Raw genomic sequence first — 72,089 nt, 5'->3', positions numbered from 1 at the left:
CTATTAATGATTATGATATAGTTGGGATCACGGGGATATGGCTCCAGGGTGACCAAGGCTGGCAGCTGAACATCCAGGGAAATTCAATATTCAGGAGGGATAGACAGAAAGGAAAAGGAGGTGGGGTAGCGTTGCTGGTTAGAGAGGAGTTTAACGCAATGGAAAGGAAGGACATTAGCTTAGAGGATGTGGAATCGATATGGGTTGAGCTGCGAAACACTGAGGGGCAGAAAACGCTAGTGGGTGTTGTGTACAGGCCACCTAACAGTAGTAGTGAAGTTGGGGATGGCATCAAACAGGAAATTAGAAATGCGTGCAACAAAGGTAAAACAGTTATAATGGGTGACTTCAATCTACATATAGATTGGGTGAATCAAATTGGCAGGGGTGCTGAGGAAGAGGATTTCTTGGAATGTATGCGGGATAGTTTTCTAAACCAACATGTAGAGGAACCGACGAGAGAGCAGGCTATTCTAGACTGGGTACTGAGTAATGAGGAAGGGATAGTTAGCAGTCTTGTTGTGCGTGTGCCCTTGGGCAAGAGCGACCATAATATGGTTGAGTTCTTCATTAGGATGGAGACTGACATTGTTCATTCAGAAACAATGGTTCTGAACTTAAAGAAAGGTAACTTTGAGGGTATGAGACGTGAATTGGCCAAGATTGACTGGCAATTAATTCTTAAAGGGTTGACGGTGGATATGCAATGGAAGGCATTTAAAGACTGCATGGATGAACTACAACAATTCATCCCAGTTTGGCAAAAGAATAAATCAGGGAAGGTAGTGCATCCGTGGATAACAAGTGAAATCAGGGATAGTATCAAAGCAAAAGATGAAGCATACAAATTAGCCAGAAAAAGCAGCCTAACAGCGGACTTGGAGAAATTCAGAGGCCAGCAGAGGAGGACAAAGGCTGTGATTAGGAAAGGGAAAATAGATTATGAAAGAAAACTGGCAGGGAACATAAAAACTGACTGCAAAAGATTTATAGATATGTGAAGCGAAAGAGATTAGTAAAAATAAATGTAGGTCCCTTGCAGTCAGAAACAGATGCATTGATCATGGGGAACAAGGACATGGCGAACCAATTGAATAACTACTTTGGTTCCGTCTTCACCAAGGAAGACATAAATAATAGCCGGAAATGGCAGGGGACCGCGGGTCAAATGAGATGGAGGAACTGAGTGAAATCCAGGTTAGCCGGGAAGTGGTGTTAGGTAAATTGAATGGATTAAACGCCGATAAATCCCCAGGGCCAGATAGGCTGCATCCCAGAGTACTTAAGGAAGTAGCTCCAGAAATAGTGGATGCATTAGTGATAATTTTTCAAAACTCTTTAGATTCTGGAGTAGTTCCTGAGGATTGGAGGGTAGCTAATGCAACCCCACTTTTTAAAAAGGGAGGGAGAGAGAAAACGGGGAATTACAGACCAGTTAGTCTAACATCGGTAGTGGGGAAACTGCTAGTCAGTTATTAAAGATGGGATAGCAGCACATTTGGAAAGTGGTGAAATCATTGGACAAAGTCAGCATGGATTTACGAAAGGTAAATCATGTCTGACGAATCTTATAGAATTTTTCGAGGATGTAACTAGTAGAGTGGATAGGGGAGAACCAGTGGATGTGTTATATCTGGACTTTCAAAAGGCTTTCGACAAGGTCCCACATAAGAGATTAGTATACAAACTTAAAGCACGTGGTATTGGGGGTTCAGTATTGATGTGGATAGAGAACTGGTTGACAAACAGGAAGCAAAGAGTAGGAGTAAACGGGTCCTTTTCAGAATGGCAGGCAGTGACTAGTGGGGTACCGCAAGGCTCAATGCTGGAACCCCAGCTATTTACAATATATATTAATGATTTGGACGAGGGAATTGAATGCAACATCTCCAAGTTTGCGAATGACACAAAGCTGGGGGGCAGTGTTCGCTGTGAGGAGGATGCTAGGAGGCTGCAAAGTGACTTGGATAGGCTGGGTGAGTTGGAAAATGCATGGCAGATGCAGTATAATGTGGATAAATGTGAGGTTATCCACTTTGGTGGCAAAAACAGGAAAGCTGAAAATTATCTAAATGGTGGCCGATTAGGAAAAGGGGAGATGCAACGAGATCAGGGTGTCATGGTACATCAGTCATTGAAAGTAGGCATGCAGGTGCAGCAGGCAATAAAGAAAGCGAATGGTATGTTGGCATTCATAGCAAAAGGATTTGTGTATAGGAGCAGGGAGGTTCTGCTGCAGTTGTACAGGGTCTTGGTGAGACCACACCTGGAGTAATGCGTACAGTTTTGGTCTCCAAATCTGAGGAAGGACATTATTGCCATAGAGGGAGTGCAGAGAAGGTTCACCAGACTGATTCCTGGGATGTCAGGACTTTCTTATATAACCATATAACAATTACAGCAAGGAAACAGGCCATCTCGACCCTTCTAGTCCGTGCCGAACACGTATTCTCCCCTAGTCCCATACACCTGCGTTCCGACCATAACCCTCCATTCCTTTCCCGTCCATATAACTATCCAATTTATTTTTAAATGATAAAAACAAACCTGCCTCCACCACCTTCACTGGAAGCTCATTCCACACAGCCACCACTCTCTGAGTAAAGAAGTTCCCCCTCATGTTACCCCTAAACTTCTGTCCCTTAATTCTCAAGTCATGTCCCCTTGTTTGAATCTTCCCTACTCTCAGTGGGAAAAGCTTATCCACGTCAACTCTGTCTATCCCTCTCATCATTTTAAAGACCTCTATCAAGTCCCCCCTTAACCTTCTGCGCTCCAAAGCATAAAGCCCTAACTTGTTCAACCTTTCTCTGTAACTTAGTTGCTGAAACCCAGGCAACATTCTAGTAAATCTCCTCTGTACTCTCTCTATTTTGTTGACATCCTTCCTATAATTAGGCGACCAAAATTGTACACCATACTCCAAAATTGGCCTCACCAATGCCTTGTACAATTTTAACATTACATCCCAACTTCTATACTCATGAAGAAAGACTGGATAGACTCGGATTGTATTCGCTTGAATTTAGGAGATTGAGGGTGGATCTTATAGAAACTTACAAAATTCTTACGGGATTGGACAGGCTAGATGCAGGAAGATTGTTCCCGATATTGGGGAAGTCCAGGACAAGGGGTCACAGCTTAAGAATAGAGGGGAAATCCTTTAGAACCGAGATGAGAAAAACATTTTTCACGCAGAGAGTGGTGAATCTCTGGAACTCTCTGCCACAGAAGGTAGTTGAGGCCAGTTCATTGGTTATATTTAAGAGGGAATTAGATGTGGCCCTTGAGGGATCAGGGGGTATGGAGAGAAGGCAGGTACGGGATACTGAGTTGGATGATCAGCCATGATCATATCGAACGGCGGTGCAGGCTCGAAGGGCCGAATGGCCTACTCCTGCACCTATGTTTCTATTGCTTTGATATGGGTGGTACAGGACAATTTGCTGGTGATATTTTCTCTTAGGAACGAAGCTTTCAACCATATCTAATTCAGCGCCTTCAATGCATATCGGGGTATATGTACCGCCTTGCATCCTGAAGTTGATCACTATCTCCTTTATCTTGCTAATTGGCCTAGGTTAATCATCCACTGTAAATAGCTCTTGGTTTGTAGTTCAGTGATATAATCTGGAGTGAGTTGATGCGGATGTGGGGAGAAAAGAAAATGGGATTGATGGAAATTTGTGTATGGGCCAGCCGGCTCTGTGGGCTGAGGGGGCTGTTTTATCCTTCATGACACAGTGATTCTATTTTGCACGCTCCTCTGGGATCCTCCCATCCTTTATAAAATGTTTGCTGGACCCCCACACCCTTGTCTCCTAATCTAATCAGCCGGTACTTGTCCCATCTCTTTGGACTCCCTGCAGGGGGAAGCATGGAAGCCCCAAAGAACAGGGATTCAAAGAGGGGGGCCACTAGCAGTGATGAACGTGAGGAGTGGGCCGGTAGGAGAGGGACAGGGGTATTGCCTCCAGCGCCTTCAAGCCCCCGGGGCACAAAGCCCGTTGGACGATGAGAGGGGCATCAGGTCGTGGGGCCTGCAGCTGCCTGGGGCTTACCTGGGCTTACCTGGACATGCCTGGATCTGAGGTGTTCCAGTACTTCCAGCATGTGCCCTGGACTTTGGACTTTGGGACTTTGGACTTTTCCTTTTTTCTTTTTCTTTGTTGTAAACGGTGCCAAAATATGGCGATTGTGCATTTGTGGGTTGTGCAAAAGAATTTCCCTGTGCTGTGCATACATGAAAATGAAGAACCATAGCACTCTCTGATTCCCACAATACCCAAAGCGATTGCCCACCCCACTCCCCAGCTGAAGCCACTCTTTGATCTCTGATTTAATCACTCTCTCCCGTTGGGTTATGATCTTCAAGCAAGAACAACATGAGTCCCATTCCTGAGCTCCAATATGGATGTCTTCTGCTAACCATCACTTACCCGGAGACCAATCGATTTAGCCTCAGTCTTGAACATTGGAATTCACACAAAAGAAAATGTAATGCGCAAAAGAAAATATGTGGCGGCTGTTCAGCAGTTTTTAATGTCCAAAGTTAGAAACTGCAACCTCATGAGTGAAATAATTGTTGGTGTGATAGAGTACTTGGAAATCACCAGACAGTAAAGAAGACAATACTGCTCAAATTTCAAGATCTATCTCTCCATAAATCTGCAGTGCAGTTACTTAGTAGAAACAATGAACTGCAGATGATGGTTTACCAAGGATAGACACAAAGTACTGGAGTAACTCAGTGGGTCAGGCAGCATCCCTGAAGAATGTGGATATATGATGTTTCATGTCAAACACCTTTCTTTAGACTCTTCTTTAGTTGCATACCTCAATCTCTGCAAACAAGAGGTGCAAGGGCCACTGATAGATAAATACTTCATAGTGAGTTACACACTAGCTTAGGTTTAGGTTTATTAGTGTCACGTCGATCATACGGTTGAAAGCTTTTGTTTGTGTGCTATCTGATCAAATCAGATGATACCATACATGATACAATGAAGTCAAACTCAAGTACAAAATGTAAAGCGTAGAGAAAGAAACAGAATATAGTTTGCATGTGGAAAAGAGATGTAACAGTGAAGGATTGTTGTATTAAAAAGTAGGGGGCGCCATCTTGGGGCACGGCTGCTAGCTAGCAGCTGTCCGTCTTTTTCACTTTTTTCTTTAATTTTTAGTGAGTTTCAGTGTTTGTTTTTAGGAGGTCTAGACTTTTTTATGTGGGGGGAGGGGGGGGGGGAAGGGGGAAACTACTTTCTAGGCCCCTACCTGGTCGGAGAGGCAGCTTTTCTCCGGGCTGCACCGTCGACCCGTCCTCGCGGCCTACCATGCGGGCCTGGAGCGGCGTTTTCCCAAAGGGACCGCCCAGCACCTCGGCTGCGGGCGGCGGCGCTGACTTCAACATCTGGAGCCTGGGATCTCTCCATGAGATCGCCAGTGGTGGAGCTCCAACAGTCGTGGCCTTGTCGGTTTCGGAAGCCGCGGTCTCCGGTAAGGAAGAGGCCGTTCCAGGTGTCCCTAGCCGCTGAGAGGACTCTCCCGACGCTGGAGCACCATCTCCCGGCGAGAACGGCCTGGAACATCGGGCCTCCATAGAGGCAACTGTGGAGACCTCAATTGGCCCGACTATGGGTGAACTGGGGATGGGGACTGGACATTGTGCCTTCCCCCATAATGGTAACCAAAATTGTACACCATACTCCAAAATTGGCCTCACCAATGCCTTGTACAATTTTAACATTACATCCCAACTTCTATACTCATGAAGAAAGACTGGATAGACTCGGATTGTATTCGCTTGAATTTAGGAGATTGAGGGTGGATCTTATAGAAACTTACAAAATTCTTACGGGATTGGACAGGCTAGATGCAGGAAGATTGTTCCCGATATTGGGGAAGTCCAGGACAAGGGGTCACAGCTTAAGAATAGAGGGGAAATCCTTTAGAACCGAGATGAGAAAAACATTTTTCACGCAGAGAGTGGTGAATCTCTGGAACTCTCTGCCACAGAAGGTAGTTGAGGCCAGTTCATTGGTTATATTTAAGAGGGAATTAGATGTGGCCCTTGAGGGATCAGGGGGTATGGAGAGAAGGCAGGTACGGGATACTGAGTTGGATGATCAGCCATGATCATATCGAACGGCGGTGCAAGCTCGAAGGGCCGAATGGCCTACTCCTGCACCTATGTTTCTATTGCTTTGATATGGGTGGTACAGGACAATTTGCTGGTGATATTTTCTCTTAGGAACGAAGCTTTCAACCATATCTAATTCAGCGCCTTCAATGCATATCGGGGTATATGTACCGCCTTGCATCCTGAAGTTGATCACTATCTCCTTTATCTTGCTAATTGGCCTAGGTTAATCATCCACTGTAAATAGCTCTTGGTTTGTAGTTCAGTGATATAATCTGGAGTGAGTTGATGCGGATGTGGGGAGAAAAGAAAATGGGATTGATGGAAATTTGTGTATGGGCCAGCCGGCTCTGTGGGCTGAGGGGGCTGTTTTATCCTTCATGACACAGTGATTCTATTTTGCACGCTCCTCTGGGATCCTCCCATCCTTTATAAAATGTTTGCTGGACCCCCACACCCTTGTCTCCTAATCTAATCAGCCGGTACTTGTCCCATCTCTTTGGACTCCCTGCAGGGGGAAGCATGGAAGCCCCAAAGAACAGGGATTCAAAGAGGGGGGCCACTAGCAGTGATGAACGTGAGGAGTGGGCCGGTAGGAGAGGGACAGGGGTATTGCCTCCAGCGCCTTCAAGCCCCCGGGGCACAAAGCCAGTTGGACGATGAGAGGGGCATCAGGTCGTGGGGCCTGCAGCTGCCTGGGGCTTACCTGGGCTTACCTGGACATGCCTGGATCTGAGGTGTTCCAGTACTTCCAGCATGTGCCCTGGACTTTGGACTTTGGGACTTTGGACTTTTCCTTTTTTCTTTTTCTTTGTTGTAAACGGTGCCAAAATATGGCGATTGTGCATTTGTGGGTTGTGCAAAAGAATTTCCCTGTGCTGTGCATACATGAAAATGAAGAACCATAGCACTCTCTGATTCCCACAATACCCAAAGCGATTGCCCACCCCACTCCCCAGCTGAAGCCACTCTTTGATCTCTGATTTAATCACTCTCTCCCGTTGGGTTATGATCTTCAAGCAAGAACAACATGAGTCCCATTCCTGAGCTCCAATATGGATGTCTTCTGCTAACCATCACTTACCCGGAGACCAATCGATTTAGCCTCAGTCTTGAACATTGGAATTCACACAAAAGAAAATGTAATGCGCAAAAGATAATATGTGGCGGCTGTTCAGCAGTTTTTAATGTCCAAAGTTAGAAACTGCAACCTCATGAGTGAAATAATTGTTGGTGTGATAGAGTACTTGGAAATCACCAGACAGTAAAGAAGACAATACTGCTCAAATTTCAAGATCTATCTCTCCATAAATCTGCAGTGCAGTTACTTAGTAGAAACAATGAACTGCAGATGATGGTTTATCAAGGATAGACACAAAGTACTGGAGTAACTCAGTGGGTCAGGCAGCATCCGTGAAGAATGTGGATATATGATGTTTCATGTCAAACACCTTTCTTTAGACTCTTCTTTAGTTGCATACCTCAATCTCTGCAAACAAGAGGCGCAAGGGCCACTGATAGATAAATACTTCATAGTGAGTTACACACTAGCTTAGGTTTAGGTTTATTAGTGTCACGTCGATCATACGGTTGAAAGCTTTTGTTTGTGTGCTATCTGATCAAATCAGATGATACCATACATGATACAATGAAGTCAAACTCAAGTACAAAATGTAAAGCGTAGAGAAAGAAACAGAATATAGTTTGCATGTGGAAAAGAGATGTAACAGTGAAGGATTGTTGTATTAAAAAGTAGGGGGCGCCATCTTGGGGCACGGCTGCTAGCTAGCAGCTGTCCGTCTTTTTCACTCTTTTCTTTAATTTTTAGTGAGTTTCAGTGTTTGTTTTTAGGAGGTCTAGACTTTTTTATGTGGGGGGAGGGGGGGGGGGAGGGGGAAACTACTTTCTAGGCCCCTACCTGGTCGGAGAGGCAGCTTTTCTCCGGGCTGCACCGTCGACCCGTCCTCGCGGCCTACCATGCGGGCCTGGAGCGGCGTTTTCCCAAAGGGACCGCCCAGCACCTCGGCTGCGGGCGGCGGCGCTGGCTTCAACATCTGGAACCTGGGATCTCTCCATGAGATCGCCAGTGGTGGAGCTCCAACCGTCGTGGCCTTGTCGGTTTCGGAAGCCGCGGTCTCCGGTAAGGAAGCGGCCGTTCCAGGTGTCCCTAGCCGCTGAGAGGACTCTCCCGACGCTGGAGCACCATCTCCCGGCGAGAACGGCCTGGAACATCGTAGAGGCAACTGTGGAGACCTCAATTGGCCCGACTATGGGTGAACTGGGGATGGGGACTGGACATTGTGCCTTCCCCCATAATGGTAACCATTGTGGGGGGATGTTTCTATGTTAAAGATCCTTATTGTTCCGTTTCCAAGATGGCTGCCGGAAGGGAGAGTGAACGCTGGCGCGATTAGCTGCCACTGCTCTCTCTTTGAATTGTGTCTTTGAATTGTGTCTTTGAATTGTGTATTGTTGATGTCTTTACTATTTATTTTTTATTTTTTTGTCGTTATTTTTTGTTTTGTTTCATTCCGCTTACGTTTTGTATTCTGTTTACTAAATTTTGTCAGGTGTCCTTGAGAGTCTTGAAAGGCGCCCATAAATCAAATTTATTATTATTATTATTATTGGACGATGATAGGTGCACCTCAGGGACCAACACACAAAGAGTCATCACTCTCTGGCACCATTTCGTCATAGTCACTGAGTCTATATCCTGGAACCTCCTACTCAACAACACTGTGGGAACATTTTCACCAGGCTGAAGGAGGCACGTCATCAACTTATCAAGGTCATTAATTGATGGTCTTCTCATGGTTGTCACTGTCCAGAAATGATTAAAATAAAAACATTTTGACTTCATTTCATTTAGAGATACAACATTGATTCACCCGTTCAAACTAATTCTATGTAATCCCATTTTCTCATTCATTCCCTACACAGGTGGGTCAATTTTCAGAGGACAATTGACCTACAAGCACACACGTCTCTGAGATGTGGGAGGAAATCAGAGCACCCGGAGAAAACCCATGCGGACACAGGGAGAACATGCAAACTCCACACAGACAGCACCGGAGGTCAGGATCAAACCCAGCTGCGCCACTGTGCCACTCTTCATTAGTAATGTTTTTAGTCAGTGCTAATGTTTTTAGGCCCAGAAAAATAAAAAATATGGTGGACAATGAGAAGATTATTAGTAAATAGAATAAAATTGAATGTGTGATCAATTTCGAAGCTGGTGTGGGTTATTTAGTCCCTCATGACTGCTCTACCATTCGATGTGATCATGTCTGATCTGTTTCCTCGCATCATTTTTCTGCACTAATCTCATATCCCTTAGTGTCTCTTCTGTGCAAAAACATATGAATCTCTATCCCTTTTGCAGAGGGGATTCCAATGTATCACTGAGCTCTGGGTGCACAAATGTATTTTCATTTCAGCGATGAACGACCCTTTATTTTGAATTCCTTGCTAGACACCCTGTCTAGGAGAAACATCTACCCTATCCCTTAAAAACGTAACATGTTTCAAAAGGTTTACTTCTCATTCTCCTAAACCCTAGAGAGGAAAGGCCAGGTCTGCTTAATCTCTCCTCACAAAACCCACCTCCAAACAAGGAATCATTCTGATGAGCCTTCATTGTGGTGCTCTGTACACTGTAAGTATATTCCTTCTTAGATAGGGATAGATAGATATTCCTTCTTATATATACTATTCCAGGTGGAGTCTCGTCAGGGCTCATAATGGCCTAAAGTCTCAATGTTTTTTCTTCCTTTTTTTTAAAGTATTCTTTCCCTCCAAATATTCATGTCTTTATGTCTTTCCCAAATGACAATTAAACAATGATGAGCATGGCAGTGCGTTCCAATCCATTACCTCTCTCTGTGTAAAAAACTTGCTCCACTCTTCCTCTTCTCGCCTTATAGCTGCGCCCTCTGTTAATTCTGGCAAAAACGGGGTATCTATGGTTTCAAAATTGAGTAAGGGATTGTGTACTGTTAGGTCATTTGATCCAGTTAAATGTGCCTCTGCAGAACTGAGACAAGCTGCTGAATGGTGCCAACATGTCTGTGGCCCAGATAGGAGCTGCAGAGAAAGAATGGGACATCTGTGCAGGTCTTACAATGAAGTGTGAAATGCAAAGAGTTAATTGGATCAATGCAAACCAAGTAAACATATTGTAAATAAGATTTGTTGTGAGACAGTTACCCCGTAGTTGTTGATTGGTTGAAATGTTAAGCCTTGTCTGGGTTGTTTGAATCCCGAGGCACATGTTGCATTATTCATCTATGTTTGCTTCCTTCTTGAAGCCTTACCAGATACAATGTATTAGTTACTGTGTTATTGGGTTGGGGAAGTCAATCATGTACTGTTATAATTGATATGTGTTATTGGACTGTATAGAGACCACCTCCATGTGGTTTGGCCCCTCAAGGTTCGGGGACCTATAAAACGTAACCCCCACGAGGTCTGTTGTCGATCTTCTGGAAGAGTGCTTGGGACTGCGTGACCTTTTGGAGTGTCTCTGCTTGCACGAGACTAGAAGGGCTTGGCCAAGCAGATACAAGGATCAAACCCGCGGTGGTTAGGCATCGTATAGAGGAATTTTGTATTGCGTTATCTAAAATAAACTTTAGTTGCTCAAGTGCTTGATTCAGTATTTTATTGACTGAAACTAGACTGGGGGGGGAGCTTAGAACGAACTATTTACACCTCTAGTGATGAACATATTGACCCTGCGAAAAGTTTCTGACTGCCTACCCTGTCTATGCCTCTCATAATTGTATATCATTTTTTCAAGTCTCCTCTCAATCAAACAATCCAAGTCTATCCAACCTCTTCCCATAGTTGAAACTCTCCAAGGCAGGCAGCATTTGTTCTATATCTCTCCATATCACCATCTGTATCTCTCATTTCCCTTTCCGCTGATTCTCAGAAGAAGGATACGACCCAAAATGTCATCTATTCCTTTTCTCCAGTGATACTGTCTGACCCGCTAAGATACTCCAGCTTTTAGTGTCTATCTTCAGTTTAAACCACCATCTGCAGTTCCTTTCTGCAGCATTCAGATAAACCTCATCTGCATCCTCTCTAGAGCCTCCACACCTTTCCTGTTATGGGTGAGTAGTACTTCATATTGGTCAATACCTCAAGCAATCACTCAGGCAGGGCTTAATTTGAACATAGTATTAAACAGAGAGTTGTGCTGGCAAGAATTAGTTTGCGGATTCAATTACTATATAAGTAAACAGATAAGGAGTATACTAAACAAATTGACCTTATCTCATGCAAGATTTCAAACACATGTGTGTTTATTTAGAAGTCTCTGCTAACAAAAAACTTTCTTTGCTGATTATTTTTCCATTCTATCCTGAATCCTTATCATTCAACATACAAGGAATTTTAAAAATGGCCTCTTTGTCTATTCAATGAATATTTATAAATGAAATGAAAACACAAAAATGTATGAATTAAAACCAAATGCTCATTTTGTGAGGCAATACATAGAAACATAGAAACATAGAAAATAGGTGCAGAAGGAAGCCATTCGGCCCTTCGAGCCAGCACCACCATTCATTGTGATCATGGCTGATCGTCCCCTATCAATAACCCGTGCCTGCCTTCTCCCCATATCCCTTGCCTCCACTAGCCCCTAGAGTTCTATCTAACTCTCTCTTAAATCCACCCAGTGATTTGGACTCTACTGCCCTCTGTGGCAGGGAATTCCACAAATTGACAACTCTCTGGGTGAAAACATTTTTTCTCACCTCAGTCTTAAATGACCTCCCCTTTATTCTAAGACTGTGGCCCCTGGTTCTGGACTCGCCCAACATTGGGAACATTTTTCCTGCATCTAGCTTGTTCAGTCCTTTTATAATTTTATATGTTTCTATAACATACCCCCTCATCCTTTTAAGCTCCAGTGAATACAAGCCTAGTCTTTTCAATCTTTCTTCATATGACAGTCCCACCATCCCAGGGATCAATCTCGTGAACCTACGCTGCACTGCCTCAATCACAAGGATGTCATTCCTCAAATTAGGAGACCAAAACTGTACACAATACTCCAGATGTGGTCTCACCAGAGCCCTGCAGAAGAACCTCTTTACTCCTATACTGAAATCCTCTTGTTATGAAGTCCAATATTCCTTTAGCTTTCTTCACTGCCTGCTGCACCTGCACGCCAACTTTCAGTGACCGGTGTACAAGGACACCCAGGTCTCGCTGTACCACCCCCTTACCTAACCTAACCCCATTGGGACTTCTGCTCCAAACTGGAGGATGAGACAGATGTTCGGCAGCTGTGGCGGGGCCTGAATGCAATCACCTCCTACAATGCGAAACCAGGAGGCAGCTCGAATGTCGGTGAAACATCACTCCCTGACGAGCTCAATGCGTTTTACGCACGCTTTAACAGGGACAATACTGATGTGCCTTCCCGATCCCCCATTCGCTGTGATGGCATTTCAGTCTCAGTCACAGAGGCCGACGTCAGGAAATCCTTCAGAGGGGTGAACCTCCGAAAAGCACCTGGTCCTGATGGTATACCCGGTCGTGTTCTAAAAACCTGTGCAGACCAACTGGTGGGAGTTTTTACGGACATTTTCAACCTCTCACTTCTGAGGTCTGAGGTCCTGCTTTAAAAGCGCATCAATTATACCGGTGCCCAAGAAGAGTAAGGTGACGTGCCTCAATGACTATCGACCAGTGGCACTAACGCCGGTGGTGATGAAGTGCTTTGAGAGGCTGATCATGGAGCAAATCAACTCCTACCTCGACAAAAACCTGGACCCACTGCAGTTCGCTTACCGCCACAACAGATCAACGGTGGATGCGATCTCGCTGGCCCTCCACTCCGCACTGGACCACTTGGACAACAAAAACACATATGTCAGGCTGTTATTCATCCATTACAGCTCGGAATTCAACACAATCATCCCCTCCAAACTGGTTACCAAACTCGCAGAACTGGGTCTCTGCGCATCCCTTTGCAACTGGATCCTCGACTTCCTCATCCACAGACCACAGTCTGTTCGTATTGGTGGAAATGTGTCAGCCTCGATAACAATCAGCACGGGAGCACCTCAAGGCTGCGTGCTCAGTCCCCAGCTGTACTCACTCTATACCCATGACTGCGTAGCCAACCACAGTGCGAACTCCATCATCAAGTTCGCTGACGACGCCACTATTGTGGGGCGTATCACTGATGGGGATGAGTCAGAATATAGAAGGGAGATCGAGCAACTGTCCATATGGTGCCAGCGCAATAACCTGGCCCTCAACACCAGCAAAACCAAAGGAACTGATTGTGGACTTTGGAAGGAGTAGGAGGGGGACCCACAGCCCCGTTTATATCAACGGGTCGATGGTTGAAAGGGTCAAGAACTTCAAATTCCTGGGCGTGCACATCTCTGAAGATCTTTCATGGTCCGAGAACACTAACACAATTATCATAAAAGCTCATCAGCGCCTCTACTTCCTGAGAAGATTACGGAGAGTCGGATTGTCAAGGAAGACTCTCTCTAACTTCTACAGGTGCACAGTAGAGAGCATGCTGACCGGTTGCATCGTGGCTTGGTTCGGCAATTTGAGCGCCCTGGAGAGGAAAAGGCTACAAAAAGTAGTAAACACTGCCCAGTCCAACATCGGCTCTGACCTTCATTCCATCAAGGGGATTTATCGCAGTCGCTGCCTCAAAAAGGCTGGCAGTATCATTAAAGACCCACACCATCCTGGCCACACACTCATCTCCCTGCTACCTTCAGGTAGAAGGTACAGGAGCCTGAAGACTGCAACAACCAGGTTCAGGAATAGCTACTTCCCCACAGCCATCAGGCTATTAAACCTGGCTCGGACAAAACTCTGATTATTAATAACCACTTTCTGCTATTTGCACTTTATCAGTTTATTTATTCATGTGTGTATATATTTATATCATGGTATATGGACACATTTATCTGTTTTGTAGTAAATGCCTACTATTTTCTGTGTGCTTAAGCAAAGCAAGAATTTCATTGTCCTACACAGGGACACATGACAATAAACTCACTTGAACTTGAACTTGAGATAATAATCTGCCCCCTTGTTTTTGCCGCCAATGTGGATAACCTCACATTTATCTATATTATACTGCATCTGCCACGCATCTGCCCACTCACTCAACCTGTCCAGATCACCCTGCAACCTCCTAACGTCCTCTTCACAGTTCAAACTGCCACCGAACTTTGTGTCATCCGCAAACTTGCTAGTGTTGCTCCTGATTCCCTCTTCCAAATCATTAATATATATGGTAAACAGTTGCGGCCCCAACACCGAGCCTTGCGGCACTCCACTCGCCACTGCCTGCCATTCTGAAAAGGACCCGTTCACTCCTACTCTTTGCTTCCGGTCTGCCAACCAATTTTCTATCCATGTCAACACCCTACCTCCAATACCATTTTAGTCACCAGTCTCCCATGCGAGACCTTATCAAAGGCTTTCTGACAGTCTAGATACACTATATCCACTGGCACCCCTTCATCCATTTTACTTGTCACATCCTCAAAAAATTCCAGATTAGTCAAGCATGATTTCCCTTTCATAACTCCATGTTGACTTGGACTAATCCTTTTACTGCTATTCAAATGCCCCATTATTACCTCTTTAATAATTGACTCCAGCATCTTTCCCACCACCGAAGTCAGGCTAACTAGTCTGTAATTCCCCGTTTTCTCTCTCGCTCTTGAAAAGTTGGATAACATTAGATATCTTCCAATCCACAGGAACTGATCCTGAATCTATTGAACATTGGAAAATAATCACCAATGTGTCCACTATTTCTAGAGCCACCTCCCTGAGGACCCTGGGACACAGACCATCAGGCCCAGGGGATTTATCATCCTCCAGTCCCATTAGCCTACCCAATACTATTTCTCGCCTAATGAAAATTCCTTTCAGTTCCTCTACCCCCTTAGATCCTCTGTTCTCCAGTACATCTGGGAGATTGTTTGTGTCTTCCTTAGTGAAGTCAGGTCCAAAGTACCTATTCAACTCTTCTGCCATTTCCTTGTTACCCATAATAATTTCTCCCATGTCTGCATTCAAGGGACCTACATTTGACTTTGCTACTCTTTTTCCCTTAACATATCTAAAGAAGCATTTACTGTCCTTCTTTACATTCCTGGTCAGCTTCCCCTCGTACTTCATTTTTTCAGCCCGTATTGCTCATTTTGTTTCCTTCTGTTGTCCTATGAAAGTTTCCCAATCCTCTGGCTTCCGGCTACTCTTTGCTGTGTTATACATCTTTTCTTTTAGTTTTATTCTATCCTTAACTTCTCTTGTCAGCCACGGTTGCCTCCAACTCCCCTTAGAATCTTTCTTCCTTTTTGGAATGAAATGATCCTGCGTCTTCCGGATTATGCCCAGAAATTCCTGCCATTGCTGTTCCACCATCATTCCTGCTAGGATCCCTTTCCAGTCTTTTTAAAGTTTTTTTTACATTTGCAGATATCAAAATAAAGAATTCTGGAAAGGACACCGAGTGCTGGAGTAACAGCAGGTCAGGCAGCATCTATGGCGGACGTAGATAGGTGACGTTTGGCTTTGGGCCCTTTTTCAGACTGATTGTTGGGTAGAGGAAAAGAAAGCTGAGAGAGAGGATAGTCAGGACAAAGTGTGGCAGATGGTAGGTGAATACAGGCAAGGGTGGAAGATAATAGGCAGAAGGAATTGCAAATTGTAAAGCCAGGATAAAGAATGTAGCAGGAGGGGGGAAGGGTACGGGAAGGGGGAGGGGGTGCAGGAATCAATGAAAATCCAGATACACTAGAGGGAAGGGGGAGGGGGAGGGGAAAGAAGAACAAAGGGGTATATGAGGAGTGAAGGGAGTGGTCGGGTGTTGTTTGAGGTTACTTAAAATGTTCATAACATTGGGTTGTAATATACCCAAGTGGAATATGAGGTGCTGTTCCTCCAGTTTGTGTATTACCTCCAGTTTGTGTATCACGCAGCGGAGGAGGACCAGGCCAGAAAGGTCAGTATGGGAATGGGAAGGGGAGTTAAAATGGTTAGCAGCCAGGAGATCCAGTAGGGTTTGGCAGATTGAGCGCAGGTGTTTGGCAAAATGGTCGCCATGTCTACGCTTGGTCTCGTTGATGTACAGCAGGTCACCTCGGGAAAATAGGATGTAAGAGATAAGGTTAGAAGAGGTGCACATGAAAGTCTGTCTCACCTGGAAGGACTGATGTTCGTTCGTCTGTGGGGCTCATGATCAAGGGGTAGGTATGAGGAGGTGGCGCCTGGCCTCAGCATGGTAGAGGTCAGCACGCCAGATTACAACAGCACCTCCCTTGTTGGTGGTTTTAATGCCAATGTTGGGATGATTGCTAAGTGAGCAGAGGACTGTAGGTTCAGAGGGTGTGAAATTGGAATGGGTCAGGGGAGTAGAGACAGCTGATATCACACTGGTAGTTGAAAATAAAGTTGAGAGGGTGGAAGCTCGGCTGGGGGGTGAGAGTCCAATAGGAGGGGGAATGTTGGAGCTGGGAGAAGGGGTCATCACGAGGAGGTGAGGACTTCTTCCCTTAGAAAAAGTGGAGGCAGAGGCAATGGAAGAGGAGCTCTACATTATGGCAGGCCCAGAACTCATTGAGGTGTGGCCATAGGGGTACAAAGGTAAGGCCTCTGTTGTGGACCGACCATTCTGCATCCAAAAGAGGTAGATCAAGGTAGATTGTGAAAACATGACAGGGGTGAGAGCTGGGGACAGAGGGCAGGAGAGAGACCCGGGTGAGCTGCTGTGCGGGGCTGAGGGTGGGGGGGGGGGGGGGGGGGGGGGGGGGGGGGGGGGGGTGGGTGAGAGGTAGTGCAAGGGTGGGGGTGAGGAGAAGTAGCAAGGTTGGAATAGGGGAAAGGGCAGCAGGACCCAGTGAGGTTCAAGGCTATCTGGAATTTTGCAGGTTTAAAATCAATGCCACACAAGCAAAATTAGTAATGGGCATAATTTTCCTTCAGCAATGGAAATCATTCATTGTAGATAGGAAGTATTGGCAGATGTACACATTTCAGGATATGATTATTTGGTGATAATCCCCGTTCATTCATTCTATCTTATCTTTCTCTCCCTCATTCCCTCTCTCTCTCCCTCTCTCCCACCCTCTTTCCCTTGATCTGACATTTTTATCTCTTTAGACACAAAATGCTGGAGTAACATAGCGGGACAGGCAGCATCTCTGGAAAGAAGGAATGGGTGGTTTTGGTTCGAGACCCTTCTTCAGAGTCTGTGCATTTTATGTACATCTTCGGTTTAAACCAGCATCGGCAGTTCCTTCCCACACTTTTTATCTCTTTATAATTTCTTTTGAACTTGACATAAATAGAATTTACTTGTGTTCCTTATCTACAGTTTCTCTGGTTGATTCTCAATTCTGAGTTGAAGCTATTAAGTGGTCTCGCCTATCTTCTGTCACGTACAAGTTATTTCCTCTCTGCCACTATCAGGTAGCACATCTAGTAACTTCCAGGAAAGGTTTTTGTGTTGCAGGTTTGGGGGAGGGGGGGGGGGGAGGAATCTAACATGTTGGCCGGTGGGGAGGAGGGAGGCAGTGCCTAATGAGACCAAACCTGGAGTATTGTGTGCAGTTTTGGTTCCCTAATTTGAGGAAGGACATTCTTGCTATTGAGGGAGTGCAGCGTAGGTTTACAAGGTTAATTCCCGGGAAGGCGGGATGTCATATGCTGAGAGAATGGAGCAGCTGGGCTTGTACACTCTGGAGTTTAGAAGGATGAGAGGTTATCTCATTGAAACATATAAGATTGTTAAGGGCTTGGACACACTAGAGGCAGGAAACATGTTCCCGATGTTGGGGGAGTCCAGAACCAGGGACCACAGTTTAAGAATAAGGAGTAAGCCATTTAGAACGGAGACGAGGAAACACTTTTTCTCACAGAGAGTGGTGAGTCTGTGGAATTCTCTGCCTCAGAGGGTGGTGGAGGCAGGTTCTCTGGATGCTTTCAAGAGAGAGCTAGATAGGGCTCTTAAAAATGGCGGAGTCAGGGGAGAATGCAGGAACGGGGTACTGATTGTGGATGATCAGCCATGATCACATTGAATGGCGGTGCTGGCTCGAAGGGCCAAATGGCCTACTCCTGCACCTATTGTCTATTGTCATACTGAAGGACTGCACACACCATATTTCTTCTCAGTTGTTATCAGGCAACTGGTATAGATCGGGGAACTGGAATAGATTGGGTAGACGCAAAGAGTTTCTTGTCCAGAGTAGGGAAATCAAGAACCGGAGGGCATACGGTAGGTGTAAGGTAAAGAGTGAAGGTTTTATAGGAAACTGAGGGGTTCTATTCAAAGTAGGATAGAACTTAGCAAGAAGTACTGATTTGGGCTGACCCATCTTCCGACTGAATTCCAGGTCAACATTTCCAGCAACTTAGGCCTCAACGCCAAGGGAGCCTGAGGAACAAACTGAAACACAAGCTGTTTTCGAAGTGAAACTCCTCTGCCTGATAATTTTGAGGGTGCAGATTCCATAGCCCTACCCAGGTGCCTACCAGATTTCCATATTCCTTCATTGTTTTTTTAGCATCTACATCTATTGATGTTTACTAATTTATGGTTAACTTCAAACTGTCTGGATCTGGCCCTTCCTGCTCATCATCTCCAAGCTAGTGATGTTGATTTATAGCCTTGACTTCCCCCTTTAAATTACTTGGAACCCCAATCAAATATTTTCTACCACTTTCCCTGCATTAGTTTAAAGCTCCCCCTTCAGATCACTTGTTCCAGCCATGTTTCGAACCCCGTCAATATGGTTCTTAGGCTATTGCTAACATTGCGTAGAATGCTGATGAATGTCAGAAGAGGATAATCAAAAAACAATTTTAGATTTACTAATTTTGTTACATTTTTTAGAATTTACAATCTACCAAATAGCAATAATTGATCAAATTGATATTCACTTCTTATGCCAACAAGTAAGACCATAATTATTGTAATCAAACCTAAACCCATTGTGTTAGGAAGCTGATATGAGCAAAATATATTTTATTGTGAAATTATATGTTTGAATTCACATTTTTTGATGAGCAGCTACTGGAAATGACACCTAATTTTGTTTAGTCTATATTTTTCTGGGCTTGTTGTTAATATATATATATGTATCTAGTTTGAATAGGTGTTAACATGTCGCTGAATTAAAGTATAATGTGTACCATGCAATTCTTTCATCATGATTGTCATTACCTTGGCACTTACAAACCCATTTACCAAGCACTGTGTTAAGACGTTTTTGAAGCACAGAGTTGAGCTGAGTGTTCAGTGAATATAGTTGTAGACAGAGCTCAGAACATCGATGTCAGTGTAGAAAAAAGTAGAAAGACTTGTGTTGTGCTCAGCAACCTGATGATTTATGAAATCCACAGCATTTCTCTAGAGCATTGGAGGTTGAGGAAAGACTTGATAGAAGTGTATTAAATTATGAAAGGATACATTTAGAACTTCTTTCCTAGGGTAGAAATGTTTAGCACGAGAGAATATCTAAATAAGGTGAGAGGGGGGAAATGGAGATGTGTGGGGCAAGTTTTTTACACAGAGAGTTGTAGGGGTCTGGACCTGGAATGCATTGCCAGGGGTGGTGGTGGAGGCAGAGAGATTTTTTAGATGGACTGATAGCATTCTCCAGGTGCTCCGGTTTCCTCCCACACTCTGACCGATGCCACCTCCATTCCACAGATGCCCCGGCTGCTCCCAGGCCATAGATGCTGCCGCCATCGCTGACCCTTTCCTGCACTTTGACCACTTGTGGGCCATGAACATTGACTCTGCTGAACCTTGCCTCTCCCCTGGCCATCAGCAGGCCAGAGCCGTCGACTCACCGGAGTTCCTGGCCCAGTTCCAGGCCGAGGATCTCCACGTGGACGGCTCCAACAACACCACATGGTCTGACTCTCCTGTGTTATACTGCTCCCTCTTCCAACAAGGAACCTCAGTAATGGTATCACTGGGTCCTGCTGTCCTTCTCCCTATTCCAACCATGCTACTTCTCCTAATCCCCAATCTGACTGCCTCTCACACACCCTCCCCTCTCAGTCCCATCACCCCCCACAGTACCTTCCCCTGAGCCTCCATTTACCCCACTTCTCCTCTCTGACCTCAGATCTCACCTCTGTCATGTTTTCACCATCCACCTGACCTTTCCCTTTAGGATGAAGAGCATTCGGTCCTCAACAGAAACCTTACCTTTGTTTTCCCACCCCCACACCTCAACAAATTCCCGACCTGCCATGATAAGTGCTCTTCTTCCCTCACCTCCCGGTTCTGTGATTTTTCTATGGGAAGGAGTCCTTGCCTCCCAGTGCCAACCCCTTCTCCCAGCTCGCACAATCCCCCTGTTCTTGGACCTTTCCTGCCTGCATTCTATTCTCTCTGGATCTTTTTATTAAAAGAAGGGTCTGAAGATGGCTGCCAACCTAAAATATCACCTCTCCATATTCTCCGAGGATGCTGCCTGACCTGCTAAGTTACTCTCGCACATTGGGTCCTTTTGTGTCATACCATTTATTCTCTACCTAAGATTCCTCTTGAATTCCTTGTCAAAATACCTGACCCAAGATCTGACATTTAACTCATTAGAGCCATGTTGAATAGACTTTGCTTCAATCTTATTTAGTGTAATGCTTTATGGAAAAAACTGTTTGTGTGTAAACTAATACTTCAAGTAGATAGAAATTGCTGCGAAAATAATTGCAGGTTTTATGGTGCTCACCCACATTAATGGGTAGGTAATCCAACAAAACTGTGCTGAGAATGTTGTGCCTTTAAGGGGCTATCCCACTGCAGCGACCTAATTGGCGAGTTTAGAAGTGTTTGCCCTCGACTCATACTCGCAGCATGGTCGACACGAGGTAGTAGGAGGTCTTTGTAACTCTCCTTCATGCTCGAGAGTAGTCCCCGCGTACTCGAGGCCTCAGCTAGTTCGCGGCATATTTTTCAACATGCTGAAAAATGCCCGCGAGTAAAAAAAGGTCGCCATGGAAAAAAATCGATATTTTTTTTACTCGTAGGTTTAGTCGGTAGGTCGTAGTAGGTCGGCATGTTATTCGTAGGTAATCGAGGGTAGTCGAAGGTAGTCGAAGGTAGTTGTAGATAGTTTTCAACATAGTCGAAGGGAGGTTGAAGGAGATCAAAGGAGGTCGTCTTCACTCTCCACTATTCGGTGTGCAATTTTCCCGAAGCTAGTCGAAGCTAATCTAAGCTAGTTTTCAATGTAAACCATTGACCTTGCGATATCATTATCACCACCCATTTCTGGGCAATTTTTTGAACTGAACAAAGAAATGAAAAGTCTGTGCCAGTAAAAGGTTCAAAGTGACATTTTATACAAATGAGAACTGGAAACTCTATGTTCATGAATTATATATTTTAAAATGTACACATTGAATAGCTTATGTAACAGATCTCCTTGACAGAATTCTGCAAGACGGCCAAGTCAAGGCAAGGGTATAAAGCCGTATGTAGAAACATGGTGACGTACAGGAACAATAAAAAAATCTTGCTTGCAGCAACAATACAGGACTTTAGACTGTGAAAGTGATCAAGGACATAAGTCATACATAAGTTATCCAAAATATGAAAATAAATAATCAATGTAAAAAAAATGCATTGATATAAAACACAATTAGAAAAACAAGTGGGGCAGCACAGTGGCACAACAGTAACGTTGTTGCCTTACAGCGCAGAAACCCCAGTTCGATCCTATGGTGTGTTATCTGTATGGAGCTTGTACGTTCTCCCCATGACCGCATGGGCTTTGTCTGGCGCTCAGGTTTCCTCCCACACTTACAGACGTACAGCCTTGTACGTTAATTGGCTTTGGTAAAAGGTTGCAACTTGTCCCTAGTGTGTTGGATAGTGTTACTATACGGGGAATCACTGGTCTTTGCAGACTCAGTGGGCTGAAGGGCCTGTTTCCACGCTATATCTCTAAACTAAACTAAACTAAACTAAGTCTGTGGTAGTACAAGAGGTGGTCCCTGGTGCTCCGTTACTGAGGTAGGATTATGGTTATGCAGGCTGGTTGCAGAAACTGATGGTTGTAGGAAAGGAGCAGTTTCTGAACCTGATGGCGTGGGACTATGTTTACATATTCTGTTGTGTTGCTGCAAGTAAGAATTTCATTGTTGTACTGGGACATATGACAATAAAACACTCTTGACTCTCTTGACTCTCTCTTGACTCTTGACTTCAGAATTCTTACCTCCTGTCTAATGGTAGCAGCCAGAAGAGGATCTGACCTAGATGGTGAGGATCCTTGATATTGCTTTCTTGAGGCACCGTTTCAAGGTGGGGTCAGTGCTCATGATTGTCTAGGTTGAGTCCACCTCCCTCTACTGCCTCTTGCGTTCCTGCTCATTGGAATTGCCGTAAAAGACCATGATGTAGCCGGTCAGAGTGCTTTCTGCAGTGTATCTGTCGCAGGTGAAATATTTGGTGAATTGACAAATCATTTTTAACTTTTGAGAAAACAAAGGGTTTTAATGTGCTTTCTTCATGATTAGATCTATTCTGCTGGGCCTAGGAGAGTCATCCTTGCTATTAACGTTCAGGAATAACGCTGCCAAATAAATTACACCAATGAACCTCTTGAAAGTGGTAATTGACAAATTATTTTTGATATTAATCATTGTGAGTAGTGGTTCTTGGCAGGAAATATAACACGGCTACATATGCTTTGAATAATCTGAATGTGTATTTGGCAGAGCTATGCAGATATCCTGGCAAAACATGCTCGCTAAAGTACTGAAGTTATCAGATGGTGAAATAATATAGAATAACACTGGCATTTACATTAGCAGCATTGAACTGAAAAGCAGGAAAGTGATACAAATACATTTTTTTCACACTTGCACTGTTCTACTGATATTAATAATCACACCAATGGAAGTGTGACAATTTGTATGGATTCTATCAGATTGATGAGGTATGTTTGAGAGGCAAGACATTTGGTTGGACAAAAATGTCTTTCTGATAATCTTGAAGATAATGATTTGAAAGGTAAATATTGAAAAAATATTCTTGAAATTCTTAATAAAATTATCACAGTCTGGGGAACTGGAGCCCATTTAATCTGATACTAGATTAGTTAGATTAGTTTAATTTAGAGATACAGCATGGAAACAGGCACTTCAGCGCACTGAGTCAACGGCGGCCAGAGATCCCGATACACACAATCACTATCCTACACACTAGGGACAATTTACAATTTTTACCGAAGCCAAATTAACCTAAAAACCTGCACATCTTTGGGGTCTGGGAGGAAACCAGAGCACCCGGGGAAACCCTACATGGCCATGGGGAGAATGTACAAATTCCATTTTGCACCACATCAGGATCAAACCCAGGCCTCTGGCACTTTAAGGCAGCAACTCTACCGCTGCACAACCATGCTGCCACTACATGTGCACTGTTGCTTTGCACCCACACATTATAAGACTCGCAATATAACTTTGACAAAAAAAACAAAGTGCTGGTGAAACTCAGTGGGTCAGGCAGCATCTGCAGAGGGATATGTCCAAAGATTTCCCTCCACAGATGCTGCCTGACCTGCAGAGTTCCTCCAGCAGTTTGTTTCCTGCTCATGATTCCAGCATCTGCCATCATTTGTATCTCCAAATATCACGCCGACGTCAGGTATAGCTAATGCTGGAAAGATGCAGAGAAAGGTCTTGCAATTCTTGGCTCTGCTTTTGAGCAAGAAAATATGCCTGTCTGGTGGCCAGTTAATCTCAGAATAGTTTCTAATTTGTGGGAACAAATGTTTCTCTGTTAACCTGGTACAATTGACAATTTTAAACAGTAAAATATAAATGTCTATTTTTATGTTTATTCCAGGCATGTGGACTTCACAGGCTGAGCCAGTGCCTAATTGACCTTGAGAAAATGATTGTGGGATGCCTTCTGAACGGCTGCAGTTCTTGAGGTGTGATATATCTACAGTGCTGTTAGGGGGTGGAGTTGCAGCAGAAGGATCCTGGTGATACCCGAAAGCAGATCTGGCTCACCCACCGCGGAGACAGGAATCGGCCCAAGAAGCCCCATCGGGCCTCGTGGCCAGATGTGCGGTCAGACGCAGAAGGACCTGGTGGGCCGCAGACTGTAGGGGTGGAGCCGTCGTGCTCAGCCCCTGCTCATCCCCCAAAGTTTGGTGCACCGAACAGGAGGGAGCCGGAGATGGAGCAAGGCTGGTAGGAAAACAAACTGGGGTTCTTCCACATAAGCCTTCTAAGGAAGTGGAGTCGTTGGTGTGCTTTCTTGGCCATTGCATCAAGATGGGTGGTCCAGGAGAAGTTGTTTCTGATATTTACTCCTAGGAATTTGAAGCTTTCAACCATCTCTACTTCGGTGCAATTAAAAAAAACTAGGGCATGTGTACCGCTTCGCTTCCTGAAGTCAATCACGATCTCATTTGTCTTGATAACATTGAGAGAAAGGTGGTTGACTCGACACCAGGTCACGAGGTTCTCAATCTCGTTCCTGTACTCTGCCTCATCATTGTTTGATATCCGGCCCACAATGCTGCCGTTATCTGTGAATTTATAAATTGAATTAGATTTGTACATCGCTGCACAGTCGTGAATGTACAAGGAGTAAAGAAGGGGGATGAGAACGCATCCTTACGGAGCACTAGCATTGAGGATTATCGTAGAGGATTATCGTTGAAAGGTTGTTTCCAGTGATGGGAGAGTCGAGAACTAGAGGGTATAGCCTCAAAATAAAGGATGTATCTTCAAGATGGAGATGAGGAGGAATTTCATTAGCTAGAGGGTTGTGAATCTGTGGAATTTTTTGCCATATAAGACCGTGGAGTCAAAGGCATTGCGTATTTTTAAGGCAGAGATTAATAGGTTCTTGATTTGTAAGGGTCTCAAAGGTTACAGGGGGAAGGCAGAAGATTGAGAGGGAGAAACAAATCAGCCATGATTGAATGGTGGGGTAGATTCAATAGGCTGAATGACCTAATGCTGCTCCTTTGTATTATGATCTTATTATTATGGTCTAATCTTAATCAGAATTGGAATTTGAATCTGAATCTGAATCTGAAGGTGTCCAGGAAGGTAAATATTTAACACTGTCTAATATATTTTCCATTATCTGTTACAACCTGTTTGTAACTTACTTCGTGTTACTTTCAATGTGATTTTTTAAATCTCTTACTCACTGGGAACTTCCGAAACAACAGAAATGGAATAACTGAGCTAAACACAAAATGCGAAAGGAACTCAGAGGGTCAGGCATTGCCTGGAGAGGGAATGGACAGGAGGCATTTCAGGTTGGAACCCTTCTTCAGACTGATCATTGATTTACTGAAGTGTCCAACAACATGGGCGTTTTTTCCATTCTATCAAACGTGACTAGACCTTTCAAAGACCAGTCTCCCACTTTTTCCTCAGTCCTTCATTTAGCTTGTACTTCAGGTTTATTTGTTCTTCAGAAATGTATTAAATTTATTTCAAAGGAATATTAACAAACAAATATTAACCATTCTCCTCTCTGGAGTTATATTCCGAAGCCTAGATATCTGCCCTGTTTAAAATAATACTTTTTTTCTATTATCAGATCAGATTATTTTTGCCAAGTCTTGCATCCTTCTCAAATATGATGATCAACATTGGACACACTGGATCAAAATCTTCATATCAAAAGTTCCAAATGACACCTATAGAACATAGAACAGTACAGCATAGGAACAGGCCCTTCAGCCTATAATTACTGTAATTACATAAACATAATGGCATGTTAAACTAATTGTCTCTACCTGCATGTGATCCATGTCCCTCCATATACCTGTGCCCGTCCATAAGCCTCTTGAATGCCACTATGGTATCTGCCTCCACCATTGCCCCTGGTAGCAGACACACACCACTCTCTATGTAAAATACTTGCCCTACACATCTACTTTTTAGTCTGCCCCTCATCTTAAAGCTATGCCTTCTAGCCCATGACATTTCCACCCTGGGAAAAAGGTTCTGACTGTCTACCCTGTCTACCCTATCTATGCCTCACATAAGTTTATACCAGTATCATAATCATACTCGTACTCATACTCATACTTGGCTTCAATAGCCAAGTATGTTTTGCAACTTACGGGGAATTTGATTTGCCATAGTCATACTAATAAAAAGTAACAGAACATATAAAATAAATTTTAACATAAACAATCTCTCGCCCTCTTTGCCCACCAGCGGTCAGGGGCCTCTAACCTTGCGTTGACGGGACCATCTTACTCCCATAGCTGAAGGCGGGCCTCCTCGTCGGGGCGATCAAGCTCCTGCATAGGGGGGGGGGGGGGGGGTCGAACCAGTCCTGCAGCTGCTGAGAGGCACCATCAGGCCAAGTTGTGATGGTCTTTGTGATGGTAGGAGCGGTTTTCCTGAGGGGGGCATATGCAGGAATTAAAAGCAGGGACATATGGTCAGACCTTGGCCAGCTCCTCGCTCACGCTTTCATAGTCTCCTTTCTTCAACTGCACCACTGCCACTTCCGATTTAACCTTCTCCTTCTCAAATTTGTGATACTTGGTTTCAGAACAGCTCTGCCCATGACCGCAAGTAATTTCTGGAAGTTGTGGATGTAGCCTAGTCCACCACACAGGCCAGACCACACCATTGACTTCATCTAGAGTTCATACTGCCTTGGGAAAGCAGCCTACATAACGAGCATCATTAGACTCAGGAACAGCTACTTTCTCACTGATATCAGTCTTTAGAATGGTCCTTCAATACGCTAGGGTACAGTCACGATTCGCCAAACTAACTAATTGCAAACATTGGACTTTTTCTCTGGAACTGTTACACTGCAATGTTGAGAACCCATACTGTGCATTCTGTATCTTTTTCTTTTTCAAGTTTGTACTTGAGATTTGCTCTATTGTATTCACGTATAGCGTTTTCTGATTTGATTGCGTAACATGCAAACAAAAGCTTTTCACTGTATCTTAGTACATGTGACAATAATAAATCTAAACCAAAAGCTAAAACATAGTACTTCTATCGGGACACCCTTCAGCCTCCTGTGCTCCAAGGAAAACAGTCTATCAAATCACAGCACATAGTCCCCCCCATCCAGACAACACCCTGGTGAATTTCCTCTGTAATCTCTCCAGCCTTAGAGTGATAGTGGAGAGGTCGGTGCGGCAGCCGATGATGGCGCCGATGGATGGACGAGGATGGACCATGTGGAAGTGAGGACGTCGCTGCTGAGGGAAGGAACAAAGGAGGACCCAGCGTAGGGGAACTGCTGTGAGGGAGGGGGAAGAACAATGAACAATGGAGGGCCCGGCGTGGGGGAACTGCCGTGTGAGATGGGGAGGGGGGGGTGAGAACAAAGGGGGGACCTGGCATGGATTTTGTAACTTTGTTAACGGCCTTTATGTGGCTATTTTACATACCTTGGGTATGCAAGCAAAAAAATTCACTGTAACTTGTCACACTTGATAAAGCATTCATTCATTCATTCATTCATTCATTCATTCATTCATTCATTCATTCATTCATTCATGCATGTCCTTCCTCTAGTGGGGTGAACTGAACTGTATACAAGTAGACTCAGTGGGCCATTGAGCCTGCTTCTGTGCTGGTCTAATTGTTTCAATTGTTCCACTGCTTGTTTCAAATCCTATTCCACACATATCTCCAAGCTTGTGAACGATTGTTCATACGGTTTTGTCCTCTTGCCTCTAGCAACGTACTAACAATACAGTATTGATATTGGCCACATTTCTTCATAGACTTTCTAAATAACTATCAGACAATTGATAACACTATAGATCACGCCATTGAAACATTATTTTAATTAAAAAAGGTATTGACACATTGCCTCAGGTCTGTAACATCACTTACGGTTAATACAAACACAAAGATCATATGAAAATTAGGAGAAAAATTAACAAGGTGGATTGCAGGATGAAAGAGGAAATACTGGGAAGAACACCAGGTATCCAGGCACTGTGGAGCTGTGCAAGAGCGGTCCAGGCAGCCGGCCGAGTGCAAGTATTGACCTGGTGGCAGCCGCAAACATCCGGCGACCCACCGAGAGTGAGGACGGATCCTGCCATCAAACACAAACAGCCGCGAGAACAAAGACCCATCAGACGCCCAAGGCCACGTGTGGTGGCAGGCCTACAGGAGGACGTCGTGGAGGGAGCCGCTGGTGACTACGGCACTAGGAGTGGATCAGTAGAAGTGGGACCAGGGTATTGGCTCCAGCACCTTCAAGATCGGCTGCAGTCGGCACCCTCAGGGGCATAGAGGCTGTTGGGTGAGTAGGGGTCATCAGACTGCAGAAGACTGGGGCTTATCTGGGCTTACGTGGATCTGGGGCACTCCAACACATCCTGCAAAAACATTGGACTTTTTCTATTTCTTTGTAAACTGCGCCAATATATGGTGACTATGCACTTGTGGGTTGTGCAAACGGATTCCACCTTGCTGTGCATATGTGACAATAAAGAACCATTGCACCATTGAATCTAAATGTGTGGTGCTGTAAATATGCTCTTCTAAGCTTTCCCCCAGTCTAGTTCAGTTAATAAAGCACTGAGTCAAGCACTGGAACAACTAAATTTTATTTTTAGATTGAACAACAAATTCAAACTGCGGGTTCGATCCTTATATCTGCCTGGCCAAGCCCTTCAGCCACATGCAAGCAGAGACACTCCAAAAGGTCATGTAGTCCCAGGCGCTCTTCCAGAAGATTGACAAAGGACCACATGGGGGCTGCCTTTTATAGGTCCCTGAACTTTGTGGGGCCAAATTACATAGGGGTGGTCTCTTTACAATCCAATCAAACATATTAATTACAACAATACATTATTGTTACCCAGACCAATAACAGAATCCCCCCATACATTGTTTCAGGTGGAGCTTCTAGAAGAAGCTAACTTAACTTAAATAATGCAACATTTACCCAGGAATTCAAAAAAACCCTGCCAGGGCTTAACACTTTGGCCAATCAACAAACAGCATGGTAATTGTCTGGCAACATTATTTACAATATATACAATGCTTTTTGCAGTAATCCAATCATATCCATGCATTTAAGTTTGTTTGCAGAGTTTCTATACATTTTATCAATTAAGAGGAAATGAGGAGAACACCTGGATCCTTCACCATCCTGCATATCATACTGAGGCTCAAACTAATCGGCGCCATCCAAAGCCTGTAATTTTCCACTGAAAAAGGCTAAGCAATCCTGACAAATGCAGGGATCCTCCATTTAATGGTATCTTTAATTTGGTCAATATTAACATTCCCCCGTTTTATCATTTATGATAACCTGCGTCATTAATGACAACTCAAAATACAATAACGACTGCTTTACGTTAACAAATGTGCTAACAAAAAGTTGCTGATGCATCTTCCCAGAACTTCATCAAGCTTCCCGAGTTTTTATGGACATAGCTTCATGATTTCCGTCTGATGAATCTTCACCTCCAGAGTTTTCGTGGGTGCGAATGCCATCCATTAATCTTGATAGTTAATGTGTACTTTATTTATAATAAAGTACACATTATTATAATTTACAGTTCCAAAGAGAATGTGGGATGAAATAAGTTAGCAATCCATATTTTCACTGATGCTTTTACAGTGATGGAGATGTACCCATGCATTTCGTCCATCCACTTTCACAGCTGTTGTAGTCATTAGATGAACCTGGTAAGGTCCCTCCCAACAAACCTCCAATCGTTTCCTCGCCCAATTCTTTATAAGGACATGGTCTCCGGGTTTTATAGGAGTTTCTAACACAGGCATTTCACTATTGGCCACATTTACTCTATTCTATGAATCCTTTAAGGCTCTAGTCAATGCTAGAATGTAGTCATCTCCACAGTCATATGGTGGAAATTGAATATTTTCATTGCATTCTGGTTCTAAGGTGTTTTCAAAGGTCTACCATGAATAATTTCTGCTGGGCTCAATCTAGATTTCCCTACAGGCGTGACTCTCATCTGAAATAAAGCTATTGGGAGTAATTTATTCCATCCAAGTCCAGTCTCCGCCTTCACTTTGGCTAATGTAGTTTTAAGGGTCTGATTTGCCCTTTCTACAAGTCCAGCAGCCTGTGGTCGATAAGCACAATGTAATTGCTGCTGGATCCCTAGCTGTTCACAACATACTTTATTGATTTGTCCAATAATGTGTGGACCGTTATCTGAACTAAGTCGAATGGGGATACCAAATCTGGGGACAATTTCTCTCATTAACACCTTGACAACAATAGCCACTTTGTTATCAAGGGTTGGGTAAGCTTCGATCCACCGGCTGAATACATCGACTATGACAAGTACGTATTTATACCCCTGGCACCTTTCCATCTGCAATGTCTCTAACTGACCCATTGGCAATGGTGTTTTCCCTCCTTCACATCCTATTCCTTTCCCTGGATGGTATTTCTGGCAAGCCAAGCAATTATTGCTCACTTTCTGAGCTAAAGTTTGTAGTTTTGGATGCCACCAAGTAGCCAATAGAGTGTTTCCTACTGCCCTTGCACCATAATGGGTTGCACAGTGCATGCACGCTATAACCCATACTTCCAATCAATCTGTCATGCAGGTCTGCCCTGCTGGAGTGGTCCACAATCCAGTCATGCAATCCAGTACACACCCAAGTTGTCTCCATCATTCCTTATCTCTGTCAGTAGCCTCCTCCTGTAATCGAACAATTTCTTGGATGGTTGGCATCAGTTTCTCCGAGGGGGACTTGTTAGTTATACGTTTAGTCTGCCTCATCATTTTAGGTACTACCACCTTACGTTCCCTCGATACTTTCTTGGCTACCAAATCAGCATTATGATTCCCGATGTCTACTGGAGTCTGTCCTCTAGTAGTAGAGGACTACATTTCATAACAGAAATTTGTCTCAGTAGCATTAAGGCCTTCAACACATATGTCACCAATTATTTATTGATATTTCGGTTCCTGCAGAAGTTAGAAATCCTCTATTTTTCCATAATTGTCCAAAATCATGCACCATTCCAAATGCATACTGAGAATCAGTGTAAATATTTACTTAAAACATTTCCCTAATAAAACAAGCCCGAATTAAAGCAAATAATTCAGCTTGCCACTCAAAGGCGGCTGCTTCTACAGTGTCTGCTTTCTGATTAACAATTGCATACCCAGACATTCTCTCACCCCATGGTCCAATAGATACACTCCCGTCCACATATAATGTGATGCCAGAGTCCTCTATGGGTGCATCCCTCAAGTACTCTCTGACAGATGTCTCCTCCTCTATGACAAATAGACAGTCATGTCCTGCCTCTGATTGCTCTTCTGTGGGTGAAACAAGAACAGAGGCTGGGTTAATCAATGTACAATGTTTGAATTGCAGTTTTGGGTTGTTCAAAAGATAGATCTCATACTTATTTTGGTGGGCCATTGTTAAGTGCTGGGTTTGAAGCTGCCCCAACAATGCCGATACCGAATGTGAACCGTACACTACAATCTCCTGCTGGAGGGTCAAATTAGCAGCTGATTGTAAACTATTATATATTGCAGTTAAAATTTGAGTGCAAAGCGGATGTCCCCTGGCAACCGGATCTAAATTAGAGGAGTAATACGCAACTGGTCTATGTCTACCCCCATGTTTTTGAGTCAGAACTGAAGTTGCACATTCAGATAAATGGTACAATAGAGCTGGAATGGTCGGTTGTATAACGTTCTTCCTAATGCCGGAACTTGCATTAGCGATCTCTTTAAGTTTTCAAAGGCCTCTTGTGCTTTCTTATTCATTCAAATCACCCTCCCTGCTGGTATAAGGTGTTAGCTCTGCACTTTTCAAAGCTATGTTAGGGATCCAAGGTCTACAATAATTGACCATGCCAAGCCATTGCCTCATTTGTTTGGCTTCTTTTGAAATTGGGAATTTACAGATGGGTTCAAGTCTGCTTTTCTCAAGATTCCTTTCGGTAGCTGAAATTATAATCCCTAAAACTGCTTACTTTCTCCTGGCCATCAGTACTTTTGACGGGGAGACTACATATCCCAAATCAGCTAGATGGTTTAGTAGTTGAGCAGTATCTTGCCAATTACTGGATTCATTTTTGCTATCCATTGATAAATCATCAACACGCTGCACCAATGCTGAATTCATTTTGAATTTTAAAATACTCAATTGGTCTTGTAGACACCTGGAAAATAAAGTAGGTGAGTTGATAAATCCTGAGGCAATCTGGTCCAGGTATATTGTTGGCCTCTGTATGTGAAAGCAAACAAATATTGGCTGTCTTCATGGAGAGGCAGAGAGAAAAATGCATGTTGCAAGTCGACTATCAAAATGTTTTTTGCTTCAGCCAGTATTTGGGCTAGGATATGGGCAGGGTTTAGCACTAGGGCATGGAACGGTTCTACAGCAGAGTTGATTTCTCTCAGATCTTGTACAAGTGTATATTGGCCCTCCTTTCCCGGCTTTGGAACGGCAAGAATAGGGGTGTTACAAATTGATTGGCACTTCACCAATATTCCTTGTCCTAGCAAACCCTGAATTAATTTGTCAATGCTGCTGATAGCCTGTAATTTTAGTGGATATTGTTGTATTGAAGGAAGTGTTACCCCTTTCTGGAGAGCTAAACGGATGGGATTGATGTTCGTGCATCCTACCTGAGCTGTGTCCTCCTCCCACACCTGAGGGTCCACATTCTCGTATACCTCACTCCCCAGATGATGTCGTAAGCGGGTAACCACTGTCCTTGGGGCCTGATAAAATTCAACAATATATTGATTAGACAAATTTTGCTTTTAATAATTATTCGGGTCTGCCATGGTGATTGCCTTTCTTACCATCGTTCCTAGGTCTTTAGCTCTCGCCAGGTAGTTCACCCTTTCAGGTAATGTAAGGAGCCACTTCAGTTCTTTTCCATAAATATGCTGGTATTTTTATGTATTCGGCAGCTCCCTCTTTTCCTTCAACTAGTGCCAACACTTCCACCTCCCAATCCTGCTCCTCATATGGATTAAAGAAGGCTTCCAGCTCTTTATCCTTCCCACTCCTGTCGTGTCAGTATGATGTGAGATGGGGGTTCTGCATCCAAATCTAAGGACCACCACTACGGGGTCACTATGGAGTAACACTGCCGTAAGGGAGCCCAGGGGGTCACTACTATGCGTCAGAAAATTATGCCAGCTAAATGGATAGGGCTGAAATGTATGACTGGGGGGACATAAAGAAGCAGGAGAGTCTGCCTGCAGTAAAACAAAAGACGGAATATGTAATCAGATTCTATTTTTAATTGGAGAGCACAGAGCAAATATCTAGCCATCAAATTGCAATCTAATCCAGTGGTTATCACAAATCTGTGTCTGATTGCTTTTCCTCCATATACTACTTCTACTGGCTCAGAGATGGGATACTAGCAGACTTGCCCTTGAAACCTGGACAGGTTCTGAACTGCTTTTGATTCTGGGAGATTATAAATTGATTGATGGGATGACATGGATGCGCCTGAGTCTACTAAGAAGGTGCAGATTTTTCCTTCTACCTGTAGAGACAATATAGGTTCTTCGTCAGACTTGCATCCAGTCACCATTAGGTTTGCTGATCATAGGCGTGTAAATGGATTATTCTGGGTGAAGGAGATTTGCCTCCTTGATTCTTGATGTTCCTGCCAGTTCCCTCTGTGCTCTCTAGGATCCCATTGATCTCTCCATTCTCTTTGGTCTTGGAAATTTCTTCTGTGACCCCCTCTTTCATTCTTTTCTGTATTTGGGCACTCCTTATTCCAGTGACCTATCCCTCCACAAGTATAACACTGGCCCTCTCCTGATGGTCGGTATCTCCTTAAACTTGGTCTCTGGTGGACTGGCTCTAGGGCAGGTATTTCTCTGTGATATCGGTCCAAATATTCCGGGACTCTAATTCCTCCCAATCCGGAATTTGCTTTTACTCTGGGGATCCATGGTTCAGGATCAGATTTTAGCAATTCTTTTCTGATTACATATTCCGTCTTTTGTTTTACTGCAGACAGACTCTCCTTCTTCTTTTTGTCCCTCCAGTCATATCTTTCAGCCCTATCCATTTAGCTGGCATAATTTTCTGTCCAGTCCATGTTATTAGTTTTAATGGATTCCGTTACGTTGGTGGGATGGCAATTCAATAAGATCGCTCAGTATGGTGGGGAATTTACTCCGTTTCGATAATTTAAATCACAAGATTTATCCGTATATAATTTGGAGAATCGTTCTAAAAATTAATCTGCTCCATCTCCCTTTTTTGGGTCTTACATCTAGGATTTTGCAAAGAGTAGGAGTAACGGGTCCTTTCACAATGGCAGGCAGTGACTAGTGGGGTACCGCAAGGCTCAGTGCTGGGACCCCAGCTATTTACAATATATATTAATGATCTGGATGAGGGAATTGAAGGCAATATCTCCAAGTTTGCGGATGACACTAAGCTGGGGGGCAGTGTTAGCTGTGAGGAGGATGCTAGGAGACTGCAAGGTGACTTGGATAGGCTGGGTGAGTGGGCAAATGTTTGGCTGATGCAGTATAATGTGGATAAATGTGAGGTTATCCATTTTGGTGGCAAAAACGGGAAAGCAGACTATTATCTAAATGGTGGCCGACTAGGAAAAGGGGAGATGCAGCGAGACCTGGGTGTCATGGTACACCAGTCATTGAAAGTGGGCATGCAGGTGCAGCAGGCAGTGAAGAAAGCGAATGGTATGTTAGCTTTCATAGCAAAAGGATTTGAGTATAGGAGCAGGGAGGTTCTACTGCAGTTGTACAGGGTCTTGGTGAGACCACACCTGGAGTATTGCGTACAGTTTTGGTCTCCAAATCTGAGGAAGGACATTATTGCCATAGAGGGAGTGCAGAGAAGGTTCACCAGACTGATTCCTGGGATGTCAGGACTGTCTTATGAAGAAAGACTGGATAGACTTGGTTTATACTCTCTAGAATTTAGGAGATTGAGAGGGGATCTTATAGAAACTTACAAAATTCTTAAGGGGTTGGACAGGCTAGATGCAGGAAGATTGCTCCCGATGTTGGGGAAGTCCAGGACAAGGGGTCACAGCTTAAGGATAAGGGGGAAATCCTTTAAAACCGAGATGAGAAGAACTTTTTTCACACAGAGAGTGGTGAATCTCTGGAACTCCCTGCCACAGAGGGTAGTCGAGGCCAGTTCATTGGCTATATTTAAGAGGGAGTTAGATGTGGCCCTTGTGGCTAAGGGGATCAGAGGGTATGGAGAGAAGGCAGGTACGGGATACTGAGTTGGATGATCAGCCATGATCATATTGAATGGCGGTGCAGGCTCGAAGGGCCGAATGGCCTACTCCTGCACCTAATTTCTATGTTTCTATGTTTCTATGATTCTGGCCAAGTCAATCGGCTTTTGAAGTGTGCTAGCAAGGGCCGTTAAAACAGCCTCTTCCCTTGCAATATAGTCCGCTATTATATTTGCTAGAGCTTCGTGAGATAGATGTCCTAGAATTGTTATGAACCTGGTGTGTTCGCTTGGGGTAATTATTTGCTGGATCACTGCCCATAGATCTCGGGTGTCTGCGTGGTAAACGTGCATTGTAGTTCTTAGGTGATCTACAAAGGAAGCCGGTGATTTTCTACGATCGGGTATTTGACTTAATATGGTCATCATCTCATTGGGCCTCCATGGGGAATAGACTCTTATTTTATGGGGATTATTTGCACTCACTGCATTGGCTGGATCAAATGAAGTATTAGGCATTTCCCTCACAGGGAACTGCCTATGGGTTGTCTATTTAGTTTTTGTACTTTCTGCCGTATCAAGATCTATCTCGGCTTCTTCAATTGTTGTCTCACCCCCAGATGTATCTTCCCCCTCACTAAGGGGTTCACGATACTTTCTAAATCACCCCTTTTCTTCTCTCGCTACTCGTTCAACTTGTCTAGGTTCAGCTCGCAAGAATACCCTGGATTCTGTACCCTTCTTATGCCTTCTTTGTCCTTTACATGAGTTTTCTTTCTAGTTTGGCTTCTGGTACCGTGAACTCTCGGACTACCTACTATTAATGGAGCATTCAGGGTTGAGGAATCCTGTGCCACAGAATCTGATTGTCTATTCTGTTCGCAAGCTACTCAATGCGTATTTAAAGTAAGGGGATTGCAAGAAGAATAACCACCATGCCTTTACGAGGGTCCTCCCCCGTCTTTTCAGAGATCCTGATACCTCAAACAGGCGTGTACCTTAACCAACAAAGGCTCACCCTGTCAAAAAGGCTTCTTCATTTTCACTTGCTTGGCACCGAGTGTCAGCGCATAACCTCTTCACGCTCACAGTCGATGCCGATTTTTGGAGTGTGCTTCCAATCTGCACTCCCAGCAACGACACAGTGTTTAGCCGCTTAGCGCTGGTACACCCAGGTCATCTTGAAATACCCACTAAATTGGATACCTGACCTGGATAGGGCCTCGAACCTCTAGTTTTATTTTCACGGATTATTTTTTGGTTTTTGCCAGCAGCTGCAGCTACAGACTACAAACAAGTTGTAACGGCCTTTAACCCCAAGGAAAGGGCCTTTAACCCAACCCTGTTTTATTGGCCTTTAACCCAAAGGAGAGGGCCTTTAACCAAGCCCTTTGCCCCCAGTGCTCTTTTCTACAATCTCGTTGGGACCCTTTCCCAAGCCCGCAAATGATCGATCTGCTCCGATTAGTGAAGTGACGAAAACCGATGTGAAAACCCCACCTTGGCGCCGATTTCTGCACTTGCGATTGGGACAGCTCAACATCCTTAATCACAGGCTTGAGTTTGGAGATCCCGGATGAACCTCCACTGTAAATATGCTCTTCTAAGCTTCCCACCAGTCATGTTCAGTTGGTAAAGCACTGAGTCAAGCACTGGAACAACTAAACTTTATTTTTAGATTGAACAGCAAATTCCCCTATACAATATCTAAATCACCACGGGTTCGATCCTTGTGTCTGCCTGGCCAAGCTCTTCAGCTCGTGCAAGCAGAGAGACACACTCCAAAAGGTCACGTATTCCCAAGCGCTCTTCCAGAAGATCGACAAAGGGCCTTTTATAGGTCCAAACCTTGAGGGGCCGAACTACATAGGGGTGGTCTCTTTACAATCCAATCAAACACATTAATTACAACTATATATTATTGACAGTTACCAGACCAATAACAGAATCCCCCCATACATTGTTTCAGAAGAAGCTTCCAGAGGAAGCTAACTTAACTTGAATAATGCAAAACAACCCTGCCAGGGCTTAACACTTTGGCCAATCAACAAACAGCAGGGTAATGTCTGGTAATGTTATTTACAATATATACAATGCTTTTTGTAGTCAATGTGTTTAGGTTTCCAAAGTTTCTATACATTTTATCGATTAAGGGAAAATGAGGAGAACACCTATGTTCTTCACCATCCTGCATATCATTCTGAGGCTCAGACTAATCAGCGCCATTCAAAGCCTGTAATTGTCCACTGACAAAGGTTAAGCAATCCTGACAAATTGTTCTGTCAGGATTCTGACAGGGATCCTCCAATTTATGGTGACTTTCAATTGGTTAATATTAACAGTGCCATCTCTGTTAACCACAAACTGGGAGTACACTTCTGTTGAAAATGATTAATTTCATGATGAACAAATCAAATCAAAGTTCTGCAGTCTTATTAGTCAGGAATTCTGCTTGACATTTAAAGAGCAAACATTCAGAGACATTTTCAAAAATACAGAATGATTGAGTCGTGAAATCATACGATGTGGAATAATATCCTTTGGTCTAACATTCTTGCCAATCAAGATATCATTTACTTATTAAAACTCTGGATGTTTGGTTGTTTGTCCCTCTTGCTTTTCAAACGTGAACTTTTTCTGTGATTATCATCTCTTCGAAAACCCAACACGGTAACGGTGAAAATTTTACATATTCCGATAGAGATTGACCTCATGATTTCAAACATCCCCTCCTCCCTAAATTTGATTCATTATTTCCTGAGTTTTTTACTAAAATTGTTCACCAATCTCACATCGTTTTCAAATCTAACTGCTGACGTCACAATGCCTTTGCTCGTGACCTACCCGGCTCGTGGTCCAGCCACCCCACTCTGGATTAAAGCAGCTGACAAGTTACATTAACCACCCCCCCCCCCCCGACTTTACAACCTCACATCCTTTAAAAATCCATCGAGCTAGATGACATTGCAATGCCCCCCCCCCCCGGGCTCTGGATTAAAGCAGCTGACAAGTTATGTTACCCCCCCCTGACTCACAGTCATTTTGTCCCCCCCTGACTAACGGTCATTTTGTCACTTCCTGCTGGGCTGTCGACTAGCACTCACCCTGCTGCCCACAGCCCACTAGCATTTGCCCGGCCGTCTACAGTGCAGCGCCCAGCCCCAGCCACAGCCTGGCCGCTAAAAAAGTACGCTCACGCTTCGGCTCAGGTTCTAGAACATTGCGGCAGTGGCTGTTATTGTCAAGCGGGCATGGGGCAGCACGATTGGAAGGTGGCCTGGCGGCCATTACTCCCTCTGGTAGAAGCCGTCTATGGATACCTGCGATTCCTCCATTGATCAGAGGGACACGGGGAATTGTGAAGCCTTTTTCTCACTGGGGATCCAGATCCCATTCTATGACTTGGGTAGGTTCTGCCTCTACCCCCTCCCCCTCCCTCTCTACCCCCACCCAGGGCAGAGAAAGAGAGAGAGGGTTGGGGGGGGGGGGGGGTGAGAGAGGGGGAGAGAGAGGAGGGGTGGAGGGAGGGAGGGAGCGGGGGTGGAGAGGCAGGGGTGGAGTGGGGGATGGAGAGGGGGGGAGGAGAGGGGAGGATGGAGAGGGAGGGATGTAGAGGGGGAGAAGAGGGGGCGGGGAGGGCCCTTCCTTGCATCCCCCTCTGACCCCCCTGTCTGCCCCCTCCCTCTTGTCCCCCTCCCTCTCTCCTCCCTTCCTCTCAACTCACCCTTCCGCTCTGCCCCCCTTCCTCTCTGCCTCTCCCTCCATCTCTGCCCCCCTCCTTCTCTGCCCCTTCCCTCTCTAGCGAATCCTCCACTTCCCGCTCTCCCCCACTCCCCTTTCTTCTGCTTCCTCTCTCTCCCCCCCGCCCCCCCCTCTCTCCCCCCCTCTCACCCTCTGCCCTCCCACCACCTTACCCCTCTCCCCTCCTCCTCTCCCCTCCCCCTCCACATCCACCGTCCTCCCCCTCCCTTTCCCCTTCTCCCCCCCAGTTTCCCCTCCCTCCAACTCACCCCTCCCTCTCTCCCCTCTTCCCTCCCCCCTCCCCCTCCTCCCTCCTCCCTCCACCCCGCTCCCCCTCCCCTCTTCCCCCACCCCCCCTCCTCTCAACCACACACGCATGTGTGTGTGGGGTGGTTAGTGTGTGTGGTGCCACACCCCCACACCACCCCCCCCCCCGGTAACCACACGTTGAGGGGACAGGACCCAACGGGTCCCCCTTGGTCTAGTATCATCCAAAACAATCCTTTTTGCCCAAGTTTGGTACAAATCCCTCTAAATCTTTCTTATCCATGTACTTATCCAAATATCTTTAAAATGTTGTTATTGTACATGCCACAGCTAATTCCTCTGGCAGCTCAATCTATATACCTACCACCCTATGTGTGAAAAGGTTGCCTCTCAAATTAATATTAAATCTTTGCCCTCTAAACCTATACTCCCTTAATTTTGAACTATCGACCCTGAGTATTTTTTTTCCTGTGCATTCACCTTATCTATACGCCTCTATATGTTCACCCCCCAGCTTCTTGAACTCTGAAGAATTAAGTCCTAGCCTGCCCAATTACCCTCTATAGCACTGACCCTCGAATCCTGGCACCATCCTCATAAATCATCTCTGCACCTTTTCCAGGCTAATGGTATCTTTCCTATAGCAAGTTGACCAAAATTGAACACAATACTCATAGTGTAGCCTCACGTATGAGTTGTACCAGTGTAACATAACCTCCCAACTTCTCTATCAATTCCTTGACTGATGAAGGCCAGAGTGCCTTAAACCTTTCCCGTTAACCTATTTATCTGTAACACCATTTTCAGAGAACTGTGTAGTTGCACTCCTAGATCCCTCTGCCCTACAATACTTCCCAGAGTCCTATAATTAACAGGGAATGTCTGCCTTGGTTCAACTCCCCAAAATACAGCACCTCACATTTATCTAAATTAAACCATTAACCATTCTTCCTCCACTTGCTCAGCTTGATTGATTGATTGGTTAAAAGATATAGCAAAAGATAAAACAATCAGGTCTTTTGGCCCACCGTCCGTGTGGACTATTGATCACCCATTCAGACTAGTTCTATGCCATTCCACGTTTGCATCCATTCCCTCTTTACAAGGGGTAATTTACAACAGCCAATTACCTGCAAACCCACACATAGGGATGTAGTAGCTAATTGGAGCTCCTTACGATCCATACGATCATAGGGAGAACATGCAAACTTCACATAGACAGGTTCCGAGGTCAGGATCAAGCCCAGGTCTCCTGTGTTGTGAGGTAGCCACTCTACCAGTTGCACCATTTTGAAGACTTTAGCTGAGAAAGATCCTGCGGTAATTGTTGATAACCATCTTCACTATCTACAGCACCCCCTCCCTTTGTGTTATCTACAAACATATTAATCATGCCTTGTACACCTCATCCAAAACCATTGATCTAGCATTGATCTTGACAAACAGCAATGAGTTTAGCATCAATCCTTGAGCCACCAATCCCTAGGTGCTCCAGTCACAGTCCTCCAGTCCAAAATATAACCATCCACCACCAACCTCTGCTGATGCTAGGACCGGTCTATAAATACCAAAGACAAGAATGATCCATCTCATGTTTTCACTGTGTACATGAACCATTTTTTGTCAAACACCATTCTGACTTGGAAATATATAGCTCTTCCTTCATCAGTGCTGAATTAATATCTTGGAATGTTTCATCCAACCATATTGTGAAAGCATTTTTACCAGAAGGACTGCAACTGCAGTGAGTCAAAAAAGATCAGCATCTCCTTCTGAAGGGTAATTAGAGACAGGCAATAAACACATTCCTTGCCTTTAATAATTAATACCCTGATAATAAGTTTGTGATAAAAAGCTCTTTGGTGTTGGTATTGGTTTATTGAGGTACAGTGAAAAGCTTTTGTTTGTATGCTATCCAATTAAATCAGATCAGACTAATCACGAGTACAATCAACCATACACAAGTAAAACAAATGAAAAAAGAGAAAAATACCAGAGTGCAGAATATAGTTTCACAGCATTTGGACTACGCAGTTGCAGCATGGGACCCATACACAAATAAAAACATTTCTTCCATCGAACGTGTCCAAAGACAGGCAGCTCAATTTGTTACTAACACCTATGAGAGAGAAGCGAGTGTCACCAAACTTCTGAATTCTCTGGGGTGGAACCCTCTCCAAGACAGACGTGAAGCTCACCGTTTGACCTGTTTTTACAAAATGTTAAATGGTCAGTTCGACATAGATTACAAGACCTACACCAAACCCAAACCAATTAGGAGCAGACGAGGGCATTCAATCCAATTTGTGATCCCAGCTACAAAGACAGATGTGTACAGCAATTCGTTCTTCCCCCGCACAATTAAAGCATGGAATAATCTCCACCAAACTATAGTTACCCAACCAGATGCAACTAAATTTAAAGTATCTCTTTCTTCCCAATAACCCTTTCTGGCTTAGGTCCTCCCTCCACCACCTCCAGTTTAAATTCCATTTGCAATATTTTGGAGGACCAAGAAACCAAGAACCAAGAACCATTGTAGCATTGCAATTGCAGATAAAATGTTTGGCATGCACAATGAAGGTAGGTTGGAAGATTAGGACTCCGTAATTCACAGGGGGACTGTTCTGTAGTCTGATAATAGCAAGGAGGAAGCTGTTCCTGAGTGTGATGGAATATGCTTTTAAGCTTTTGTATCTTCTGACTGATGCGAGAGGGGCGAAGCGGGAATGAGCATGGTGAAAAAGGTCCTTGATAATATTGGTTGGTTTTCCAAGGTGGCATAAAACATAGATGGACAACGATGGGGAGTCTGGGCTATGTGTTGGACTGGGATACATCCACAACTCTCTGCAATTTCTTGTGCAGATTTGTTTCCAAACCAAGCTGCGATATAATCCGACTTTATGTTTTATATGGCGCTCTGTTGAAGTTTGTAAGAGTTGTTGAAGATATGCCAAACTTCCTTCATCTCCTGAGGAAGTAGAGGTATTAGTGTTGGTGTTTGTGTGCGTTTTTTTACCTTAGCTCCAATGTGGTGGGTCCAGGGAAGATTGTTTGTGATATTCACATCGAGTATCTTGAAGTTCTCGACCATTTCCACTTGGAGCTGATCAGGACATGTACTCCACCATGCTTCCTGAAGTCGATAACTAGCTCTTGGCTTCGCCTTGAGATGTAGCTTAACTGACTCCTAAAACAATTAATTGGAATTGATGATCAGTGAGTTACTGCATTGATTTGAACCATCTTCACTTCAGAGGCCCATCACACTCATGGGAAGGCATTGGAAAGGACACGATCCAGGTAATTATTCCAGAAAACTTGTATTTCATATAGGTTTGGTGAAATTTCCTTTCAATAAAGCTCAGGATCCCATATAATTTATTGGAAGTTCCTTGTGAGCCTACCTTGCCAACTTCAGAAAATACAAAATATTACAACATTTGGAAATATAATACAAAAAAAGAAAATATTAGAAAGGCAATATAGCTCTTGCCGAGCTAAACAACTAACATTTGGATTCAATTACCTTTCTCAACTGAGGTTGATTCCCTTCAAACAGTTTAGCTTAGTTTAGTTTATTTTGGCTTAGTTTAGTTTAGTGTAGTTTAGTTTAGTTCAGTTTAGAGATACAGCATGGAACAGGCCCTTTAACCCATTGGGTCCACGTTAACCATAATCACCCGCATACACTAGTTCTATATTATCCCACTCTCGCATCCACTGCCTCTGCACTAGGGGCAATTTATAGAGGTCAATTAACCTACAAACCCATTTGTCGTTTGGATGTGGGAGGAAACCAAAGCACCGCCAGGAATCCAAGATGGTTACAGGGAGAATGTGAAAATTCCACACAGATACCACCCAAGGTCAGGATTGAACCCGGGTTTCTGGCACACTGAGACAGCAGCTCTAACAGCGATGCCACTGTGCCATCTTTAATATGTATGTCTCACCACTTTTTTGTGCAGTCTCCCCTCATCTCACCACATCACCCACAGGTCTATCTTCTTCTGCTCGCTTTAAAATCATGCAATTCTTAATATATTATCCTTCATCTTTCTTCCCAATATAATTTGTCTGCTCACACATTTTCTTGCAGAATTTCACTGACCAGTTGTACCAGCCAGTATTAGACGTGTGCGGACGTGGTGCCGACGGACGAGAGGCTGAGGCAAAGAATTCGAAGCCAAAGAACCGAATGGAAACGAGGCCGAAACTCCAATAACCCGAAAGAGTCCAAAGACGAAACGCCTACTAACCGAAAGGATGGGGCGCCTAAATGGAAACTAACTGAAAGGGCAGGATGCCTAAAAGCCAACGAACCGAAAAGCTGCGTCACCTAAAACCAAACTTATCGAATGGCCACTCAGTCGAAACGCCACCTACCCGAAAGGCGGCGTCGCCTATAGGCCAACGAACCGACTGTCGCTCAACAGAAACATCCAATAACAGACATGATGTTGCCGGGGAGCGGGACTTGTCAGCGATTGGTCTAGACCTCCGTGTCCATCACATCACTGTGAAGGCATGAACATTGTCCCAAACCTCCTCTCCACCTAATCCGCAGCCCACGGAAGGTGGCCGTGGGGGCTGTCCCGAGGGATGCACAGCTTCGGCCGCTTTCAACTGGAGAGAAGGAATGGGTGACGTTTCCTGCCGAGACCATTCTTCAGAGTGCATCTGAAAGGTCTCAACCCGAAACGCCACACATTCCTTCTCTCCAGAGATGCTGCCTGTTTTGTGCGTGGGAGCCTGGGTGCGTTCCGCAAGCACCGAGACGGTAATAAATAAAATATCTGACCCCGCAGTGGGGGTAAATCACCCCGTGTGGGTGTCAGGGTCCGGGGGTCGGGTTGGGGGGGGGGGGGGGGAAATCACCCTAGTGTGGAGGTTGTGGTCCAATGGCGGTGCATGTGACTGTGGGATGCTCCCGCGGGTGGAGACGGAGGAGAGAGAGGAGGAGGAGAGAAGGGGAGAGAGAAGGGAGGGGGGGGGGATGAGAGAAGAGGGAGAGATAAGGGAGGAAGAGAGAAGGGAGAGAGGGGTATATCATGGTGGTTAACTGGTGTATATCATGTATTACAAGATAGAGGAGGGGAAGTGAGAGGAGGAGAGAGAGAAGAGTGGAGAGAGAGGAGGAGAAAGAGAAGAAGGGAGAGAGGAGAGAGAAGAGGGGAGAGAGAAGGGAGCGAGAGAAGGGAGAGGGAGAGGGGGGGAGAGAGAAGAGGGGAGAGAGAGAAGGAGGAGACGGGAGCGTGGGTTTCATTTTCCCACACAAGCCATAGGTGACTGGGCAATCTGAACCCAAGCACCAAGTTGAAAGCGGGCGAAGGTGTGCAGCCCTCGGGACAGCCTCTATTCTCCCACGGCCACCCTCCATGGGCTGCGGGTCGGGTGGAGCGGAGGTTTGGAACAATGTTCATGCCTCCACAGTGATGTGATGGACGCGGGGGTCTGGACCAATTGCTGACAAGTCCCGGCCCCCGGCAATCTCATGTCCGTTTTTGGACTTTTCTGTTGAGCGGCAGTCGGTCCTTTGGCCTGTAGGCGATGCTGCCTTTCGGGTAGGTGGCGTTTCGATAGAGCGGCCATTCGGTAAGTTTGCCTTTAGGCGACGCAGCTTTTCGGTTCGTTGGCTTTTAGGCGTTCCGCCCTTTCGGTTAGTTTGCATTAAGGCGTCCCATCCTTTCGGTTAGTAGGCGTTTCGTCTTCGGACTCTTTCGGTTTATTGGCATTTCAGCCTCGTTTCCATTCGGTTCTTTGGCTTTGACTTCTTTGCTTCGGCTTCTTGTCTGACGGAGCCACGTCCGGGTAGCGTCTTAGATTCCTTTAGCTGGAAATGGTATCTGCTTTAAACTTGGGGTATTATAAAGTTGATTCAATTTTCCCTGAGTCACATGGATCCCAAAAGAAAGATCTATGTCTACAAATATGATCATGGTTTTTGCTTGAGAACTGCATTAATGTAAGATAAATAGCATTTAAGTATGAGGATGTTTCAGTGCTTTGATGTGCAGGCTATAAGTAGTTCATATCTCTGAGGCATACAGAAGTGCAGAGATCACTACTGATACAAGATGAGCTTGGTGAACATACAAACAAATTGTCTAAAAGCCAAAATAGACCATTCAGTCCTTTGAGCCTGATCCACAATATAATTAATTCATAGTCATCAAATTGTAACCTCATCTCCAGATTACCTTCTTCCTGCACTGGTAATGAGACCTTGATTTTGGATCCTCACTGGATCAAAGTGCATTCAGATGCATTGGTTAGGTTTCTCATCGATGTCTGCCTTTGTGAGATGTAGCTTCTGTGATAGACTAAGTGATCCGGTTTTTCCAGGGAAAGTTTGATGCAGAGGGCGTAGTAGTGTAATTGTCCCTGTATTTAGTATGGGAACAATACTCTCACATGTTTCAGTGAATGAGTCAATAATAAATTTGAGCTCTGAGTATGCACGTAGGCAAAACGTTATCAGCATGCTGCGGTTCAATGACTGAAGGAAAAACATGAGCTGAGGTGTGGGGCGGGGGGGGGAATTTGATAGGAACCTGAAGGACAACTTTTTTACTCAAAGGATGGTAGGTGTATGAAAGCGGGTAGTTGAGGCAAGTACTATCGGATCATTGAAAAAACTTTTGGACAGATACATGGATAGGATAATTTTAGAGGGATATTGGCCAAATGCAGGCTAGTGTGACTAGTGATCCCTCACCATCCTGCATATCAGTCTGAGCCTAGACTGGCTGGCGCCATCCAAAGCCTACATACCTCAGCTGATAAGGGTTAAGCAATTCTGATAAATGCAGGGGGTACACGGACGCGGCGCCGCCAGACAAGAGGCCGAAGCAAAGAAGCCGAAGCCAAAGAACCGAATAGAAATGAGGCCGAAATGCCAATGAACCGAAAGAGTCCGAAGATGAAACGCCTACTAACCGAAAGGATAGGACGCCTAAATGCAAACTAACCGAAAGGGCGGGACGCCTAAATGCCTACAAACCGAAAGGCTGCATCGCCTAAAAGCAAACTTACCGAATGGCCGCTCAGTCGAAACGCCACCTACCCAAATGGCGGCATCGCCTACAGGCCAATGGACCGACTGCCGCTCAACAGAAAAGTCCAATAACGGACTTGATGTTGCCGGGGGGCAGGACTTGTATGCGATTGGTCCAGACCCCCGCGTCCATCACATCACTGTGAAGGCATGAACATTGTCCTAAACCTCCGCTCCAGCCGATCCACAGCCCGCGGAGGGTGGCCGTGGGAGAGTGGGGGCTGTCCCGAGCGATGCACACCTTCAGCCGCTTTCAACTTGATGCTTGGGTTCAGATTGCCCAGTCACCTATGGCTTGTGTGGGAAAATGAACCCCACGCTCCTGTCTCCCTCTTCTCTTTCCCCTCTTCTCTCTCTCCCCCACATTAACCATGTTCCCGAATGCAAGAACGATTTATACATGTAATACATGATATACATTTATACATGGTTAATTAACTGGTGTATATCATGTATTACAAGTATAAATCATTCTTACATTCAGGAACATGGTTAAAGTGGGATTTCAATTTGAGCGCACTTGTTTGAATAGATGCAATCGGCATATCCAGCTTCTCGGCGCGCAATACACAAAGCCGATGAAATGACACTGTCACATTAAAGATAGACACAAAATGCTGGAGCTGAAGAGGGAGCATCTCTGGAGAGAAGGAATGGGTGGCGTTTCGGGTCCAGACGCACTCTGAAGAATGGTCTCAATCCTTCTCTCCAGAGATACTGCCTGTTTTGTGCATGGAAGCTTGGGTGCATTCCGCAAACACCGAGACGGTAATAAATAAACCGACTGTCCCCGCGGCCGGGTGAATCACCCTAGTGTGGGTGTCAAAAACCGGGGGTCGGAGGGGGGGATCACCCTGGTGTGGCGGTTGGGGTCCAATGGTGGTGCATCAAGGTCAGTGACTGTGGGACGCTCCCGCGGGTGGAGACGGAGGAGAGAGAGAAGGGGGAGAGAAGGGGGAGAGGGAAGGGGGAGAAAGTGGGTGGGGGGGAGGGAGAGTGGGGGGGATAGAGAAGGAGGAGAGAGAGAAGAGGGGAGAGAGGGGAGAGAGAAGGGAGAGAGAGAAGGGAGAAAGAGAGGGGGAGAGAGAAGAGGGGAGAGAGATAAGAGGGGAGAGAGGAGAAGGAGACGGGAGCGTGGGGTTCATATTCCCACACATGCCATAGGTGACTGGGCAATCTGAACCCAAGCACCAAGTTGAAAGCGGCCGAAGGTGTGCATTCCTCGGGACAGCCACCACTCTACCACAGCCACCCTCCGCGGGCTGCGGGTCGGGACAGCCACCACTCTACCACAGCCACCCTCCGCGGGCTGCGGGTCGGGTGGAGCGGACGTTTGGAACAATGTTCATGCCTTCACAGTGATGTGATGGACGTGGGGGTCTGGACCAATCGCTGACAAGTCCCGCTCCCCGGCAACGTCAAGTCCGTTATTGGACTTTTCTGTTGAGCGGAAGTCGCTCTGTTGGCCTGCAGGTGTCGCCGCCATTCGGGCAGGTGGTGTTTCGACTGAGCGGCCATTTGGTAAGTTTGCTTTTAGGCGACGCAGCCTTTCGGTTCGTAGGCGTTTAGGCGTCCAGCCCTTTAGGTTAGTTTGCATTTAGGCGTCCTATCCTTTCGGTTAGTAGGCGTTTCATCTTCGGACTCTTTCGGTTCATTGGTGTTTCGGCCTCGTTTCTATTCGGTTCTTTGGCTTCGGCTTCTTTGCTTCAGCCTCTGTCTGTCGGCGCCACATCCGCACACGAATGCAGGAATCCTCCATTTTATGGTGTTTTTAATTTGGCCAATATTAACAGCTATGTGGAGTTTGCATGTTCTCTCTGTGATTGCATGGGATACTTCCAGAGGCTCAGATTTCCTCCTACATCCCAAAGACGCAGGTTGGTAAGTTAATTGGGTTTTGTAACATTGCCCGTAGTGTGTATGGAGTTGGTGCAAAAGGGGGCTAGCATAGAACTTGTGTGAATGGGTGATCAATGGATGGCATGGACTTTGTGGGTTGAAAGACTTGTTCCCATGCTGTATATCTAAACTAAACACGTGCATATCCAGTGTGTAGGAAGGAACTGCAGATGCTGGTTTACACCAAAGATAGATACAAAAAGCTGGAGTAACTCAGTGGGTCAGGCAGCATCTCTGGAGAAAAGGAATAGATCTGGCTGAGCTGTTCCACCAGGAGAGTTGTGGCTGCACTCCGCCTGCAGGGATACTGAAAGCGTTGCATGACATTGCATGCTTTACGATTTCCACCAGAAGTCTGGAGGAATTGTCTATTCTGTCGCCAATACCACAGGGTCAATATTGCCGGGGAAATCACCAGCCAGATGTACCTGCTGGGAAAACACCAGCAGCAGCGAGATGTGGTGGAGAACAGCCAAGTGGTCAGCCTGCAGGAGCAAGGCACTCACATTGATTAGTCACAGCTAAAGGTTTCAATGTCTAACGTCCTCCATGAGGAGATGCCATCACACCACTTTTTTGACTTTATTGACTGAGAAACACCTCCCTGCCATATCCTGTAAACAAATATGAACAAAAAATGCATTTTCGACCACATTCGACATGAAACAACAAGCAAATTGTGGCATGTCAAAAGGCGTATATTCCAAAAAATATGACGTTTTTTTGGGGCTATGACCACTCATATTAGTTTGAAATTGATAGGTACATTTCCGATCTGAACTTATAAAAGGGCTGAAGCCACTTACATATGTTGTGACACCTTACGATACAGAGAGCAAGACAAACTCTGCCATCACTGAAGAAAATGTTCCATTTCTGCAATATCTTATTTACCTGCTGTGCTATAGGCCTCTACGACACAAATACAGTTACAGAAATTTTAAATAAGATTGCCAATAATAGGGATCTCATCTTAAAAGTGAGTTTAATTTCTGACAATTATTTGTTTTTTTATTGTGTATATCGATATTAAAGCAGAGACTATTTGGTCTCTGGCTTGAAACATCAACTGGTTCTTTTTCTAAAGATAATGCCTGATTTATATTTTTAGTATAGATTTCCAGAATTTGCAATTTTTTGATTATTTTTGTTAAATTTGGTGTTAATATTTCATTTATGTATAATGTATTTTTAAATTCCTGCCAGGAAATTCTGAAATGCTTTACAACTATTTTAATTTGTTTGAAGTGTGGTCGCAGAATGTAGGAATTGTGGCAGACAATTTGTGGCAGTCTCTCAAACAGAGCACAATGGTAATAACTTTCTAATAATGCATATTTAAGGGTAAGAGTTGGCTAGGATCCAATGAATGATATCATGGTTTTCTTCAAAATATTTTGACTTTAAAATTTAGATTTTGGTGATACAGCATGAAAACCGAGTCCATGCCGACAAGCGATCGCCCCATACACTAGCATTATCTTACACCCTAACGACAACTTACAAATTACAGAAGCCAATTAACCTACAAACCTGTATGTCTTTGGAATGTGGGAGGAAACTGAAGAACAGGGAGAATGTACAAACTCCGTATAGACAGCACCCGTATCAAACCCAGGTCTCCAGCGCAAGAAGGCAGAAATTTTACCGCTGGACCTCCCTGCCGCTCCAAATGCTTGACATTTAGCTTGGGATAAATATTAGCATATTAGCATGAGATATTTTAAATTCACCAGGAAGGACAAAAAATAGGTCAGTTTACTATGATGCTGAAAGAAGGCACTTCCAGTAGTATGACATACTTAAGCTCCAGCCTGGGTAATTGTGCTTCGGTTTTCAGAATGCAGCGTAAATCCAGTTCGTTCTGACTCAGCGGCAATGGGCTACCGACTGAACCCAGCCGACAATGAAATCAACTTCTCTTAAATTACTAATCTTTTATTATCGACAACCCCGAATGTAAATATATTTTCTCCATTTTCAGGCTCTGCCAAATGAGATGGATGCACCAAGGAAAATAAAAGTAAGTCCTTTATTTATAAATGCAATATTATATATTTATACAAGCACTGTTTCCTCAGTTTAGTAAAACTCTGATATTTCCAAATCTGATCTTTCATATATCTTGTTTGGATGGCATCTGGGTCTTTCTTTAGTCCAGTTTGCATTCCCTGGTGCAGAATGTGTGGTCAGAGCCACAGCCAAGGTCCACTCCACTTATTATAATACTGTGCAACAAGTAAGTATAACACTACTAAAATTATCTTTGGGTATTACTCGGAATGACATCCAAGAGTCCAGAAAATCTGTTGGTCTGTAGTACAGGATGCTACATTATTGGAATTTTGTTGTATATAATTAATATGGATTTTTTGTCGCGTAATCAAATGTAACTAATAATTGGATAGAACATAGAACATAACAATACAGGAACAGGCTCTACAACCCACAATATCTGCGCCGAACATAATGCCTAGTTCAACTAATCTCTGCCTGCATGTGACACATATCCCTCTATTCCCTGCATATCCATGCGCCCATCTAAAAGCCACATAAATGCCTCTATTATATCTGTCTCCCCCACCATCCACAGAAAGTGATAGGTATATGCAACGATCTTCCAGAGAGGTAGCTGAGAGAGGTACTATAAAAGCATTTAAAAGACAGGTACATGGATAAGAAAGGTTTAGAGGAATATGTGCCAAACATGAGATTAGCTTACTTGGCGCATTTTGGTTAGCATGGACATGTTGGGTTGAAGGACCTATTTCCATGCTGTATGCCTCCATAATTCTTTGATTCTATGAAACTATGACAATCCAGCAATGTGTTCCAGGCACCTACCAATCCCTGTGTTAAAAAAATTGCCCCCTAAATCTCCTTTAAACTTTGTCCCCATCACCTTAAAGCTATGCCCTCTCATCTTTGACATTTCCATGCTGGGAAAAGATTCCGACTGCCCAACCTATTTAATTCTCTCATAATTGAATCCATGCTATTTAATTGTAGTATATTTTGTTTGTATTTTGAAACCAAGATAATATTAAATTTTATCGGAGCTGAAAACACTTTGTAGTGAGGATAGCAGAAGATCTTGTTGCATTTCAATCCTTATCTCTTTGAGCTACTTGAGACAAGTGCACTAGATTCTATTTCATTTTGGTGAGCAGTTAATGTTAACCACTTAGGTTTGGGAATGAGTCACATGGAGGTGAGGCAGGTTTCAATTGACTGGTATATTTCCTTCGAAGATATCAGTAAACTGATTAGTCGAGCAACTGTGACCTGAGATCTCTGCTCTCATGTTCATTCAGAACACAATAATGTGTCAGCTTTAACATTGCAAAGCCATCTGGAGATGTGGATGATCGATCTTGAGTTTGGATCCCATCCTGGTGGTTGGGACATTTGCATATAATTAATTAGTATGTTCTATCATATAAATCTAGCTATCATAAATATTGATAATAGACAATAAACAATAGACAATAGGTGCAGGAGTAGGCCATTCGGCCCTTCGAGGCAACACCACCATTCAATGTGATCATGGCTGATCATCTCCAATCACCACCACGTTCCTGCCTTCTCCCCATATCCCCTGACTCTGCTATTTTTAAGAGCCCTATCTAGCTCTCTCTGAAAGCATCCAGAGAACCTGCCTCCATCACCCTCTGAGGCAGAGAATTCAGACTCAACACTCTCTGTGAGAAAAAGTGTTTCCTCGTCTCCATTCTAAATGGCTTACTCCTTATTCTTAAACTGTGGCCCCTGGGTCTGGACTCCCCCAACATCGGGAACATGTTTCCTGCTGTACATTCTGTACATTCTGAATTGAAAACTTTTATAGTCATAGAGTAATACCGCACAGAAACAGGCCCTTCGGCCCAGCTTAGCCATATGATGAAGATGCCCCATTGACCACTCATTTCCCCCATTTCCCGCATTTGACTGGCATATGACAAAAGAATGGGTCGACTGGGCTTATATTCACAGGAATTCTAAAGGATGCGAGGAGATTTTATAGAAACATATAAAATTCTTCAGGGATTGAACATGCTAGATACAGGAAAAATGTTCCCGATGTTGGGGGAGTCCAGAACTAGGGGGTCACAGTTTACAAAAAAGGGGTATGCCATTTAGGACTGAGATGAGGAAAATCTTTTTGATCCAGAGAGTTGTGAATCTGTGGAATTCTCTGCCACAGAAGGCAGTGAAGGCAAATTCACTGAATGTATTCAAGAGAGAGTTATATATAGCTCTTAGGGCTAACAGAATTAATGGATGTGGGGAGAAAGCAGGAATCGGGTACTGATTTCGGATGATCAGCCACGACCATATTGAATGGCGATGCTGGCCTACTCCTACACCTATTTCCTAAGTTTCTACGTTTCTATTTGACTCATTTATCTGTCTATCTATCATCATATCATATCATCATATCATGTCATCTATCATATCCATAGAACTATTAAAACTCTGATATTGGATGTGTATTTGTTTGTGTGTGTGATGTTAGTGTGTGATTCGCTTCTCGAAAAAACGACGCGCTAACGGTGAAATTTTTACATATCCCGATAGATGTATGCCGTGGTCAAAAATCGCGTTATCTGAACATTTCTTGCATTAGTTCTCGAGTTATTAATCAAAATATTAAAAAATCTGAAAAACTTAGAAAATAAAACCGGCTGGCTTTGGCTGATGATGTGATGATGTCACAATGGCTGCACGCTGTGTTCACGTGCAGCGAGTGACGTCGCCCGGCTGCCCGCTCGCAACAGCCGCGCCCCCCCCCCCCTCGCTCGGGGGTCCACGGGCCGACGCATGGTGGGGAGCTTGCTGCTGCAGATTGGACCTGGGCTGGAGCAGATCCTGGAGCTGTTGAGGGAGTATTGCATTTGGGAACCAGCGCTGCCCTGTGACACCGCATGCCATCTCTCTGTGCCTCGGGTCTCTCTCCCACTCTCTCCCCCATTCCCCCCCCCCTCCTCTCCCCCCCATCTCCACCTCTCTCTCTCTCTGCCCCTCTTTCTGCACCTCTCTCTCAGTCTCTGCCCCCTTGCTCTACCCCCAATACTTCTCTAGACGCGTCTGCGAGTTAGGGGCTATGCGTGAGTACATAGGGCAGGGATGGGGCAAAAGGAGCGAATTAATAATATTAATATAATATCAAGGGGGGTGGTTATTGTGCGTGTATGGAGGGTGACATTTTTTCATATTCTGGTAGAGATTTTTTCCGTGGAGTACAAAATCACCCTATCTTAAAAATTCCTACTTTATTTCTCGAGTTATTAATGAAAATGTCCAAAAATCTGAAAAAACTTTGAATCTAAACGAGATGGTTTCACTGATGACTTCACAATGAGTCTGTTCTGCGTAGCCTGTGCTGTGTTCCACTCGCGGCGAGTAACATCACCCAGACCCCTCCTTCCCCCCTACCCTCCCGTTATTCAAAAGACGCCGCCGGAGATGATGTCAGGCCATGGACATGAACTCGCGGTCCTTTGGTCGACGCCCACCCGCCGCTTCGCTCGGAGTTCTCGGGTCGATGCCTGCCCGCTGACTGCACCACTCGTGGTCCTCGGATTGGCACGTGGTGGGGAGGTTGCTGCCGCGGGCTGAGCCTGGAGACTGTTCCTGGGCTGGAGCAGAGCCAGGAGCTGGAGTGAGGCGGTGTGGTGTTTGGGGATATGCCCTCCCCTGTGACGCTGAGCGCCCCCCCCCCCACCCCACCCCTCAAACTCTACCCCCTCCCTCTCTGCCCCTCCCCTTCTGGCCCACCCCCTCGCTCTCTGCCCCCTCCCATTCTGCCCCACCTACTCCCTCGCTGCCCCACTCCTCCTTCTCTGCCCCCTCCCTCTCTGCCCCCCCTCCCTCTCTGTCCCCTCTCCCTCTCTGCCCCCATCCCTTTCTGCACCCCCTCCCTCTCTGCCCTCCCCCCCCAACCCTCTCTGTCCCCCTCCCTCTCTGTCCCCTTCCTCTCTGTCCCCCTTCCTCTCTGCCCCCCACCCTCCCTTTCTGCCCCCTCCCTCTCTGCCCCTTCCCTCTCTGCCCCCTCCCTCTCTAAACCCCCACTGTCCCCCTCCCTCTTTGCCCCCCTCCCTCTCTGCCTCCTCCCTCTCTGCCACCTCCCTCTCTGCCCCCTTCCCTCTCTGAACCCCCCCTCTGTCCCCCCCCCATCTCTGCCCACCTCCTTCTCTGCCCCCCCCTCCCTCTCTGCCCCCCCTCCCTCTCTGCCCCCCCCCCTCCCTCTCTGCCCCCCCTCCCTCTCTGCTCCCCCTCCCTCTCTGCCGCCCTCCCTCTCTTGGGAGTGGTGAGTTTTAGGGCCTATGTGTGAGTGGTGGAGTATTGCATTTGGGAACCAGCCCTCCCCTGTGATGTCTCGTGCTCCCCTCAAACTCTACTCCCTCCCATTCCCTCTCTACCCCCCTCCCCCTCCCTCTCTGCCCCACTCACCCTCTCCCTCTCTTCCTGCTCCCTCTCCCTCTCTAGCTGGGGGTTTGGTGTGTGTGTGTGTGTGGGTTTGTGTGGGGGGTGAGATATGTGAGTGTGTGACACCGCAGGCCGCCTCTCCCCCTGCAACTGTGCATTGAGGGAATGGGACCCAACGGGTCACCCTTGTTTAGTTTATTACTAAAATGCTCATTGTCTGTGACTATGTGTGTGTGTGTCTGCCGGTGTTTACCTATGATTGCAGAACTACGCCAAAATGGTACATGATAGCACTACAACGTTTGGACTACCTGACTCACAATTGTCATGTGGTGGTTTGTATCAAGTTTCATACAGATTGATGTTATATTTTACAAGTTATTGACATTTAAAACTTAATTTAGAAACTTAAAAAAATATTCAAACAGCTCACACTTGTTCTTAGCAGCATATGATGTCATGGCATTTCATTTACATAAACTGCCCATTCATTTATAAAACAATTTTTGAAATTTTCATTGTGGGGAGGTGGGATGGGGAGTGGGAGGTGAGCATCGACGCCGCCCTCCCCCTCCCCCCCCCCCCCCCCCCAAAAAAACATTGTGGTTTTCATTGTGGGGGGGTGGGGGGGTGGAATATAGGAGAGGTTTCATAACTGCCCATTTATTTACGGAGCCGTGGAAGCGGGAGGGGGAGGGAAGGGGAGAGACAACCAGCAGCACATGTGCGGGAGCTCATTTACATTTTTAAAAATCTTTTGCTGGGGTGGAAGGGGTCTCCCATGATCTTGTTGGCTCTGGATTTGCACCTTCTGCAGGGGGGCGAGTGTAGTTCCCATAGTGCGTTCGGCCGAACGCACTACGCTCTGCAGAGCCTTCTTGTCCTGGACAGAGCAGTTCCCAAACCAAATTGTGATGTTTCCGGACAAGATGCTTTCCACAGCCACTGAGTAGTAGCACTGGAGGATCCTCAGAGACACTCTGAATTTCCTCAATTGCCTGAGGTGGTAAAGGTGCTGCCTTGCCTTACTCACCAGTGCTGCAACGTGTGATGTCCATGTCTTATCCTCTGAGATGTGGAATCCCAGCTATTTAAAGCAGCTCACCCTATCCACAGTATCCCCATTTATCTTCAATGGTGTGTACATCCTCGGATGATGTGCCCTTGTAAAGTCCACGATCAGCTCCTTAGTTTTTTTTGATATTCAAGAGGAGGCTGTTGTCCTGACACCAGAGTGCCAGATCAGCCACCTCCTCCCTGTAGGCCTTCTCATTGTTATCGGAGATCAGGCCCACCACCACAGTGTCATCAGAAAACTTGTTTATAGAGTTGGAGCTGAACCTAGCCACACAGTCACGTGTGTACAGGGAGTACAGTAGAGGGCTGAGGACGCAACCCTGGGGGTATCCTCTGCTCAGGGTGAGGGACTTTGATGTATTTCCTCCCTACTTGACTACCTGGGGCCTGGCGGTGAGAAAGTCCAGAACCCAGGCACACAGGGGAGTGTTGAGTCTCAATTCCAGCAGCTTCTCAGCAAGTCTGGTGGCAACTATCATGTTGAAGGCTGAACTGAAGACTATGAACAGCATCCCCCCTTCTGGCTGTCAAGGTGATAGAGAGCGGTGTGCAGAACCTGGGAGACCGCATCGTCTGTGGATCTGTTCGGACGGTATGCGAATTGTAGAGGGTCGATGTTGCGAGGGAGGAAGGCGCTGATGTGTTTCTTGACCAGCCTCTCAAAGCATTTCATGACTACCGAGGTGAGGGCCACCGGACGGCAGTCATTCAGACAAGCTGGGGAGGCATTTTTAGGTACAGGTACAATGATGTATCTTTTGAACCAGGCTGAGACCACGGACCTGGCCAGGGAGAGGTTGAATATTGTAGTGAGCATCGGAGCTAACTGCGTAGCACAAGACTTAAGTACTCGCCCCGTGATGCCATCTGGGCCTACAGCTCTCCTCGTGTTCACCCGTGTCAGAGTCCTCCTCACGTCATGCTCAGACAACGAGAATGTGTGCACATCCCCAGCGATGGACCTCCCTTCAGCTTTGATAGCCAGCACGCTGGCGGTGTTGTCGTTAGTCGGCAGACCTGGGGTGTTGTTGCCCATATATATGTTTATATATATATATATATAGATATATTTGTGTGTGTGTGTGTGTGTGTGTGTGTGTGTGTGTGTGTGTGTGTGTGTGTGTGTGTGTGTGTGTGTGTGTGTGTGTGTGTGTGGATGTACACACACACACACACACACTCACTCACTCGCTCACTCGCTCACTCACTCACTCACTCACACACACATATACAGTATATATACATATATGATGTACGATCCATCTAGATTCTGAAATTGCTTTCCATACAAGAGCACTGTGGTGGCACAGTGGCACAGCTGGTGGAGTTGCTGCCTCACAGCACGAGCGACCTGAGTTCAACCCTGACCTCAGGTGCTGACTGTGTGGTGTTTAAATGTTCCCTATGTTCCCTCCAGGTGCTTCACTTTTGTCTCATGTCAGCCTGAAATGAACTCCTGTGGCAGCTTATTCCGTATACCCACTGCCCTCTGAGTTGCCCCTTGGGTTCATATCAAATCTTGTTCCTCTCACCTTAAACCTATGTCTTCTTGTTTTTGATTACCTTAGTCTGGGTGCATTCGCCCTATCTATTCCACATAGTTCTGCAATTATTTTCAATTTGTATTGCAGATTTACAATGTGCTGAATATTGCTTTTCAAAGGATATTGATGAGATAACTTGAAAATCTAAAAAGGTGTAGATGCTGGAAATCTGAAATAAAAACAGAAAATGCTGGAAGCACCCAGGTTAACGTTTCAAGTTAAGACCTTGTGTCAGAACCGGGAAGGAGAGAAAGAACCTCATAAAGTTGTAGAGAGGGTTGTGCAAATTTCTTCTTGGCTAGAACCAGTGTGACCATGGGGGTAAACTGGCAACGAGTTATCTGCTCAATGAATGAAGGGGAACAGTTTGAGAGTGAGAATATGGCATTTGCAAAACAGAGCAGAAAGATATGGCTATCATCTGTATGTAGCACTAGATATAGTGTATCGTCCACTCCCAGTGAGAATAAAAAGAGCAAATTAAACGACTCATGGTAATTTGCATGTCACTGTAACTTAATTGGTACACGTGATAATAAAATAACTTTGAAACCTTTGAAAATGACAAATATGTAATTCATAGAGTCATACAGCAATCTTGCCCACACGAGCAACTTGCCGCATCTACAATAGTCCCACCTGCCTGCCTTTGCCTATATCTAAATATCGAATTATGTCCTATCGATCTACCTGTCTAAATGTTTCTTAAACGTTATGATTACCTGCCTCAACTACCACTTCCAACAGCTCGTTGCATACATCTACCACTCTTTGTGTAAAAGAGTTGTCCTTCAGGTTCTTATTAAATCTTTTCCCCTCACCTTAAAGGGGCTGTCCCACTGCAACGACCCAATCCGCGAGTTCAGGCGAGTTTGCCCTACACTCAAACTCGCAGCATGGTCGATACATGGTCCTATGAGGTCACTGGAACTCTCCTTTATGCTCAAGGGAAGTCCCGAATACTCGTAGCCTCAGCTAGGTCGTGGTAAATTTTTCAGCATGTTGAAAAAATTTCCGCGAGTAAAATTGGGTCGGCATGGTTCTTTTTAACTCATAGTGCAGTGGAGTGGGGTCACTATTTAGTTACAGGCAGTTGAGGGCAGCCGTAAGCAATCTCCTTCGCTGACCAGGCATTTTGATTGGCTCACTGGAGTTTTCAGGACCAAGGGAAACCGACCGATAGGTAAAATGCCCGCTAAATTTGATTATACTTCTTAAAAGTGTCTCCATTCCTTCTCCCCCCCTTCTCCCCCCCTTCTCCCCCCTTCTCTCCCCTTCTCTCCCCTTCTCTCCCCCCCCCCCTCTCCGCGCTCTCTAAAGGACTTTCCGTTACTGTGCAGCCGTCTTTCTCATCGCGGGTGTGAATTTCAGACAGCGCTCCCCTGCTTTCCCTGGCCCCTACCTTTGCGATGTTTTTGTGTGTGTGTATGTGTGCGGTTGGTCGATCCAGCTCGCGGTTTCAATGCGGACGGTCGATCCAGCTTGAGGTTTTCCAGGCGAGTGCCCTCGAGCTTGAAGATCGAAGCCACTCTGCTTAACTCGTGGATTAGGTCGCCTCAGTGGGACAGCCCCTTAAAGCTTTGTCCTTTGGTTCCCAATTCCCCTATTCTGGGAAAAAGACTATGCATTTACCCTATCTATTCCTCTCATGATTTTGTACATCTCTATAAGGTTAACCCAGATTCTCTTGCGCTCAATGGAATAGAGTCCTACCCTGCTGCGCTCCCAGGAATAAAGTTCTAGCCTGATTGACACAGAGAAATCTATACTGATCATCGGTAATGTCTTATCTTCCGTCTGGATAGTTTATTGAAATCTAGATTCAGGTACTAATATCAGGTTGTTTTTTCATTTGTTCCGTTGGATGTAGATAGGAAGTATCTGCCCAGCTTGAGCCGCAAAATGTCTCTTCCTGCTCTGTATTTTATAACTTTAACAATCTTTTGTATAAATTCCCACTCTCTCACCACTCCTATGTTCGAGTATTACTCCAACGAAAGCATAACCCCTCCCCCACATTTTCCTGCACTTCAAAGAGCTTTTCTTTCTTTTCTCTCTTTCTCAGTTATGATGACAAACCTTTGAACTGAAAAGCTTTGAACTGAAAACCTTTGAACTGTCTCCCTCCCCACAGATATGGACCTGAACTGCTGAGTTTTAACAGCATTTTCTGCTTTTAATGTTGATCAGATATCTTGGTTGCTTGTGTGGTCAAATAACTTGAGTGACTCATCATCACAGCATAAGAGAGACTAATTGATGATTTATTAAGATAGACTTTTTTTTTAATCTCCTCAGGTTTGCAAGTGTCGTAATGCAGAAATCAACACATTTATTAAAGGCATGTGCAATATTAATGCAAAAAACCTCCAGCACGTAGAAAAAATCGTCCAGAATTTACAGTTATTGAAATTAAATTATGTAAGTACTTGACACAATTGTAATCAAACATTTGACTATGGAAGGGATATGCCTTGTGATTGCATTTCTCCTTTTTCTATTGTGCTGTAGTAATGTTACGTGTGGTGTTGGAATCTAATTGGAGCTTTCCAAAAATTGCACAGCTAAGTCATAGCATCACACTGCACAGAAACCTGGCTCTTTGGCCCACCATGTCCATGCCACCCATTGTATCTATCTACACTAATCCCATTCATGAACATTGGGTCCTTGGGTTTTTAAGCAATTCATGGCAATTCATGATTTCGAAGTGTAACTGGTTCCACCAGCTCTTCAGATCATGCATTCCATCCTCTCTGTAAAGAAAAATCCACCTCGGCCCCTATTAAATTCCCTATCTCTCACCTTAAAATTATGCCCAAGTGCCTTTGAAGGCTTCATCATGGATAAAAGATGTTTTTACTATCTACCCTCGTCTTTTCATAAAGTTGTATCAGATCACCCCTCAGCCTCCCCTGCTCGAGGAAGAACAAACCTAACCTATCCAATCTCTTCACAGCTGATATGTTCCAAACCAGGCAACATGTGAATGTTGTCTGCACCCCCTCTGCCACAAATGGCTGACGAGAAAAAAACATTCGGCAATATTAGTGTTGCTTCCCCCCAAACAGATCTATTAAACCATGATCTACTGAAGAGGGCTCAGAAAGAACACCAAGTTTGCCTCAAAGAGATATTGAGGAGCTAGTGAATGTTATAATACAGGAGGAAAAATATTAAATATCTTCAGAGAAATATAAAGATCGACACAAAATGCTGGAGTAACTCAGCAGGACAAGCAGCATCGCTGGAGAGAAGGCATGGGTGATGTTTTGGGCCGAGACCTTTCTTTAATCAGAAGATGCTGCCTGTTCAGCTGAGATACTCCAGCATTTTGTGTCTATCTTCGATTTAAACCAGCATCTGCAGTTCCTTCAAACACATTCGGAGAAAGATGCAGTGATTTAGGAAGGGCCATTAGCACAATCGAGGGGCATATACAGTATATGGCATGTAGTCATTATCCTTTTACAGTGATTCCTGAGTAGAACAGGGCATACATCTATGCCCTCGATTATTATAAATCAATGCCAGCTATTATATTAAGTTTATATTGTCTATGCCCTAAAAATCTAGAAGGCATAGGTTTAAAGTGACAGGGAAAAAATGTAAAGTTTTACAGATAAATGGTGTGGTTATGTGGAATGAACTGCCAGCGGAAATAACAACATTTAAAAGGTATTTGGACAGGTTCTCGGAGAGGAGAGTTTTAGAGGGATGAGGATAATATGCAGTCAAAATTGACTCTGTCAGACAGGCACCTCGGTTGGCATGGATGAGTTGGGTCAAAGGACCTATTTTGTGCTGTATAACTCTGTGACTCAAAAAAATAAAATAATTAGGACATCACCGGACTTCAGTTACTGCTCCATAATGCTGATGTGCCACAAATTCATACACGTATGCATACAAACATGAAGACACACAGACACATAAGAACACCTGAGCAAACCCACACAAACACACTCTCACATACGTGCATACAAACTTGCACACAATCCACAACCCCTCCTTATGTTTCACGCATCCACATAGATTGCCATAGAGGGCCATTGACAACGCCCAGAGGATTGTCGGCTGCCCTCTCCTTACCTTGGAGGACTTACACAGTTCCCGCTGCATCAAAAAATCCCAGAGTATTATAAAGGACATTTCCCACCCCGGACACTCCCTGTTTGAACTGTTACTGTCAGGCAGACGGTACAGATCTACAAGGACAAGGACAAACAGACTTAAAAACAGTTTTTACCCCACTGCTATAAAGGCACTAAATGTAGCCGCCAAGGAACGCAGGGGCGATACATACTAAGAGACTGTGAAATCGACAGAAGGATGTAGGGCTGGGTGTTTATGCGTGCTATTTTTATGATATTTATTTTAGTTGTTTATTTTTTTTAAATATTTACCTTGTATGTATCGTTAGCTTTTAGAAATGTTTGAATGGTGCACTGACTGGATGACATTTTACAATTTCGTTGTACATGGTTCATGTTACAATGACAATAAAGAAACTATTCTATTCTATTCTATTGTTATTTCCCATCAGTCCCTGTCGTATTCCCATGATAATTTCTCACTCAAAGATCAATTTTGTAATTAAAATAAAATAAACCATAAAGTGCTGGAACTGTCTCAGCGGGTTAGGTAGGCCACATCTAAAAAAGGAATGGATAGGTGATGTTTTGGGTAGGGAACTGATTGCATCAATATTCTCCTTTGAGGAAGAACACCACCAGGACTAGGAAGAAGGCAACCTCGATGAGAACGGTCCTTCTGGGCTTAATGCTTTACCAAACAACAGAAGAAGCTTCAGTGTGGCCATTGGAGATACAAATGGTCTCCAATATGTTTTAGACTTGTTAGGTGTCCTGCCATGAGTGAGTGACCTTTAACATGGGTCTATAATCAAGCTCAATTAGTTATATTTCTTGTAGTGCCTAATTGCGGTCATCTTCTGGATCTAGGATCTGCAGTTATTTCCTGAAGGCATCCGATTTCCATTTCTTGTTATCTTATATTATTTTATGCATGTATGACATTGAGCCAACACCACACATGATAACATGGATCCCCATTGGAAGTGACCATTTCAATTTTGTAAATGTTAGCTGGCATAATTTACAGTAGCTTGCTTTGTTTTGGGATTCAATTATGCTAAGTGCAGTCTATTCCTGTTATTCCGACATGCCTTGTAAATGTCGGATTATCAAGCTTGTTGGATTATTGAATTTTATGATCTTGGCGGTAACTAACTTTGGTTACACCTGGAAGTTTAAGGTTGTGGCTTCCATGTTCATTGATGCAACAAGTTGCAGGAATGCAATCATTGCATTTGTTTCCACTTAATGCAGAAAACTAATCTTGCATTGGACCAGTCTATAAGAAAGTCCCATTTTGTCTATGCCGTAGACATCATGATGGCTGTATGATGTGAGATCATCTTTCAGGTGGAGTCGACCTCCTTGAGCAGACATGGCCATAGACAGTCTCTCCAGAAAGAATGAATGCTTTGATTCTGTGACAATTTTTAAAACATTGAAGCCATCCTACTGAGTTATGATGTACTTCACAAAAATTAGTGTCAGATAATGAATATTCCAAAATAACAATTGTCGGATTAACGTAAATTGACCATAAATCATTGGTTATGCAATCCAATATCTGGACAATTATCTCTTGACTGATGTCTCTTTTACAGATTGAAGACTCTGAGTGTCCTAATGAAGGGGTGAGCCGAGAAATATTCCTGGAAAGGTTTGAGGACTTTCTGAGAAAAGTTCAAAGTAGGAGTTCTGTTTCTAATGTGAAGAGAAATTGTGTCAAGTCTCCATTACCCGCCGGCAAACACTGTACCAGGATGGAAAATCACATATGAGATTCAATATAATTTTTACATTTTTTGTTTAGGAATTGGGAAAGACATTGTTTCATTTATGGATCATAATATTTGTTGCATCTTTTATATAATTATTTATTAAAGCTACAATTGCTAAAAAAAATCATACCTGTAATGTCATAGATCTATCAAGTGACAGAATTAATTTATTTAGAGTCTCCTCACCTCAAATGTTTCGACTCAATCACATTCACAACAAAAATCGAAGCAGTCACAAATACCAACAAATATATCGTGACTGTGTAGAATGGTTCAATGGTTTCTTTATTATCGCGTGTACCAAAGTACAGTGAAATACTTTTTTGGCATACAGCTCAGCAAAACTATCAGAATACATTAGCACAATCCCAGAATGTAAAGCAAGAGGTGCCATTTTGACACCATTTCACAGTCCCACCTGACCACAAAGGTCAAAAGACGCCTCCATTCTGGTTGTCCCGCGAGCCGTCGTCCCTCTCCTTGCACGCCTACTTCAGCCCTTGTTCCTCAGGGGGCGATTTTCACCGCTGACCTTGAAGGCTTGGAAGGTAAGACCCCCCCCCCTCCCAGTTCTTCTTACTAGGCCTCTTGCCCAGCATCTGCCGCTGCTTCCTTCCACCCTCCTCTCCAATTCCTGGTCTTCAGGGGCGAGCAGGGGCCGGGCTTGCTGGGCTTCCCTCTCTGGGTGGATTTCTAGTTCTGCAGTGGGCGTGCTAGACTTGCTGTTTGCTGCCGCGACTCACCAGGACCTGTTGCTGGCCGCGGCATGCGGGGAACGTCATAAGTATGAAACTACAATCAGTATTTTAAAATGAAACCCTTCCCCAAGGTATGATCCATAGCTCTGTCAACATTTTCCATCTTTGTGGTCCTCTACCCTCCAAAAGATATTTCAAGTCGCTGTGGGTATCACATCATGATATCATCATTGCTGATTGCCTCAGCAATCCAAATACACACCTGCATTTCCCCAGCATCTAAAAGCGGGCAACAGTTGACATCATTGGCATAAATTCTCATACCTCTGAAAAATGAATCTGGAAGCCGATGAATACTCTGATTCATTTTGTGACTCATCTGTGAATTGGAAAGTTACAGTCTCATCAGCTAGGCTGTTCTTTTGGATAAAATATTCAGCTGATGTTCTATTTCCATAAAATCCCAGAGCCACATTGAAATAAGATACCGTTTTTCAAGAACTCAATGGATTAGGCAGCAAACTTGAAGAACATGCATAGGTGGTATTTTGGTTAGGGAACCTTCATGAGACTGATGAAGGGTTCCAACTGCAAACATCACCTATCCATGTTCTCCAGAGATGCTGCTTGACCCGTTGCATGAGTTATATTACTTTGTGTCTTCGGTTCTAAACCAGCATCTACAGTTCCTTGTTTCTGCTGTTTTTCAGTGTTCATTCCTTCAGCAGCAACACTCTGAAAAATGATCAATCACTCATTCATCTCATTATTAAAACTTGCTGGGTCCACTTCCTCTACTAAATAATGATACACTTCATAAATGAATTATTGACAAATTATTTCATGGTGAAAAATGATATGCAAATAAAACATATTTTGTATTTACAAACCGTTGTCGTCCATTTGTGTAACCAGGTGACGAAAGGCTGATTTTATCCCCTGAGATGTTTCATTGCTTACATTTCTCTGTTATTAAAGTACAGTCCTGCAGCAGTAGAGTTGCTGCCTCACAGCACCAGAGACCCATGTTCGATTCTGACTACGGGTGCTGTCTGTTGGGAGTTTCCATGTTCTCCCTGTGACCGTGTGGGATTTCTCCTGGTGCTCCGGTTTCCTCTCATACTCCAAAGACGTGTGGGTTTGTAGGTTAATTGGCTTCTGTAAATTGTCCCTAGTGTGTAGAATAGAACTAGTGGTGATCAATGGTCAGTGTGGACTCGATAGACTGAAGCACCTAAACTAAACTAAACTAAACTAAAACAAAATGCTTGTTTACAAAGGCTGAACGTTCAGCAGAGTAGTCAGATCTTCAGACTTGACATGAGTGCTTAGCCTGAGGTTTAGATGCTTTCCGCTGCAGCAGTTGTGCCATTCACAGCTGGTGTGACACTAAGCCACTGATTTCAGCTTCCACACAGTCACCTGCATTGAGGTTGCAATGTGCTGCTTCGATGCCTTGCAAATAGCCAAACCCTCAGCCTGCATTGACAACTCACTGAGCTAATGCTAGGTTAGTTAAATACAGCTGCCCGATTAAAATCAGTGGGAAGAAAGCAAGTAGGAAGTTTTATTTAATGCAGTTGTTCTCAATTGCACATTTGTGCACAATTTGTTTCTTTCCCAATAAATTGTATTGTAAAATTCATGATATTATGTTCATAAGTTGCAGGAGCAGAATTAGGCTATTCGGCCCAACAACTCCAACATTTAATCATGACTGATCTATCTTCCCCTCTCAGCCCCATTCTCCTGCCTTTTCCCCAAAACCCCCGACACCTGTATTGATCAAGAATCTATCAATCTCTACCTTAAAAATATCCATTGACTTGGCCTCAACAGCCTTCTGTGGCAATTAATTCCACAGATTCACCACTCTCTGATTAAAGATATCCCTCCTCATCTCTTATCTAGTATGTCCTTTTATTCTGAGGATACGGCCTCTGGTCCTAGACTCTCCCACTAGTGGAAACATCCTCTCCACATCCACTCTATACAGTCCTTTCATTATTTGATACGTTTCAATGAGGTGGCCCTCATCCTTCTAAAGTCCAGCGAAGTCCAGTGCCGTCAAAAGCTCATCATATGTTAACCCAATCATTCCTGGGATCATTTAGCTTTATTTCTGTACTGAAATGTGGCATCATGACATTTTGAGAGTTTGTGAATATCAAAAACGTTCACAAATGTTCAATTTCCATGATTACTTTGGCAGCCGATAGGCCTTGAATTTGGGTCTCACTGGTGGTCAGAGCCATACTGTGAGTGCAACCATGTGCCTGCATCTCACACTGCACTCCAATATGGCCGAGCATCAGAGCTAGTCCCTCAGTGGAAGACCACAACGGGTGCTATAGTGGAAGAAGCAGCATGGATTAAGGGCTGGTGACTAACCACCTCGGGACATTGAAAGAACTGACTCATTCCACAGAACATGGGTGACAGAGTTGCTGCCTTACAGCGCCAGAGATCTGGGTTCAATCCTGACTATGGGTGCTGTCTGTACGGAGTTTGTACATTCTCCCTGCGAACGTGTGGGTTTTCACCGGGTGCCCTGGTTTCCCCCACACTCCAAAGACATATAGGTTAGACGATTAATTGGCTTCAGTAAATTGTAAAATTGACCCTAGGGTGTGTAGGTTAGTGTACGGTGTGTGATCGCTGATCGACATGGACTCATAGCCAAAGGACCTGTTTCCACACAATATCTCTAAAGTCTAACATAGAACAGTAGGCACGGGACTAGGCCCTTTGGCTCACAATGTCTGTGCCGAGCACGATACCAAAGCTAACTTACAATTTGCCTGCCAAAATCCATATCCCGTCATTCCCTGCATATCCACGTGCATATCCGAAAATCTCTTAAATGCAATTACCGGAGAAAACTTGTTGAAAGTGCAAACAATATATCCTCTCTTCATGCTGTTAACATTTTCAAGCCTCTCCTCCCAACTATAACGTGCAATATGTTAGCACTGAGAAATGAATGATAATCAATTTGTCATCGTTGAGATATGTACCGTTCTATGGGACAAGGTCTTGGACAGGCTCTACAGCCCACACTGATCTCAAGGTCACTTTGACTCAGATTCTTCATCCCCTGATCTTTCCAAGTTTGCCAATCCCCCCCAATAAACTGACACCACAGCATCAGAGAGACCATTCAGCGACACATATGTGATATCATCAGCGTTCATTATGGAGCGGTGCAGGTGTCATGTTGGGCACTGACATTTGTCAGCATTGCTGGTTTCCCAGTAAGGCTATGCTCAAGCTCCCCCAAAGAATGGAAGGATATGGATTATGTGCAGGAAGATAAGTGTTAGGCTTAGCATCATGTTCGGCACAGATATTGGTGGCCGATGGGCTTAGTCCATTATGTACTGTTCTATGTTAGGCTTTAGACACCTTCTCCTCAAAAGGCAGGTAGGTGTGGATCATCCTGTTGATGGATGCCATGCTTTTGGAAACACAATGCCTTAATCCTTAGGGGGAATGCACTGCCAAATATTTTCTCCGCTCAGCAATGGAGAAATATATCTCAGAGAAAGGAGACAACCATCTACTCATCCTTCTCCTCATTAATACATAGACCCACCACAATCACTGCATTACATTGCTGTGGAAAACATCACGTCCATTTGGAAATGAGATTCTGGTACCTGTTCCAGACTGGGACAGTCAGGTGCAGTGACTTCAACATTGCTTGCTCTGCAGTCTTGCAATCCAAAGGCATGGGTCAGTGTCAGAAAGGGGGTAATGCACAGATCTGGAGACTGATGAAGAGCCGGTGGAAAGGGCAAAACATCAGGCACAAGAGGAAAGCCACCAGAGGGACAACTTAACAGAACATCTCCATGTAGAGTGGAGGGCGGATATATTGACTGCACAACCAATGACTAGCAGAGAGATAGTTTTCAAATGGAGATTCCTAAATCAAAGTCAAGAACCTAGTCAACGTGAACTTCTCTACAGGACAATCAACAGCGTCAATAATCAGCCTGGAGATGGAATCGAGTAAACTGCCCTCCCAACCACCTGCATTGTGAGGGTCAACGATTCCTTCAACGATTCCTTATAGATATTAGACAATAGATAATAGGTGCAGGAGTAGGCCATTCGGCACTTCGAGCCAGCACAGCCATTCAATGTGATCATGGCTGATCATCCACAATCAGTACCTTGTTCCTGCCTTCACCACATATCCCCTGACTCCGCTATCTTTAAGAGCCCTATCTAGCTCTTTCTTGAAAGTATCCAGAGAACCGACCTCCACCGCCCTCTGAGGCAGAGAATTCTATACTCACAACTCTGTGTGAAAAAGTGTGTCCTCATCTCCGTTTTTAATGGCTTACCCCTTATTCTTAAACTGTGGCCCCTGGTCTGGACTCCCCCAACATCGGGACCATGTTTCCTGCCTCTAGCGTTTCCAAGCCCTTAATAATCTTATATGTTTCAATAAGATATCCTTTCATCCTTCTAAATTCCAGAGTATACAAGCCCAGCCACTCCATTTTCTCAGCATATGACAGTCCCGCCATCCCGGGAATTAACCTTGCGAAACTATGCTGGACTCCTTCAATAGCAAGAATGTCCTTCCTCAAATTTTGGAGACGAAACTGTATACAATACTCCAGGTGTGGTCTCACTAAGACCCTGTACAACTGCAGAAGGACCTCTTTGCTCGTATACTCAACTCCTCTTGTTATGAAGGGCAACATGCCATTCGCGTTCTTCACTGCCTGCTGTACCTGCATGCTTACTTTCATAGACTGATGAACAAGGACCCCCAGATCCCGTTGTACTTCCCCTTTTCCTAACTTGACAGCATTTAGATAATATAAACTTCAGTAATTCTCAATTCCTGAAGAGCGGCACCCTTGTTTAAACAAACTGTCACCTCAGTGTAGAATACATCAGAGAAATTGGTGTGTGCACGGAAAAAAGCGGAGAAGCAGCAGGGTGCAGCAGAGAGTTCATGGAACAATGCATGGGAGATAAATCACAGCAGATACCAATGCCAGTGGTAACCTTGGTAATGCCGTGAAAGCCGGAACTTTAGAGTCAACAAAATTAGGAACTACTCTGCTTCAGAAAATCCCGTGTTCTCCAGACTAAGCATTTTTTTCCTCAGCGGAAACAGCGCACAAACACGGTTGCAATAGCTATGAGAAATGAAAACACTTAATAACCGTAAGTGGCATTCCCCACCCACTCCACCCACAGCAAGACAATAGTACTATTCCTGCATTTTGTTTATAAATTGAATTACACATGTGTGTATATTAGCAATAACAACTGTGTGGAACTAGTACATCCAGCATCTTTTGAACATTGTGGCAAGATGATCTCTCTGTACATATTGATTTTGTTTAGTTATTGTAACTATTGTGGCCATGCTTCTTCAAGGATTACAGAGATTTTACAGGACATTCGAGCCAACAAAGTTAAGATTTTAAAGGTAAGTTCAGTTGTTATTGACAGCGGTTTTTTTTGTTTAATATCTATTCAAATGTCATGAGGTATATTTTCAGCAGTTTATTTGATTGATTACACCCTGCATTTGTCACTGGTGAGAGTATGTCTTTAGCCAGGAGATCAGGCAGAAGATGCCGTCAGCAGTCTCTCCCCAGGTCCACTTTTAGAGTGCAAGAGGAAACTTAGTGAGTTGTCGTCCTGGTTTTTGCCTCCTTTCCTGAGGGGGAGTGTCTGGCTTTAACTCTGCACCTCCCCGCACTTTGACAGCTGTGATCAGGAACTCCACCCTCAGCTGAAACTCTGCAGCCGACCGTACAGAGGTCATAGTGCCGTGCAGATCCAACCCACCTTCTCCTGTGTTATCTAATGCTTCACAATGAAGGCTGAGAAGTGCCCAAACTTCGCTCCACACTTCATCGGCTTTCACTCCCTTTTGTAAGACCTAAATATATATAAATCTCATTTATTTTAGGCACTTCCAAGAAATATGGACACACCAAGGATTAACCTGGTAAGTTTTTTTAAATCAATTACAGTATTATGAAAAATGAAAGTTTTCTTTGGACTGAGGACTTTAATTTATTTACTAGCCCTGAGAAAATGTCAGTGGCTCTTCATTTAACGCATCCCAGTGTAAAACACGTTCTACTGTCCCGAAGAGGCAATCAAGAGATGCAGAAGTGGGAGGCAGAAATCCAAAATATTGGAAAAAATAAACCGGTGAAAGATTTTTATCATTGTTAATTTGACGCTTGCCTGAAAGGCGATGGAACTAGATTCAATAATAATTTTCAGAAAGGAATTTACATGATGCCTAATATTGTTTTAAAAAATCAGGTCAGAGGGCAAGAGAGGGGAAAGCATTTTCAGGGAGCTGGACTTTGCAAAATTAGGGTTATCTTCCTTGCTTGATCTATCATGGAATATGGAATGGTTCCAGCACCGAAGGAGACCAATCATAGAACATAGAACAACACTACAGCAGAGGGACAAGCCCTTCGACCCACCATGCCCATGCTGAACATGATGCCAAGATAAACTAATCTCATCTGCCTGCATGTGATTCAGATCCCTCCATTCCCTGGATATCCATTTGCCTATTTAAAATCTTCTCTTAAATCTACCATCGTATCTGTCTCCATCTCCAACACTGGCAGCAAGTTCCCGTCATCCACCACCCTCTATATAAAAAAACTTTCCAGAGGTTGGTGGGTGCCTGGAACATGCTCTAGTGGGTGGTGGTGGAAGCACCACATCATGTTCTGCATGCCATTCCATTATGTCCAGACTGCCCCCAAATGGAACAACTCATTCATTCCAATCCCATGCCCTATTTTGCCTTGCAAATTTCTATCCACCAATATATTCACCCAGCATCTATGTGAAGACCTCAAATAAACTTGGCACCATCTGCAAGTGGTGCATTGCAGATTGCAACCATAGGCTGCACAGAAAAAGTTTGACCTGTACATTTTATTTACCATTCTTACTTCTCTTCCCCTTTATTTTGTACCTGTCACCTATGGTCCTTGACCTCTCCAAAGGGAATACTCTCCAACTATCTATCCTGTCCAGACCCCTCAATGTTTTATATACTTCTGCCAGATCTCTTTCAGCCTTTTCTACAGAAAAACATCCCTGCCTCTCTAATCTATTCTTCTAACTGTAGTCCTATGGAACATAGCATATAGCACATAGAAAAGTACAGCACAGGAACCTGCTCTTTGGCCCACAATATCTGTGCTAAACATAATGCCAAGATAAGCTAATCTTATGCCTGCTGGCGATCCATATCTCAGCACTCTCTACATATCTATGTACTAATCTAAAAGTCTCTTAAATGCATCTATCGTATCTGCCTCCACCATCATCCCTGAGAGTGTGCTCTAGATACTCACCACCTTGTGAGTCTTGTCTCACACATCTTGTCTCACACATCTCTTTTATAATTTGAGAGTGTGCTCTAGATACTCACCACCTTGTGAGTCTTGTCTCACACATCTTGTCTCACACATCTCTTTTATAATTTGCCCCACTCATCTTATGGCTATGCCCTCCAGCCTTTGCCATTTCCACTTGGGGAAGAAAGATTCTGACTGTCTACTCTATCTGCACTGCAAACCATATGGGGGTCAGGTGTTATGGGGAGAAGGGAGGAGAATGGGGTTAGATAGGAGGGAGAGATAGATCAGCCATGATTGAATGGAGGAGTAGAATTGTGGGCTAATTCTGCTCCTATCACTTATGAAACCAAATAAACGTATCCTGATAAATCTATTTGGAACTATAAACCCTACATATCCTCCCGATTATGTTTGATTCAGATTGCATTAAAAACTCTCCCTATAATATAGGACTGAGGTTCTATCCAGTCTATAAATCTCTGATTTTTTACCTGAGCTGGATTGATTTCCAGTATGATTCTGGAATCATCTTCCAACTATTACTTCAATGTAATTCCATTAACAGTACACTTCACCTTTCATATATTCATAAGAAAACAAACAGAGAACTAAACATGTAAATGAAAACAAAAGTCCTGCAGATGGTGGAAAGTTGAAATTAAAAAAAATAAATTCTGGAAACACTCAGCTGGTTAGGCAGTATATGTAGAAGGAGGGACAGAGTTAGCTTTACAAATTAAAAGCTCTTCATCAAAAATGAACAA

Source organism: Amblyraja radiata, chromosome 11, assembly GCF_010909765.2.
Source record: "Amblyraja radiata isolate CabotCenter1 chromosome 11, sAmbRad1.1.pri, whole genome shotgun sequence".
Lineage (NCBI taxonomy): Eukaryota > Metazoa > Chordata > Chondrichthyes > Rajiformes > Rajidae > Amblyraja > Amblyraja radiata.
Note: the sequence above shows the minus strand (reverse complement) of the source record.